Consider the following 72,089-nt stretch of genomic DNA (forward strand, 5'->3'; position numbering starts at 1 on the left):
TTCTAAGCAGTCGTGGACCCCCTGAGGAGGCTTCGCGGACCCCCAGGGGTCCCCGGACCACAGGTTGGGAACCACTGCTCTAGACTAAGCAGAACACAACTGTGGATTAGAATAATGCCACACTTCAGATCTGAGTCAACAAGATCTTCCATGTGAGGTTCACACAAAATACACCAAAATGGGGAAAAAACACAAAGTTGGAAGAAGAGGGCAATAGGATGACCACCTCCCTGCATATGATTACAGATACTACTTCATTTCCTGGACTTTTGGTGATAGTGAACAAGACAGAAAAAAGATCGAACATTGTTCACCTGTTTTAGGGAAGCCTGACTTGTTGCAAGTAAAAGTCGAGCCTGTTCCATAAAGGCTCATCATTAATATTTTTTTGCCTAGCTAAGTTCAACATGATTCTGTCATAGTACTGCAGACCTACGAGTTTTTCCAAGGTGCATTTCACCATTTGGGAGGTAACGGCCAGAAGCAAGTCTAGTAAAAGCAAGTCTCTTTCAGAGATAATTTAGATGTGTCAGCAAAAAACCCAATGCAGGAGCGCATAGGTTTTATGTTAATCACTGTTCCAAAGATATCAGTATCATTTTACATTGTTAGAAAAATAAACCAGAATGGCTATAACGTTTGCACCATGGCACATTAAAATAGCATGTGAAGTTGTGACAACTAGAGACCCTTAAGGTAAGTGCAAAGCCATGCAGCACCAAGAAAGCAAAATTTGAAGTTTAGAGAACACCTGCACGACATCCAGAAAATGGATCCTGAGATTGACACTTTTTACAGACGGTGACGGTTCCTTTATTTCCTAGGAAAAAGCTGCATTTCAAAGCAATGGGCAACCCCTGGGAGATTCATAAGATAAGATGTACAACCAACAGAAACGGTAGACGAAAGATCCCTTGTCCTGGTACTAGAGTCATGATTCTGGGCAATTCTGAACACCACAGAGACAAGGAGATGAACTACATTAGAGAAGAGTGAGCATCCTGCTGTAAACATTGAGGTATTAAACTTGTGCCTGGCCAGGCTCCATGTGGTTGATTAGGAGAGTCCATGTATTCACACAAAGGATACTATCCCACGACTTACTCTTATACCCAATGGGCCTGGGTAAATCCTGGAAAACTAACAATGGTTCTTGGTGTTCATTCAATAAAAAGTCTAATCAATATTTCATTTTCCACAATCAAATTGCTTTATTGACAATCACTTAATTATCAAGACAACTTTATACAATAGAGAAAATGTATGTTAAAGGTCCCGATATTGTTTGAAAAGCATATATTGTCATTGTATCCACTCCAATGAACAGCTTGTGACACAAATGTTTTTTAAAACATGAAGATGGTGCAGTGCTCTGGGAAAAGTGATGCAAAATATCAAGATTTATACATATTGCTAAAAACGATTGAGCTTTCTCATGTTTTGTTTCATTAGGATCGACCAAAGAAGTCCAAACCAATACTCAAATACTCCTACCTATTTCTTTCAGGTGTTGTTGACATTTAAACAGCCTTAGAATTAATGAGTGGGTCCCACTAGGACGATGAAATATTATCCGGCTCAATTATGGAAAATAGTCCACCACAAAGGCCAAAAAATAGGTCAACCAACAAAAATAATTCCCTTTGGAATTTTGAATTATAGCTGCACCATCATCTAATGCCTAAAAACGGAACACAAGAGACATGAACATCCATCACTCAAGGGGAGCGCCAACCAAACTACAGTCCACCTATAAAGTCTGAACTCCAAGCTAGTCACCTGCTTCAGCTGCTTTCTTATGGTCTCCACCTCTTACTCAATTTATAATTTCAGTCTCTCTTTCCAGCCTGCGAGGTACCTGGGGCCAGCATAGTGAAAATAAGTTACTTATCTGTAACTATAGTTCTCCAGTACTGGAACATTTCCTCTTTTCTAAGGTACTGTAGGACACCTATCTCAACAACGGGGAATGATTCAAGCATGTGAATCTATACAAGATCCAATACTGGAGTAACTATTCTTCTCTCCAACGCCTTGTTTCTTTTCTTTCTATGATCCTGCCCACTTCCCCTTGTATATTCCCTCCAACTATGCAGCGGGCTGAGGTTGGGAGATTTGTAATTATTGCTATTATAACTTTGAGCTCTAATTATATGATGCAAGAAAAAATATAACCCATGCAAATCCCTGGACCACTCCATGCTTCGCACTGAAATGATCTGCTTTATTTTGTACCTTTTTGCTGTTTTCATAGCAGTAGGAACAAAGTTGCTTCCCACATCTGTGAGGTTTCTGCAGTATCAGTAATTATTCCAGAGGTTAATGTATAGAAGGGCATTGATTATTATTATGAAGGAGAACTTTGATAGGGGATTATGAATAGAGATCAAAATGTGATTTTAGAATTCCCAAGGAGCCAATGGCGGTTCATTTCCAAATGTGATGATGGTGGGAGGTAGCATCCGCAACACACTGCGGTCCAAACTGAGATTATCAAGGAGGCCAAGCTCTAGGTGATTGCTATAATCAGGCAGTGAATATGGATGACATTTGTGTCTACTGAGAATACCTTGCTTTTTTTTAAGTAGTTGACAACTGTTCTGATTCAAGGTGCCTACAACTGCAAACAAGAAACATCAAGGAAAGCTCCAAACATCTATAAATGTCTCACGTTGTTAAGGTGCATCAGTGCACAATAAATTGTACGCAAGATATCTGCACCCACCTACACTTCTTTTGTAATGTTTTCTGCCTTGGAATAAAGATAGTTTAAACTTTTGAGAAAATGTAACGACACTGGTTTCCTCAATATAGGCACCCCCCCCCAAACTGTACTGTATACCCACAATCCTGCCTATCTAAAATCATCAAATCCCTCCCTACTCTATCCTGCAAGCGTCGCTCAATTCATGAAGCTAATGACTTTGCAATCTTTTTTTTTTATAAAAAAGCTCAAAATATCTAGGACAACCTTTAACTATCCACAGCCTCCTTCCTGTCAAATTGTTTTCTCCATCTTCTCCATTACAACTTTCTAACAAAAAAGAATGTGCTACCGTTCTTCTCTCAGCTAAACAGTATTGCAGCACTTCCTAACCGGTTGGCTGTGGATTTTGTAGGGGTCCGTTAGAAAATGTAGTAATATTAGCAGATTAATAAAGGGTATATAATTAAAGAAGCTAACTGCACAACTGAAAAAGTTAAAACGTTCTGTGAAAGTGAAAAAATATGAAATTGAAGGCTAAACATTAAGTTGGTATCCTCTATTCATTGGGGAAGCACAAGCGCCGCAAAGATACTACAGTATGGATGATCAGTGACATTACTTGAAGCACCAATGAAGAGGGTTTGCATTAGCAGCAAAAAAAGACAAAGTGATGTGCGCAAGAGTTTGGCATATTTCGTCTTTTAGAATTAAGAATATCATTTTGAAACAATCCAACATTCTCATTAAAATTTTGATTTTTTTTTCTATTTGTGAATTAATTAAAACATTTCATCATTTGTATATTTGTCTGATGTATGCTGGTTTCAGTATTGTTGTGTTTTGAGGTTCAAATCATTGAAACTGCTTAGGTCGGGCATCCCCCGATGCCAGTAATGATCCATTGAGAGGTGTCCCAGATTCCATGTTCGCAGAAGTAAAACGATTAAGAACCACTGCTGTACTGCATCATATTCAACTGCTTCACCAGTCCAACTATATACCAAAATGGGTTGCATACTTCTCACTAACATGTCCTCCCTCCTCCAACAAAAGCACATTCTCGCCATCCTATAAACGTCCTCAAACTAATCCTTACTTATTGCCATAGTGTTCCATCTATCCATGCATTTACTCTCCAGAACTTCTGAGATGATGGTCTTCAACCAACACAGAAAGTGCCATTGAACCAAATTATTGAACTCCATGCTATCAGGTTTCTAGAAATGTACTTCACTGAAATTACCCTCTAAAGTGTACAATATTAGCTCCACTGCTCACCACAACCAACTCTCCTTTATATTCAACCTATTTGGTCTCACAGCCTCCCCCAACCAAGGACCAATATACTCTCCTACTTACCATATCTAACACATCTGCTCTGTGCTCTCTTCGTTCTCCTCCAAACCAAATCCTTGTGGTAGCACAAGTGTTTCCAAGATCCTTCCTTGTCCAGGACAGGCCCCAGACGCACACCAGGGGGTCGGAGACAGCATTGTGTGAGGGCAGGCACAGTCCTTTCAGGTGTGGGTGACCACGCTTTCTCTCCCCTCCAGCCCAGATGGCTAATCAAAATATTCAGGCTATACCCCTGCCCCCTTTGTGTCACTGTCTAGAGGAGAGGTGTGAACAGCCAAATGTCAAACTGATCCAGATGGGGAACCTACAAACAGGCAGAGTCACAGAAAGGATTAAGCAAGAAAGTGCCTACTTTCTAAAAGTGGAATTTTCAAACTAACAATTTAAAAACCAACTTCACTAAAAGATGTATTTTTAAATTGTGAGCTCAGAGACCCTAAACTCCACATTTTTATCTGCTCTCAATGGGAATCTGCGCTTTAAGGATATTTAAAGGCAGCCCCTCATGTTAACCTATGAGAGAGATAGGCCTTACACAGTGAAAACCGAATTTGGCAGTATTTCACTGTTAGGACATATAAAACACACTAGTATATGTCCTACCTTAAACATACACTGCACCCTGCCCTACCTTAGGGATGCCTTACAAGTAGTAAAAGGGAAGATTTAGGCCTGGCAAGTGGGTATACTTGCCAAGTCGAATTGACAGTTTAAAACTGTGCACACAGACACTACAGTGGCAGGTCTGAGCCATGTTTACAGGGCTACTACTGTTGGTGGCATAACCAGTGCTGCAGGCCCACTAGTAGCATTTGATTTACAGGCCCTGGGCACCTCTAGTGCACTTTACTAGGGACTTAGCAGTAAATCATGGATAAACCAATCAACAGTACACTTTACACAGAGAGCATATGCACTTTAGCACTGGTAAGCAGTGGTAAAGTGCCCAGAGTCCTAAAGCCAACAAAAACAGGTCAGAACAAATAGGAGGAAGGAGACAAAAAGACTGGGGATGACCCTGCAAAAAGGGCCATTTCCAACAGTTATCATTCGAGAAATGGGCTAGAAGGTCCTATCAGCATGTTATACATATACATTTAGTGACAATAACAGGTCTTTGCTAACACCGGATATAACAATGTTCACTTAGAAGACATGCAAAAAAGGGGATTACATTTTGCTGTCCTTCTCATGTCTCCATGCCTGCGTTTGCAGGTATTCATATGCAGTTGCAAAGTGTCTCCTGCCTCATTAGCATTCATAACGCAGTCATGAGGCTAGAGGTTTTGCAACCTCCAGCAAATATAAATTTTGCTATGCAACTGATTAGTACATCTGTAGACATACCTGAAGAACTGCCAAAATGACAGCACCCAACGTGGCTTTGCATTACCCCAGAATGGTGCTGCTAGCATGTGAGGAAAAAAACATGTCTGCACTGTGTGCTTTACAAAGCATACATAAAATATGATTTTAGGGATATAGGGGGTTATTCTAACTTTGGAGGAGGTGTTAATCCGTCCCAAAAGTGACGGAAAAGTGACGGATTTACCACCAGCCGTATTACGAGTCCATTATATCCTATGGAACTCGTAATACGGCTGGTGGTATATCCGTCACTTTACCGTCACTTTTGGGACGGATTAACACTCCTCCAAAGTTAGAATAACCCCCATAAAGTATTAACACCTTTAATATATCCCATTAAACACACAATTGCAAATAGAAAGTGTAAAAAAATGTTTATTTAAAGTACACATTAAATTGGTTAAACGTTATTAGCATTGCTATAGCAACTTCATCTAAATGTCCTTCTAATGATGTTGGAGGTCACTGAATAAAAGGGTATCAAATCAAAAGTTTGTCTCTTCTCCCTTAAAGGGCACCTGACAGGGCATGAAAAGTAGTTTTAAGCAGTTTAATATTTAACTGCTGCTATTTTTGTAGTTAAAACTGATACCTTTTATAGCAATGCTTATGTTTGGATTTTTTTTTATTAAGTGCACACTACAAAAGAAATCATCCATGAAGGACATGGCAGACGCATGGCTCTTTTACTGGCCGTTCCAAAGCCTAGTGATTAACTACTGACTCACAGTCTACAGACTCAAACTAACCCAATTATGTCTTGACAGCATCCTACACATACTACTATGGAGGCCCACTGCCCTGGGGGCTCCCTGAGCCCACCGAGGTGGTGGTGGTGGTGGTTCAGACACGGCATTCTACCCTGCAGATGATTGGCTGGAGCAACCGACACACTCAGCAGACCCCTCTATGGTTAGCGGACTCCCCCCCCATGGCAAGGGGCCTGGCTAAGGAAGGTGTCTCCGCTGGAGGGCTTCACTAAATGGAACAAAAAAGGAATCATGCTGCTTGGTGATGTCTGGCAGGGATCCAGTATGAAATCGATCCAGGAGCTACAGTATTTATTTTCACTTGCCCCCACCCAATTTCATAAATACCTACAATTACGACATGCATTTGCCTGCCAACCGAGTGAGCATGTCAGACCTCCCGGAATTCACTCCCCTCGAAGCCAAACTTCCTCATGGCCCGTTGGGAAAAGGGGTCATCTCCAAGATTTGCAGAACACTGATATACAACTCCCCTACCAAGTTTGATGACCTGAAGGAAAAATGGGAATAGTGGGTTGGCACATCAGCCGAAGCAGACTAGCGAGATGCCCAAAGGGCTCCCTGTGTAATAGCCATCCCATCCCACCTCACACACATTCAACTAAACAACCTACAAACCACCTATCTGCACCCATGAGACTCTGGAGTGCAGGTAAACGCCCTCCACCTAACTGCCCCCTGCCCCCCTCCCCGTGACGCTCATCCGACACTAATTTCTTCAACATGGTATTGGCAGGCCGCCGCTACAATGTCATAATGGAGAGCCCCGCAGACACTCCGGCAGATCTCTCGAAGAAGCCTGTGGCGCTGACCCCTATGCTGGGGATAGTGGAAGGTCTGGATCTTGCCTGGGCGGACCTTGGTTGGAATCACCACAAATCTGGCTAAAAGAGATGTAGCTCGTAACTGGACCCAACCCACAGCCCCCAGCATCTCTAAAGGGACTGCTGCTATGGACTGGTGTGCAAAAACCGAGGAACTAATCTACAGGGCCAAAGGATGCCCGCAAAAAGCATGTCAAAATCTGAGGTCAATGGTGGAGTTTTCTGGCATAACGAACTGTCACCGTTCTTGAGGTGGGAGAGCTGAAGATGCGTCAGAAAAGCGGATGTGAGGTGGGTGGTATCCCAGATAGTATGAGATAGAATTTTCCAAAGCAATGTGTCGTCATGGTGTCCGTTTAAACTGAAAGTATATAAAGAAAAAAAAGAAATTGTCCGTACAGTGACTTCGATTACATCTGTAAATATATAAGTAACAGAACACAAGTACACGTCTGCAGCAAACAAAGCATAACAAAACAACGGAGACACCGACAGCTGTTGCCTTTCGTCTTTCACCTGGGCTAATATTTCTTGAAGCACACACACAAAGGTAAAATACAAAAAAAAGATAACGTGCGGCCAGTAAAATAAAAAAAGATAACGTGCGGCCAAGGAGGAGTACTTTATAAAACCTGTTGCAATACAGGTAAATCAGGAAGTGCGTAAAGAACATACCGCCTTCTAAAAATAATGAGTCATTGGTAATCGCTTAGTTGGGCATTCTTGTGTACTCTTTCACCGTGCCGATATAGTGCATGGCAGAGAATCGTTCCATGCATATATTCAAAGTGCTAAACCAATGTAATTAAAAAGGAAAAACTCAAAGAAAACAAAGGAACGTCTCCCCCTAACAAGAAACGTTGGCTTCGGCGAACATTTTCCATGCATTTTTAACTAAGATACTACAGGTCACAAGTTATTTCATCATATAGACGTGTCTGTCAATATTCTGGTTACATAAATAGTGTTGTGTGGCCTTCGTGAGGAGCGGTGATTGGCTCTTCGAGATTGCCATACATTAGCTGTTAAGTATTGTTGGAGCCAACACTGTCATGGGAGCAGGAAATAAAGATTCGCGACATCACCACAACATACAAGCAGCGGTGCACAGGCCGAGGAGGCCCACAAAAGAGGGAGGAAATTCTACAAGAGGAAATAACTGAAGAGGAAGACACCAAGCATCATAATAATAGCTCGAGAATTCCATTCGCAACATCACAAAGGCTGTAAGCAAATAGAAAGTGGTGCGAAAGTACTGGTACAACATTAAAAGATACCGAAGGTTAGGTTACTATCTTTAAATTGGTTACTTCTTCCGTTCATCAGGGAGGAAGCACAGCAGTCTGAATATGGGGGCGTATGTTCATAGGGAAAGGAAAATTCTGAGAAAGTACGTCTCACTCAAGGGACGACATTGAATATTTCGACAAAAAATCAAAACGTCAAAGTCCAAAACGCCTTTGATAGGAATGGGCGCTCTTATTGATCGGCACACCATGGAAGACATGACGATCAGCAACCTAAGTACTGGCAGGATCCTGATCTAATCCTTGAACGAGGAAAGACTACTTCAGTCTACTCTGAAGAATAGAGCGATCGTTAATACTCACAGGAGACTACGAACATCTCGATTTGAGAAACTTCAAGACTGCTATAAGAAAAGAAGAAATATACCTATTCTATAAAATAAAATACTTATTGTGCTCAACTGAGTTTACATAAACCAAGGAACAAACTCCTGATACTACATCCACAAAAAGCCCAAAGGGGGCTTATTTAAAAGCCAAATCAAGCATTATGCCCAGGCATTCAGCACATGCACAGAGTCCCGCACTGGCATCAAGGGTTCTCCATCATAATTAATAACCATAGAACAAAAATGCTTGACAATTTGTGATATTGTAGGCCCCAGGGCTATCAGTCACACTTTGTTAGCAACAAGCCAAAAGGAAGTCAGGAGTAAGAGGAGGATACCATACTAGCATCAACATCCTCAATCTTTGCTTTTAATCTCGAGCAGGGCTGCAAATCAATAAACACACACTTACAATCCTACCCTGACACAATTTTGATACAATCAATTTCGGACCCCAATTGTCCTATTCCATCCAGTGAAACTTTGCGTGGCCTAAGTGTAACTGTGACCAAATATGTGGTGGTAATCTGGAAGCTATTACATCTGTTAAACGTTTACTGTCCAGCTGCAACATTCAGTAAATGTGCCGTTCCCAATTTCCCCTGCCAGTGGCATGTCTCTTCATCCTTCCCAGGCCCCTCAAAAAAAAATCTTTAATTTCATGCAAAAAAGTTGCAACCTCCAACAAGGGGACTGTCATGTGCAGCTGATGAGTGTATGTATGCGCAAATGCATGTGTGGTGTAACGTGTATCTCTGGTGGTAGGTGCACGTTTCTATATGTGCATGCGCTTCAGCAGGCATGTCCTCCCTAGACTCTGGAATTTTTCCAGCATCCTGGTCCTAAATAAGGCCAGGCTTACTAATACCTTTTCTGTCACGTAATGTAACCTTACAAAAGTGGCCTTTCCTGGCCCTCAAGTACAGTCCACAATTACACGTTTTTCTGTTTAATAGATGGGGCATACATTCAAAGCACCAATGTCGGGATGGAAAGTAAACCTGTAGTGGCTTTCTGGAAACATGGAAGATAAACCAGGAATATGAACAGAAGTGAATTCTTTACGTATTCTTGAAATTTTTACCAGTCTCCACCTTAACCCAACTTCTTGAATGTTGACCATTGTAAAAAATAAATAAATATGCAATACAATTTCAGTATTCGAGTGCTGCATGAATTATGCACCATGGGTTAGTTCACAGGTTTTAGGTGGAAAGAAGCCCCTTCTTATGGAGCACTCTACAACACCACTGTCACTCTAAAACTACTTACCTCAAATGTCAGAGCTTTAAAAGCATATGATTAGCATAGTGCCATGCACACTGGGCTAGAAAAATGACAATGTTTTTTACCGTTTATGTGAGTCCGTAGAACGTGCGTCCCAAGGAGCCCGGTCTCAGTTTGGGGATGGTAAGCCGTGATACCCATGTGTGTTTTATATTTGGTGTTTGACCCATTACACATGTATTTCATTTTAATCACTGTTTCACCACATCATGGTTTTCTCTGGCTTACGTATATATATTTTCTTGTCTTTTAGGGCGACCTGACTTTACCAGTTGACTTCAATGTAAGTGACGGTTTTCAATCCTAAAGTGAGGGCGTTTCAAAACTTTTGTTGTATTTTGGAGAAGTTGTTTAATCTTTTGATTTTTTGGTCCTGATGAAGCGTCAATGGATCCGGCTGGACCGTAAGGACGCGAAACATGTTGACCTTGGTGTAGAGGTACTATATCATTTATAGTCCCCTAGCTTTGTTGTTTTGAGAGTCATTTGAGCATTGCACTCTAGTGTGACTTTCACTCAATTTTTTTAATCTTGGTCTTCATCCACCCTATACTGATTAAAGGTATGATGTTTTGGCGCGATGAATAACCAATTTTAAAAATGTTTCTGTTCTCTCCTACCCTAGCCTACTCCTGTTGTAGGCTTTCATGCTTAATTAGTAGAACATATTAGTTTACTATTAGAACAGTACGGCGAAAGAGTCCCCCTTCGGGGAGCCCGTCAGGCGTTACAGTGCCGGCCTGGCGAGGAGCATTTCCCGATGATGATGCTAGTCATCCATTGTGATGCTTGAGGGCTCTTGCTCCTGAGACCCCAGGTCTCCCAGGACATCAGAGTAGTTTGGAACAGTGTACTCTAATTTATAGAACGTTTTTTACCACTACACAAACAGCATTGTAGCTTTTGATTAGTAAACTACCACCCAAGCCCACCTGGAATGAATAGATAAAGTCCTTACACATGAGTTTCACTCTTATTAGAGCTTGGCAGAGACACTGCTTTCTCCAGACACAAGGGAACACACTGTATATTAAGTCAAAGATATAACTTTCAGTCTTGGAGTGCCATATCCATTATGCAAAAAATGAACTAGGTAACTCTGGGTAGTTCCAAAGTTTTAGATGGAAAACAGCTCCTTTATATGAAGCCTTCTACAATACCACTGACACTCTAAAACTGCTCACCTCAAATGTAAGTTTTTCTAGAAGAGTTTTAAGTATAGGATTAGCAAAGTGATTTACATAAATATGTAAAATTAGACCTGGTAGAACTCCCCATCATTTCATTTTGTTTTCTGCCAAAGGACATGCCTGTCAAATGTATCAAAAGAAGCGTGCAAAAGTCAACAACAAAAAGTACAGGTAAGCTATTAATTCTAGTAGGGTCCAAACCAAGTGCCAAAAAGCAATGTCACAGTCCATAAGTATGACCTCAGAGGAAAAGCTTATCAGCTCATCATGTATTATACTTCTCTCAACCCAATCCTCTAAGAGAATGAGCACTAATTAAGGAAAGATTCTGGGGGCACCAAAGACAATGGAGCCTTTCTTGAGTATGCTTGACAACAGCATCTTTCCAGGAATCCGAACCTTGACTACTTTGCACCATCCAGACAAAGTATGAAAATAATTGGTCCCCTTTGTGAACTGAGAATGATTATTACTGCTGCAATGAAGTCCAGATGCACCACACGGCTGATCTTCAGGCTCAAGTGAGACTATGCATCATTAGCCAGGGGAAGTCCCACATATCCAATTAGCTAGATGTAGTCTATGCCTTTGGGATGGGGATTTCATGTAGGACAGAAGCTGGATGCCATGGAGTATTGGATTTGAACTCTCTGAAATTACTATGCGGTATTGGCAAAACCTTATAACTTAAGCCACTGTAATTATCCTACTCCTTATTTGCATCGTCTGTCAACTGGCGTCCACCAGCAGGGATGCTGCTCCCTGCAGAGTTCACATGAGCTAGTCTTGTTGTTTAAATGATGGTATGTAGGAACTATACACTAAAAAGTCATTATTTTCCCTGTAAATGGGCTACAGGAGCAAGAGGGTAGCAACAGTGTTGTTTTTCTATTTCAATCCGATATCACGATTTTTATACATGTGTACTAACATTCAAATAGGCAATCCAACAAAGGTATCACTAAGACGGTGAAAATATCCTTCATAGTTAAATTAATCATATGTGCCCAAAATGTTTCATTTAGATTTATTACTAAATCTGCATCTGGATACAACCAACATTTTATAGAAATAGGGATGATACACTTTAAATATGATATTGCTGGATTATTTATTTTGTTCACACTTACATGTTTCTATACCTTCTTATTCTTATCAATGTTTAAAATGAAAACATTCTAGTGTAGGCAGGGGGGGGGGGAGGAAGAGTACGTTCAAGGGACAAGCCAATGTAAGGCACAAAAACTGCTCATTTTCCAAAATAAAATATTTAAAAACAGATGCCCACACCATCCTGCAATGCTGGTACTTTTAGTAAGCTCAAGTATAGAAGCAACCAGCATTCGGGACGAGATAGAGTTTTAGGGTTTCCACAGTAGCGGTTTAAACGGCCCAAAGACAAAGAAGGACACTGTGAGCTTAAAAGCTAACAATGAGGAACATATATTACCTAATTAAAAAAAATATCACGCTACAACTAGCCTGAGTTATTGTTTTGGTCCAGGGTGCCCACAAATCATTTTGTTTTCTCTGGGTAAAAATATAAAGAACTCCTGAATTTTCGCAACCCTGTATCCAACTACAAGCCTGTCAGGTCTCGGAAGCACAGCTAAAGTTCTGGATTGTTTGCCTGCTCTGTGGAGGAGGGGAGAGAAAGCCCCAACACGGCAGTGCATGGTTCCACCGCCCACCCCCCCCCTTCATGCACTTAAGATGTACAATTAAAAATACTTAGACTAGTTCTCACACATATGCATAGCATGTACATTATTGTTTCCATTGTTCACAAACTCAGTTTCACAAAAAAAAAAAACTGTTATTGCAGGTGCGGAGGACTGTTGATCTTCACAGCTGTGGAGAGTGTTGCCAACCGTCCTCGCGGATCCTGAAAGAGGAAGAAGAAATATCTTAGAAGTAATCTTGACTAACAGCATACAAACAAAGGCACGTACTACGTAGTGTTATTACTTGTCTTGCTTACTCACATGCACAGCAGCAGATTGCAACCTGACCCACCCCTACAAAGTTGCTCAATAAATAAACAAAAATGACAACCCAGCTTAGAAAACTTTAGCCGGGTGTGTTAAAAGCGGAGATGCTCCGCCACCCCGGTGTCAATAGTCCTTCATGCGCAAAACAGTGAGCCAATGGACAAACGAACCTCTTAGAGTATTACCATGGGTCTACTAACGTGCTTTGGCCTATTTCTTGCACTCTGCCATATCTGTGCACTACAACCAAGGCTACGTGCACCGAAGACATGCAATAATTTATCAGGCATGTGTGCGATCGACCAAAATCTGTGACAATAACTACTTCCAAGTTTTGTTTGAAACGGAAACCTAAAAATATGCATTTTCACACCCTTGGCTCCATTTGAGGCAGTTTTGTCAAAATGAAGCGTCAAATGACTCCATTAATCAAAACCCTGTACTGGCTCCAAGCAGCCTTTAGAATGGCCCCTTCTCTTTCACCAGAGGTACCACAAGGTCCGCATTAAAGTTCACCAACAATTGTACTTAAAAAGGGTAACTCTTTTTGTATATATAGATCCCACCCACTTCAACCACTGTGTTCACCGAATTCATTCGAATTGGCTCCAACAAATAAACATCGCAAGTACATAAAAACATGTTAAAAATAAAGAATGTAACCAGAATGCAGAGTCAGCGAACAGCTTTGGCTAAAAACAAAATATGAAATTCATACGTTTTCAAATTCCCCACTTTCCATTGTTTGCATATTTTTCCAGAGACTGCACACCTGGCAGCCCATTTCACTGACTTAATTTGTGATCTTGAGCAACCTCCTCCACTGGCCTGGCACATCATGTGTCACTGGCGCACGTGTGTCCCCTCGGTATCCTCCTCCATGAGCATGTCTCATCCTGTGCCAGTACGGACACACCCTGTGCTCTTAGGTCAACGTGGCTCTTACAAACAATGGAAACTGAATGCATACTTACATTATATTCATGAGTTGGCAGGTGAAAGTGTAAAATGTATGAATTTTCTTCTGTAGCATGAGATGCAAACTGAGCCCCCTCGAGATGTGCACATTTCCTTGATCAAATGTGGAAAATAAGGCACAAGTCCAGATTCAGTTCGCATCTCGTGTTACACAAGGAAATTAATACACTTTAAGCACTTTCAAGACTTTCACTTGTCCCTGGAGACATATGATGCAAGTATGCACTTGTTTGTGACTGTGAGAGCCACGCTGACCAAGAGTACATGGTCTATCAGTAAATGGCCAGCAGTGAGCCAGTCTTGTGGAAGAGGATGTCCAAAGCCAAGGTTGACGCAGCTATTACCAAGAGGGGAAGCAAGGGCTCCACACCACTGGGGTCTAAATTTGTTAATTATTTCATTTTTTATAAAAACAAACATGCGTCTTTTCAGCAAAACCCAAACAGTCCTTCGCACAAGCATGTATAAATACTGAACTATTTTAAAGTTTAATTACAGCAGTGAGAACACGAATGTTCTGAAATTAAATATCGGACGGCCTCTCCTTGAATGCAGTCGTTATTTGGCGCCAGTGTTTTTTTGTTTAATGCAGGTCGGACAATTGGGAACTCCGAAAGTAATATCAGTTCTCATTCGCCCCCAGACAGGAGGCGCCCGCACCACGGGCCTCGCTTACTGCTGCCGCCCTGAAGCTGTCAGTGTCTTCATCCCTGCTGACAGATTCCATGCTTTCAGAGGCCAGCTCCGAACCCTTTGAGCACCTGCAATTGTGGGCTGCTGAAGAGGGACCGGTTGTTTATCCAGAATAGTGATCATTTCTCCGGCTTCTTAAGCACTGCTGCTGCTCCCTGTACACTGACACCAAAAGAACATTTCTGCGCCCCTCGATTATGGAAGCAAGCGGCTGAGCAATGTACTCTCACCTGATGTGAGGTGCTGTCTGGGAAATTCTGGGCGCCAAGTGAAGGTACAGTGCACGCACTCACTACAGGGAACAAAGGTGACCGGCACCACTCCCACGAGGAGAAACCCCTCCAGACGGCCCATTCCCGCAATGATAACACCACAGTTGGATATGTGTTTGGAAAACTTTGGCCGCAGTTTATTGAAGGGTTTAGTTACAGCATGCCTGCTGCCCTGCTTTTATGAGGGCCATACATCATTCTGTCAAGTTGTTGTTATGAGCCATACATTTGCCATAATGCTATATCTCTTCTGAGATTAGCTGACCTAAGGTTTGTGGTTCAAATTGGTACATTTGTGTCATACCTCGCTTTGCATCTTTGATAACTTTCAACTGGACAATAAAATTCTTGTTACATGCCATTCATTCCTTTGCTTTCAATCAATCTCACGTTTGGTCCTTAGCCGTTATTCCTTTTTTAAGCAGGAGGGTACTCATTTCCCTTTAGGCTTAACTCACTACCTTGTTTAGTCCTTGTGTCCAGCTCTCCAGCGGACCCGAACTGCGAGTACCGTGTTTTCCGTGTACCTCCGCTGACTGCCTTACCCTGCCGTGAGGCATCCCAAGGTAAGTAGCCCTGCCACCCCGCTGAGTTGGGTGTGGCCTTTGTAGTTCTTTTTATCTCTCCTTTCGCCTTTCCACCGCTACTGCCTGTTATCCATTTGCCCAGCTAGCGACGCTCTGGGTGCCTGATGTTAGGTGTGGGTGGGTGTCGTCCTTTCTTCTGCTGCCCGGTCTCTCGCAAACTTTGTGCGTCCTCTGAGCCAGGCAGCCCTTTTAAACCTAATTTCTGCCCTCAGGGCATTTGGGCGAAATTCAAATGATGCCCGTACCCCATTGGGTTGTTTGTCCCTTTCCTGCCCCCCCCTTTTCTGTTTTCGCCATAAACGTCTTGCTTGCGACATGGCCGGAAAGGTTGGGGGTGGGGTGCTTGTTCTTTGTCTCTGGGGGGGGGGGGGCACTTCCGCTCCCCTTTCTTTCTTTTGAATTTTTGCACGCCGTATTTGGCACGTTCTTGCTCGGGGGCCTCGGTGTGGTTTCCGCTCCGGTCCCCCGAGCTCCCTTTGGTCACGAGCCTTCGCCCACAGCATGCCGACAGAGGGGCAGGCCAACGCAGATGGCTACAACTGCAGCCAAGATAAAATGTGGCTTGGAGCTACTTCCCACTCTCCTTCACGATGTATTCGCTTAGCAATTGACCAACCAAGAACCCATGAACATTGTAATTTTTCCGTAAAATACTTACTGCATGTAAAACACCGAGGGCTTGGAAATATGACAAGTGAAGGAAGGGAGTGGGAAGAGGTCATGGGAGAAGTAATAGCTTGGTTTATTTATAACCTCTACAGGGGAAAAATATTCAACCATATTTGAGAAATGCTTCGACAGTCGTACAACAGACCTAACTCAATGGAAAAACACACTCCAGTTAGCATTTGTTTTATGTTTACATGACGTGAAGAAGTTTTATTTTGGTCAATACCCTCTCAACAGGGATTTTCAATGAATATCGTGCACTGCTTATGTATCAACCAAAGAACAGAAAACTGACTGAAGGTGCGCATGCTTACAAAGTATATTTCTCAATTGTGTGTGCACCTTGTGCTATAAGTATACTTTAATAAACAGATTTACCTTGAGTGACTTTTTTAACTAACCTATAATCAGAGGCAAAGGGGTGAATACGCAATCGTGCTTTAGCTAAATGGCTGAAGGGCTGACACAGGAGCGAGCCAGGTCAAGTTAAGATACATTGAGGGGAGGGGGGGGTTGTGCCTGCATATCAATGACGCCGGCTCCCAGAAGTTTACAACAGAAAACTTTCCTCCTGAAATGTATGCCTCTGCCCCACTTCACTTTCCATTGCAAGTACTGCCGGGCTGTGCCCCTATACACACAACTATAATTCCACAACTCCCCAGTTCGCTCCAAGTGTAACACAGAATACCAATGTACATTTCTATTATTTCATTTCCAACCTCCCCTCCAAGTACAGCTTCTCTTTCTCTACTACATGCCACCAAAGTCCATCTCCCCAAGCATAGGGCATGGGTTAAGTTTTCTAGTCGTTCCACCACAAACCACTCAGCTCCCTTTCGATTTTCCACCTAGTATTGCTCTAGTAGCCAAATGTGTACGTTCAGGGGGCGTGGCCTGGAGCAATATGGCGCTAGTTGTGTGAATTGGGAGCTCCTGGGGCACACAGCCCGCAGAGACAGTTATCCTTGGACAGCCTCGCACTCGGGCCAGAGGTACCCCAAGACCAAAAGACTTCAGTGGGTGGCAGCTGACTGCAGCGAACCAAAGAGCAGCCGAGGAAGCAGAGCAGAATGGCAGCGGTCCCACCGGGCAGAGTGGTGCCACAGGGAGCGCTGTGAGATGAGCCATGCAGGCCATGATGGCACAATGAGGGGCGTGTGGACGCTTGACAAAAATCAGCCCGAAGCAGAGGATTCAGAGGGTGAGGGGGTTAGAGAAGCACTTCCCGGTCATGGGGACCAGAGGCGGCTGAATTCAGAAATGGGGCGGCCTGGTGACAGCAGCAGTGGCAGCCACAAGAAGTTGAGGGAGCAAGGCCCACATGGACAGGGTGGTGAGTGCAGGGAGAGGGATGCTCATGCCCTGTTGCAGCAGTTGGCTGCTCTGCCTGGGGCAGCTGTGCTCCTCCGACTGGGACTACCCAAGGGCTGTAGTCGGGAAGCGAGTCTCAGACCTTGGGAGGCCCGAGTGCTTGAGGGAGTGGCAACAAAGTGGCAGCCCTGACGCAGATACTCTACACAGAGACCTGCCGGGAGAGACCTCAGCGGTGAGGTGGCAGAGGAGCCCCGGGCCCAATGATGACTGGCACAAAGCAGCACTGCGTAGGTGGGGGCAGGCGCCAGGGGCCCGAGCACGTTTGGCCACCTCAAGAGAATGAAACAAGAGTGGCAAGGAAACCACCCTGGGTAGCCGAGGGTTGTGGACAGCCCGGCGCCAGAGGCGTTGGATCAGAGCCTTGAGTCCCATGCAGCAGTAATCCTGGCACCCATCAAGGACATCAAAACTGCCCTGGAACAGAAAATAGAAACTGGGCCTTTGAAGAGGGGTGCTATGGGAAGACCACCAGAAGTTAACAGAGTGAGGGTAAAAGAACACAGCCTTGAACAGTCGACGCCAGCAGTGAAGAAGGGGCAAGACCACCTGGAGGCCCTAGAGAAAGAAGCAGCTAATGCAATGAAGATAGAAGATTTAAACAGCAGCTCAGGATGCAAGAATGTCCAGATAGCTGGCGTCTCAGAGAGAGCAGAGGGCCCGTCCTCTGAACTTTTTGTAGAAGAATCGCTGGGCTCTGTGGTGTTAGAGGGCCGGACCTCAAGATTATATACGGTGGAGATGCACACAGGGTGCCGGGGCAGCCTCCGCCTCTCAGGACGTGCTGCGAGCCATAGTGGTCAGACTCCATAACTTTCGTGACAGCGATCACATTCTGCAGGTGGCACACACCCATGGACTGTGGCAGCTGGAGGGCGGAGTAGTAAACATCCGACTACACCGCCAAAGTGCAGAAACCGAGAGAGACATTTATGGAAGTGAAGCATTTGCTGTGCAAATACGCACTACTGTACCCTGCTGGGCTATGAATAACAGATGGCCATGATATCCATTTCTTTGCATCTGCAGTGGTGCCATGGGACTGGCTGGAGGCAAAAGGCTAACAGGGCGTGAGCAACTCAAGGGCAATGATACGGAATGTGGGAAACAGCCAAGACCTCAATGATGGAGTAGAAACCGACCAGGCTCCACCATGAAGAAAACCCAGGGGGAATCGGAGAAAGCAAAAGTTGTCACAGAAATTCCAAACCACAGGGCCAGGGCTGCAGGCACTAAGTGGGAGGTGTGGGCAGCAAATGGACAAAACAGATGGGGAACCTCAACCACCAGGGACTGCGGACACCATCATCTCTATACTGCGTGAGGTAAGGGCACCCGTCAATTAAAGTAGACGATGCCAAAACAATAATGTTCCCCGATTATAGTATCACTGTGCAGAAGCATCTGTGAAACAGTTGTGAATCCTCAATTTGAAGTACTCTCTTCTTTTCCCTGGGAGATTGTGGTTGTGACCCAGGGGAAAATGCAGTTCTTTGATGCCCCTGAACCTGATTGGGAGTGGCTGGAATCGGCGGGCATGGCCCACCAAAAAGTGTAGCCATAGACAGAGTGGAACGTGGGAATCACAGCCCAGCTGTCACTGAGGCAGAGGACACCGTAAGAATCCCCTCTCACGGTCAGGTCATGCTCCTGACCTAGTACAGGTCATACAAGACCAGCGCCGAGCCTTGCAGACTGTGGTAGCCATCAGAAAAGCAACACGTCTCTGACCTTGAAGAGGGTCCTGATGGTTCAGGGAGTGAAGATGATTCTCTAAGCAATGGTCATTCGGAGACTGACTCCACAGCTCCACCCGATGTGATGGCGAAAACAGCAGATGACAATCTGAGTTGAAACCTGCCCTGTATCTTTACCCGTGCACTTACAATGTTACTTCTTGTTGGTATTACATATACCCAGACTTTATTTATGCACAATCGTCATTTGCCTGAAATCGTTAAGTACTATGTGGGGTGTCATATTGGCTCTTCCCTCCTCCCTCCTATTCCTACCCACCCTCTCCCACTCCTTCCCACCCCCATTTCTCTTATTCCCCCGCAAGGCATCGATTACTAAGACTCCATGGACATTTCATTATACTGTTATGAAGCACGCTATGCCAAATATCCTGTAAATGTCTCCACACCTGCTTTACCTGGGGCTTTTGTTGTTAGGCTCCCCTCAACAAGCCTCCTTTGTAGGTACTTTCATCCTCTATCTTTGTTGTGCCGGACCACACAGTTCAATAGTTTGGGCAGATACTGGTTTTCCCTCTGCTCTAACGGTATTCCTATTCTCAGTTTTCGCTGCACAGGTTTGTTTCCTGCCCCATTGGTTTCTTGCTGGATGGAGCCCAGCTTCCCTCTTCTCCCCCGCAGACTGGTTGCTGACTGCAGGGCGGCCTCGTGCCCATCTGTGGTAGTATGCAGTTTTAAACCCCCCCCCCATCTACCAATTGCCTCCAGTAATATTCTCATGTGGAATGTAAGAGGTATACACACGCCTGCGCGTAGGTACTCCATTTATTCATACCTCAACAGACACTCCGTTCACATTGTGCTCTTGCAGGAAACGCACTTTACACTCCCAGAGGCCACTAGGCTGCAGCAGCGCTGGTAAGGACAACTGTTTGCAACTCATTTTTCCTCATATGCTAGGGGAGCTTTTATATGTATTCGGCCAGGTAACCCCTTCGTGGCTGACAAACATGATATTGACACCAAAGGCCACTATGTGTTTGTACTGGGGCACTTAAATGGCTGCACACTCTTATGGAGGTCAATTTATTCACCAAACACTGAGCAAACTTCCTTCTTTCACAAGCTGTCTGGTGTCCTTTCTCACTGGAGTGGCCTTCCATGGCTTCCAGGAGGAGATTTTAACAGTGCTCTTGACCTGTGTCTCAATCGTTCTTTACCGCCATTACCCAGGCACCCACAATACCTGCTGCACGCTCACTATGGGACTGGCTCCTGCACTGGCATCTGATCAACATTTGGCACCAGCCAAATGCCAAGGCTAGATATATGCGTTCTTTTCTGCCCAGCACCAATTGCATGTACGACTAGACAGAATCCTCTGTAAGGACAATATGATACCCACAATGCTACAAACCGATTATTTGGGTCGAACCCACTCCGATCACAACCCACAATATTTACAACTGACATGGGATGATTCCACTCCCATTATAGTCACTTGGTGGCTGTGGCCTGAGACACTGGAGGATTCGTCATTTAGATCATCTTTGGGCACTGCCATAACAAAATATTTTGACTGTAATGACGGCACTGCATACTCGAGACTCCTTGAGTGGGTTGCATTTAAGGTCGCCATACGGGGACACTGTTTGGGAAAGCAGTGGAACATGCATAAATCTATTGAAAGTGATTTAACTCAAGTGAAAGGCGCTCTTTTCCAACATGAGACTCATGTGATCCATGACCCTGTGGAGCAGCGCAGGCTAGTAGATAGGCACAGGCAGCAAAAGTCATTACTGGAGAGGCTGCGAAGTCTCAATTACGCAGCTTACTCAGCTCGCAAATACACAGCAGCTGCTAGGTCGGTTGTTGGCCTGGCTAATACGTCAGGATCAATCTTGCACCCTTCTCCTGGCACTGCGTTTCGCCATGGGATCCCTACTCCACACCCAGAGTGAGATACACAACGGGCTCATGCGACATTATACATGTACCAGTCGACTGTGACAGCAAACTCCGCGGACTTCGAAGCATTCCTCTACTCACTCTCCCTGCATTGTCTCAGGACTAAGCAGCAAGGAGAGCTAGAAGACCGTATAACGCCATTTGAAATCCAGGAAAGCACAAGTGCCCTGGCCACTGGCAGAACCCCAGGTCCCGATGGCCTCCCAGCTGAATTTTATAAAGCCTATGCCCCCTTGATTGTTCCCCTTCTGCTGCAGTGTCTGTGGCTACCCGGCCTGCTTCCCCCCGCAAGGTCCTGCTGATTTTCCTCCATAAGCCAGGCAAATAACCAACAAAGATGGGCTCCTATAGACCTCTATCAATGCTCAACACAGATTACAAGGTCCTGGCCAAATCCCTGGCGAAACGTTTGGTCCCTGAACTGGTCCATTAGAATCAAAAAGGGTTTGTACAAGCACGTAGTACTTAATTGAATCTCAGGCATTTCTTCCGTGTCATGAATTACTCATCACAAACCTGGCCTGAAGCCCGTTGTCTCGTACTGGACCTTGAAAAGGTCTTTGATTCACTGGAATGGCCCTTCATGTTTGAGGTACTACGCTGATGTGGTCTTGGACCCCGTTTTCTGCGATTAGAGCAGTTGCTATATACATAGCCCCGGATTAGAGTCAAGACTGGCTCAGCCATCTCTGGGCTAATCCCAATCAGCAGGGGGATCCGGCAGGGCTGACCCTTTACCCATTGCTCTTTTGATTGGTGATGGAGCCGTTGGCAGTTGAACTCCAGCGTTGGGGCGAGACTTGGGTTATCCCACTGGGTGACAGGCCACATATTGTGTCCCTTTATGCGGATGACCTCTTCGTAGCTCTCAGAGACATTTCCAATATCCCTGATGAAATCACAGAAACTCTGCAACGTTTCGCCTCCTTATTTGGTCTGCACGTAAATTGGGCAAAGCCCTGCTCATTCCTTTTCACACCGGAATCACAAGACCCAGGTCTCGCCTTTTCTGATGTGCCCATCCTTTGACAGCCAAGGACGTTTCGATATGTGGGTGTTCGCATGTACCATTCTATGGAAGATCTGTACTACGTGAATCTCAAGTGCGTGGCCACATTTATCTGAGCACACAGGACTTTCTGGCAGACGTTGCCAATGTCTGTGATGGGGCTAGTGGCACTCCTGAAGATAGGGGTTCTCCCACGGCTTTTGTATTATTTTTCCAATTTACCTTTATACATCCCAACCAAGTTCTTTAAGGAATTTGAGCAAACGATCAGGGAATTTATCTGGAACATGGGCCGCTGTAGAGTGGCACTAGCAAATCTATATTCGCCGATAGATCGGGGGTAGCATCGCAGTGCTGAATCTAGAACAATATATTTTTTAGCCTGTCAATTACAATGGGTGGCTAGGTGACTCACAGGTCTGCAGCTGTCGGACACGGCTACCACCTTGGATGCTATCCAATGTGTCCCATCTTTCCCACCCAATTATGTGCACAAAGGCATCAGACTCCCAATGGCTGGGAGTTGCACACTGCTGCTATCGCCGGAGCCTTTACCTCACACATCCAGTGTTTCCTTATGTGCCAGTGCTAGCTTTACTGGGCACACGTAGCAATGCTACGCCCACATCCGCAGCAGGACTACACACATTGGGAGACTTGTAAAATTATGCCATTTTGAACCCTTTTGACGTACTGAGGTATGACACTGGCCTGTCGCCAGGACAGTTTCTTCTATAAAACTCCTTATTAGCATCACTAACTCAACACTCGGGAGACCTAACAACCGAACAGCAGACTCACTTGGTGGTACAGTATTTGCAGGTCATGGGATCAGACAGGCACCCGGTGCATTGGCTAGCTAGCTAGCTCACTGCAGCTCACACTATACCCACACAAGGCAACCTTGTACAGATAAAGAATGGGCTGCAGTCCTGGAAAGCCACACTAACATACCGCACAATGCGAGATTTCACCTATTAAGTTTTATATACTACACAGGATCTATCTCACCCCCTGCCAAAATCAACCGATATTTCCACCGCGCTGATGCAGCCTGTCCTCTCGATGCTCTCTGGTGGCGGTGGACCTACTTCACATGCTGTGGTGCTGCCCCTGTCTGCACTCTTATTGGCAGGGTGTATCGACTGGCTTTCAATTTGCACAAACGACCGGAAGTGTATACCTGGGAAGCATGTATATTTGATTTGTTTCCTAGGGCTAAGAAACATAAAGCGACCTGTAAGTTTCCAGACTTAGGCCTTTTGACGGCTAAATACCTTATCACCAGAAGGTGGAAATCCCCCGGACCACCCTCGCTTGAGGCGTGGATGCGGTCCTTTCTTGTGTGGGCACAGGTGGAGGGAGTGGCATTGCGAAGAGAGGACAACATGGGGTTAAGCAAGTACCTATTAGCTGAGCTTATAGCGCTGATGCAAGAGGCAGATGGAGATGCCCCGGATCTGCGAGTTACACTGGGGTGCTACTGTGGTCTGGATGGGTGCCTCATGCCCTGCTTCAAGCTGTATTGCCTGGCCTAATTCTTTGTCATGATCCAGGTGGGACATGCTTGGTCTGGGCTTGTTGATGCAGTGCCTGGATGGATGGGGCAGACCGGGAATTACAAATACGGACTCCAGTAGCAGTTGTTATTGTTATTAACCAAATCTGTATGTTCTTGAAAATACTGAAACTCCTTTCCTTTATTGTAAAGGTATGAATAATCAACCATTATGGGGCCACTTCGTCCAACACTCTTTCTACATTGCTGCATACCAGGATGACCGGTGGTACATGTAGGCCTTCAGTGCCGGCATGTTTCTCTGACTGCTTTGCATGCCAAGCTGGTTGCGGTCAACTGGTTTATGTACCTTTAGGAAAATACACGCTTGGGTTCTAATGAATGTACTCAGGGCTGCGTCCCAGACTCTCTCGAACTGCAGACAATCTATACCGATTGAAGATATCTTACTTAAACATGAATAAAAAGATTTTTTGAAAAACAAAATCTGGTAAGACAAAGGGACTCTGCAGGGCAATGACTTCCCCCACATAGCACACACCCTGCAGGCAATATGACATATGGAGGCCAAGGAGGGACGACAGACAATTATGGACTTGGGGGGTGGGGGAAGGGAGACTACGTATACCCAGACATCAGCAATGGGGATAATGACGAAGGGGACAAGACACTGAGAGGTAATTGGCGATGTGCCTGCAATAGGGGAGTCAGACCCCCGGCACACAGGAGAGGAAGCCCTACGAATCCTTTCCTGGAATGTTAATTGCTGAGCGACAGATTAAAAAGAGGCACTGTGGCAAATCTCCTGGCAACACATGATCCTGACATTGTCCTGTTGCAGGAAACCCATCTAGAGGGAAATAAGTGCATAGGTTCCAGTGGGGGAGATATACAATGGAGGAAAACACAGGATACTGGGCAAGCACCAGGATTGTCAGGATTCTGGAAAGGGAAACGGTCCCCTTCCACATAATGCAGACATGGGTGACCCCCGACAGTTGCAGCAGGCGCATAGAAAGAAATACCTTGACTGACTGTATCGTGATATCTACCACCGGGATTGCAATTGGAGGGGATAGTAAAGCTGGGGGACTGGCTGCTGACTGTACCCGAAGCACTCACAATCCTGGAGAGGTGACCTTAACATGATCCTACAGGGAGAATGGGATAGAGTGACTCACTTCGGGGGCACCTGACAGACACATTTGCCACCTTCTTAAATTCAGCAGGTTTGGTGGCCCTTTGGAGGACCCAGAATCCAGTGCAGACGTAATACTCATACACATGCGACATGAGGTTGTTATTTAGGCCTGATTACATCCTTGTCTCACAACATCAACAGGGCTGATTCGAGCTCCCATCAATACCAGCCCAGGGGAATATCGGACTATTCGCAGATGACTACAACACATCAGGGCACTTGAGGTAACTCAAGGTGAGGGTGGAGGCTCAACCCCTGGGAGGTCACAGACTGGGACACCAGGCAGTAGATGCCCTGACACACCTGAAGAGTATGAAAGCCCTGGGCCCAAACAGACTGCCGCCAGAATTCTTCAAATGCCCAGGACACACCTTGTCCCTCACCTGGTGGAGATATTCATAGCTGGGCTGCAAAGCGAGAAGGAGTGCTGTCATGAGATCTACACTAGGCCTTCATAGTGCCAATCCATAAGGTGGGTAAATCACAAGAGAACTGCAAATCTTATCATCCCATTTCGCTGGTGAATATGGAAGTTAAGCTACTGGCACAGGTCCATGCAAGCCATTTGCTTCGGGTAGTAGAGACACTGATGGATGCAGGCCAATGCGTGTCCATGCCTTGCACAGTGCCTTGACACAATTTAAGATGCCTGTTTGGGTGTCTGGCATGCAGCGACAGGATTGCAGAACCAGTGATGCACCTACAGTTATGGGCGGATAAATCTTTTGATTACCTAGAGGGGTCTTTTTTGTTTGCAGTCTTGGAAAAGACGGGCTTTTAGTCTGTCCTTCCAGGGATGGGTTCGTCTGTCATAGCGAGACCCTGAGGCCCGGTTGGACGCAATGGGTGCAGATGGAGGTGGCAGGGGGTTAATGGAACACAGTCAGAGGTCATACCCTTATAGAGCAGGTACCAGACAAGGCTGCCTGCTGTCCCCAATGCTATTCACGATGGCTCTCGAGCCACTAGCACATCGGATACGGAGGAACACCCAGCTCCAGGCCTTACGATGAGACCTGAAATGGGAGGGCACAATTTACATATACACAGACGACATCCTCCTATACCTGGCAGATGTTGGAGATCCTATGCTTCTTCGGGGACTACTCGGGAATACGCATCAACTGTGATAAATCAGTGGCATACCGCTGACTACCTAAAGTCCACCCCCAGGCCCGTCCCCATCTTATAGGAGTCAGTTGGGTACCAGTGCCTCAGAAAATACATCAGGACAGACAAAGACCGGTTTTGCAGCAAAAACCTAGATAGGGTCCAGGAGGACAAGATATGGGCCATTGACATTGCCTCCCGCTGTCATAAATGGGTATAGCGCTGTGCTCTACAAAATTATATATTTGGCCAAATTTCTCTATGTGTAGCAGAATAGCCGGTACGTTGTACCAGACAGATTCTTTAGACAAGTGGGTTCGGTTACCAGGATGTTGGTCAAGGACGGTGAAGCCCTAGAACTACTTTGATGACTGATGCAAAAGCCCTTGAATGGGGGTATCGCCCTGCTGAACCTGAAACTTTACTAGTGGGCAGCCCACCTGGTGGTGGTGAACAAGTGGGTTTATGCAGAGCAGCGAGAGCCATCCTGTAAGGTGGATAGGCAAATGTTAGACCAGTGCCATCTATATGGTCCGGGGAGGCTAACAGGGCTAACCCCCCCCAAGACAGTAGTGGCCATGTGGAGGAAGGCAGTATGGGCTGTAGCTAGAAGGGAACGCTCACCCTGGAAACATCGTTATGGGGAACGGAAGCTCGGAAAAAGCTCATGGAGTTCGAAGGGCACCGAAAGTGGGAAATCTTGGGGATTACAAGCGTGGGGGATGTTTGGAGAGAGGGCAAGCTGATGCCCTTTCTTGAACTGCAAGCCAAATACGAACTAGAAGGCAATCAATACTTTAGGTACCTCCAATTACAACCCATCTTGAAAAAAAACACAGTGACGCCCAGCTAGAGGAGGAATCGCCACTGGAATACTGGCCTCCCCCCTTCACACCCATGCCGTCTTGCAGGTGTACACCACACTGCCAATGCATGGGCTACCCCCTCTACAGAAGCTCAGGCACAAATCGGAGTAAGATCTGGGCAGACTTGAGGATGACACCTGGGGCAAAGCCTGCAGATACCCAACGGAGGTGGCAATAAGGACAGGCTTTGGTTTGACACAGCTTAACCTATTCCACAAAGCATACTAACCCACGGTGACGTTACACAAAATGGGCTGTTGTGCCCAAAACTGCTATGAGTATAACGTAGTTTACTCTCCATTAACATAGCAAACATAGGAATGGAAATCTTACATTCAAATATACAACATACAATATATTTCAATTTAGATATTTATTATAGCTAATTAAACATTCAGTTCGCACATAATATAATCAACATAGAATCAACCAAAAAAATATAATACAACCCCCTAACCTAAATGAAACATACATATATGAAAACATACCAGTAAATACTCAAAAATAAACAAATAACACAGAACCAACAAAATCACAAAATCGTATACATACAAATTGACAACCGCCTCATACATGAGAGGATATTTAAACAGCACAATAAAGTTACTGCTTTGATGCTACAATTATGCGTTGTAGTTTGGATTGTAAAAAATTCAACATAATAACAGCCAATTCTAGGTTATAATTTCCTGATTCAAATTCTCGTGTTACAGGCCTGATGGTAGCCAATCCTGGTCAGGGCTTCAAATTTGCCAATTTCAAACACTTCATGCCAATGTTCAAGACATGCCAATTTACAAGCCGAAGTGCTTTTCGGTGAGTGAAGAAAAATATAAATACACCTTCATCAGGACTTTATGATTCAGTATAATTGGCATACATACATCTTGTAATCTGCCTTAGATATGAAAGAACTTAGATATCCCTTACAGGCTGGATTAAACACTCTCCAACTTCAAATTTTTAGTCCAAAATGAAGGACTAACACATGGACATAGCTAAATGAAGCTATGCTTTCTCACTCTACAAGTTCACATGGTTTAAAAAACGTAATCCACAGGGGAAACCCACAAGGATACCAAACTTGTAGGGAACAGCTTGCTAACAGTATCAGCAGGATCCAGGACATATGACCAGCACGATGATCTCTCGAGGAGCAAACCCAAAACTGCCGCCTAAAGGGTTTGTAGTCAGTAAGGCACCACACTACATATGGTTTGGGAATGCCCAGCCATACAACGGACCGGCAAATAATATCGAACGGAATATCCGACATGACGGACACACTGATACAGCTCACTCCTCAGCCGGTGGTATTGCAGAAGAGTAGTGTGTATTGTTGAAGTTTGTTCCCCCCTCCATATGCGCAATACACCAATCGAAATGCATCTTTAAGAGGCAAAGACTACATGTATATTAGGCATGCTCAAAATAAGTCCAGGAAACTCATATTTTTATCATTGTTAACCACCAAACTCTATTTAAATGCACTAGCTGTAAAAAATGGAGAGAACAGATACTGTGAGAATTTAGACCAGACCCCCTCTGGGCCTATAATAGATACCTCAACCTAGAGCAATCATATTCTTAGGAATATAATTTATTTTTCTTGAGTAGTTCAACCTTTGTATTTTTATTGCAAACTAGATAGTACGATCTCTTTATTAAGGTGGACCTAGGCCCACCCCTCACAATCTACACCACCACTGCTGAAACAGAAAGAAACCAATCATACCAAACAGCGAAACCGTATAGTGCTGCACAAAGAACTACTCCTGGGGATAGGCTGTCTTGATCTGCTTCATCCCAATAAGGTAACAACTACATAGGCAGAAAGCATTATTACCTCGGCTTAAGAAGTCAAGAGACGAGTCATATAAAAACACGATAATTCTCGTCAAATTAATTCGTAATTGAGCAGTGGTTTGTGAAATCATTCTGCTCAAAACTGGATTCATCAAATCCAAGCCTCGCCACTTTACTTTTCTTGGTTTCCTGTGAATGGCACCCTCTTCTTCTATGTATTACATCCTCAAAATTGTTGCTACTTCTGCTTTTAATTTAGGTGTTGTTGAAAATTAGAAACATTTGTGAGAATGTAAGGTTTTTGCATTTTCCTCTTCTTCTAGCATAAATACACTTTGTGGGTTCTGAGCTCCTGAGCCCCCATTTATATTCTTGGCCTACATCAATGTCAGTCTGGGACCACTGTCTTTGCATCTGCTTTAGAGAAAGAAGCCCTCCTTTTTTCTCACACCAACATAGCTCATCCCTCCTGCCTGGTTCTGAAAATCATTTAGAGTCTAGTTGCAATTAAGTTGCTTTCAAAGACTGCTATAAGAGCAGGAAAAGCGACTACCTTTGAAACACAAGACTGTTCCAGAAATATGGCAACTTTAACATGTCAAGCCAGCATCATATAACCTGCTAACAACTGGAGAGGCAAGGAAAAGGAAGCATTAGGAAGGACACAAAGCAAAGTTGCATCCATTGGCTGCCTTGTGACCCAATACATTTCAGAGGAGGTCACTGAATCACACAGACCTATCAACATCTTTGGCCTGATGCTCTTCATGTAGCTTTGTACACTGCTCTAGCAGTACTGCTGGCTCCAGTTTTAGAAACAGCCACATCTGCTTGGCTTGGGAAGCCCAGCCTCTCGCCTCTGGGGCATTAAGGGCACCTTTCACTGCCTAGGCAGCTAATTTGTATCTACCATGTTACCCCTCCCCAATTTAAGTATGCATAACCAATCAAGAAGCTCCACCAATCTAAGCACAATAAAACAAGCATTGCTGAGGAAAGCACACCGACAAAAAGCATCATATCACTTCAGCAACACAAACATTGCAGGATTATATTTGACATGTTCACACAAAAAATAAAAAACTTTCAAAATAGATACAAATCTTCCTTTTACTCTTGCACTGGTGACAATATTTATTGGGAGGTACAAAGTCCAACCACCTGCCACCGGGCAGGGAAACTATTAAAGTGGGAAACAGCCTTTACAACGCAGCCGGAGCCACACAAGCCGTAAGCAAGCAACCGGAACGACGTTTGCCTGAACAACGACTGCCTTTTTCTCGGACTTAACCACGCATGTGCTAAGCCATGCATATGCGTGGTTAAGGCAGAGAAAAGGCAGAGAGAAGTCTAGTGGATCGAGAGAGGATGCGGTGAGGTAAGTGGGGCTGGGGAGTATCTTTTTGGGTTTTTTTTAGTGGCAGGGGTTAGGGAAGTTTATTTTTTAGGGCTTTGGGGGGAGGGGATAGGGTAGTTTATTTTCTAGGGGTGAGAGTTCAGGGTAGTTTATTTTTTAGGGGTGGGGGAAAGGTTTATGGAAGGGTGGGAGGAGAGGAGGAAGGATCGTGAGAGGACAGGGTGAGGTAAGTGAGGCTGGGGCAGGGTTTAGGGAGGTAGCTTTTACGGGTGGGGGTGGATTTAGTGCTTAGGGTGGGTGGGGGATCGGGTAGTTTATTTTTTAGGGGCAGGAAAGTTTTTTTTTTTTTTTAAGCCTTAGGATGGGTGGGGAAATCGAGGTTGTTTCTTTTTTAGGGGTGGGAAGCGAGGTAGTTTATTTTTTTAGGGGTGGGGAAGGTTTTATGAGGGGTGGAAGGACAGGAGGAAGGATCGGGGGAGGACGTGGTGAGGTAAGTGGGGCTGGGGCAGGGTTTGGGGTAGTTTTTAACAGTGGAGGTGGATTTGGGTCTTTGGGTGTGTGGGGGGTTGGGGTAGTTTGTTAAGGGCGGGGGCAGAGAGGGTCAGGGTAGTTTACTTATTAGGGGTGGAGGAAGGTGTTAGGGCTCAGGGCAGGTAGGGCTGTAGGGGTAGTTTAGTTTTTAGGGGTGGGAGTTGGCGTAGTTTTTTTAGGGCTTTCACAGTAGTTTAGTTATAAGGGGTGAGGGAAGGTTTTAGAGCTCACGGCAGGTGGGTGGTGTCGGGGTAGTTTACTTATTAGTGGTGGGGTAGTTTTGGGATCAGGGCAGTTTTATATGTTAAGGGGGGGGTTGTATGACAATCATGAATGCCGTTTCCACATTTGTCTTTACTGAGAATGCTTTTACAAGCATGTGTGGAAAAGACAAGCATGGCAAGAGTGGTTCTGGCATGTGTGGCTGTGTCATACAACCTATTAAAGTACATAAAAAGGTGATTGATGGAATGCTTGAATTAATATTAGCCACTGGTAATTACTCAGAGCTGCATCCCAGTCCATTGTTGTTTTACACACCATACCACCTCAGTTTGGATCCATTATTGTTATTATTATTATGTAATTACCAGTGGCTGGAATTGATTCAAGCATTCTATCCATCACCCTTTTGTATACTTTAGGGTGTTGCCTTAAGTGCAATGGGTATGTCCAAATGTGGGCTCCGTGCCCACTGTGTCACTGGAACCAAGCTATTCCTGGCTGATCGGCCCTGGGTCGTTTGTGTTCCAGTTCAGGAAGGACCTGGCCTAGCAGTTCGGGCTGGACTGTTTCCATTGGAGCAGGGTCAAGACGGATTTCTATACGGCTGGGTCCAAAATGAAGTGGTAAGCTGTGTACAATAACAATGGACTGGGATGCATCCCAAGTAATTACCAATGGACTAAATTATTGCAGGCATTCCATCCATCACTTTTTTGTATATTTTACAATGGAGGGAAACAACATCTATGGCTAGAGGAAGGCTAATAAATTACTTGTGGTCATGGAGAAGAAAAAGAACAATGTCATTCATCAAAGGAACAAAGCAACTGCAGTAGAACACAATGAATAAGAAAATGCGTCAAAGTAGCAATGCTGTTGCCTCCATATCCAGGACAACATGACCTGCTGTCCAGTGACCAAGTACAGATTAAACAAACATTGGTAATGCCAATAGGTCTTGCATTTGCGAGAGTTAAAGCTATTGGTGTTGTAAGTGACAATGGGCCATATGTATGAACACATTTTCCCATAGACACAGAATGGACAACATCCTTTGATACATCTGGCCCAGTGTCTCTTACTCATGTGTTTTGGTTTGGAGTGGAGTGGATTATATGTGGTGTGGAGTGTAATAATATGGGTCGGATTGGAATTGGAAATTATGCAATTGTGTGGTATGGAGTGGATTTGTTGCAGAGAATTGTGTGGTATGGTGGATGGATAAGGGTGAGAACTGCACAGAATAGGCAGGAAAACAGAGAGAGATGGGTAGTTTCGCCACAAAGTGGTGAATGAACTCCAGAGAGAGGAGCAAAAAGAGTGTGTGAGAAAAAGAGAAAGAAGTGGAGAGCGGGCAAAAGATGCATGAAGTGGGAGCGGCTGTGTACGCAGAAGACACCCCAAGCAGTGGAGGAGAGAGTGTGACTGAGGGACAGAAACGTTGAAAAGGAACAGGAAAGAAACTATGCTGGAAGAGCTGAAGTCAACCGCATGAGGGAAGCAGGAAGAGTGATAAAAGTAATGAGGTAATGAATGAGGTGGTCTTTCCCTCTGGGGTTTGGGCACAGCTCGGAATGGTAAGGTGCTGGAAACTATGTAAAGAGTAAAGGGGCTGAAGTAAGTGAGAAAACGGAAGTCTTCCTCAACCTTGTGATCTTTTCCTGTCTTAAGTTATTTGAATGCATATATGTCTGTTATTGGTGCGATACCTCACTGAGCTATCTTTCTGGCATTGGAGCGTACGACACGCAGATTGCATGCGTAGGTGTGCAGTATGTTCACGACCCTCTGAGCTAGCTCAATGGGAATAAAACATGTAGCATGCAGGTTACACACCACTCTCTACAGCAGATATATTAAATCACTGGGCTACCTCACTGTGATTGAGGAAATGTGACCAGCAGGATGTAGAGAGTTATCTGTAGTAGGTGGGTGGGCCTGCTGAGCTATCTTTTGGGGATTGGAGTTTTTGACCAGGGCCACTAGCAAATTGAGAATTTACTCTATATAAATTAGCTGCACCTGCCATTTTTTCCATAGTCTGTTTTGCTTAATCTCAGACGACAGTTCTGCACACAGGTCGCAGTACCGAGCCTTACTGTTCGCAAGGGTTAACGGGTCACCTTCAACATCTGGTTTCTGTGTGGAGGTTTAAAGACATTACTTTTCCTAGTGTTTAGAGAGGGGCTTTTGTCTACAGTAGGAAACGAAAACGCAGGATGTGTAAATGCAGTTCAAAGGTGAAATAATTGGTTTCTTCTTTGTCCTGATTATTTTTCATACTAAAAACACACTAATGCTGTCCCCAGAAAGTGTTCTCTAAGTGGCAGTTCTTTCCAGAGGGGATGAAGACGTAACAAGAATCCCAGTCTTCTTACATCTTTATAACAGCCCAATGATTTGTATTCTGGAGTGTACCCTCATGAGACAGTCAGTCCACATCAGCACACTGCACTGCTTTCCATGGCGGCTGCTTGAGGAAAAGAGGTGCTTTGGATCACCAGAGGATGGACACCCAAACGGCAGACACGTTTTAGACTATAGCTGGGCTATACTGTACCAAATAAACAAGGCGTTTTTTTTGTTGCTTTTTTTCCACAGGAAACACACATGAGGACTGCATTTGCTCACTGTACCCTTGCATTTGTTGCACACAAATTGCTTGGCTCTGGAACATAGGAAGGCCAGTGTTAATAAAATGGCGTGCCTGTGCTTCATGCATGGCCAGTTTATTAATTGTTGGTGATTAACTCTGAGAAGTGAATTTGCCCATTTGTGTATAGTTGTTTTCCATAGTTGGTATACTGAGGTCCCTTTTGTATCTGGGTGGTACAATGTAAAAATGGACACAACAGATACCTCAAAACGAGTAACCTAATTCACCTAAAATCACATAATATGCCATACAATGCACATTTCCTTGCTGCATAGTAACGGCGTTTGTGACCCGCAGGATATATATATTTTTGTGCAGCAGGTGCATGAACACACTAAGCCATGTTAATTTTCTTCAAATCTCTTTATGGATTGTAACAGAAACTCACGGAGCAGGTGCTCACATAGATTAGTAGACCAATTACATAGTCATAGAGACATGAATTATAATAATCACACAAAAATACTATTGAAACCACAACAATTAACTATGCCACTCAATAAGAATTAGTGATGTAATATTTTATATGAGGGCGGAACGCTAGTGTCCGAACTGAGGAGCACGGTCACATATCAACAGAGCGCACAACAGTGACCTGTTGTGCTCATCTAGTGGTGTCGGGTGGTAATATCAAGAGGAGAGCCTTAGCTATATCATGACCGGCCGGGTGGGGATAGGGACTCTCATATCCAGCGCCCACCACGCGAATGGGAGGCGCATTAGCACAGTAGCTCACATTGAGGGAGCCAAGAAGGCAACTTTAACAGGGCGTAAGAGACCCCAACAGGGAAACCATGTGCCAGTCCAGTGTAGTGATATGCATGGGGGGTTTAAGGTAGGCGTGTGACGTTCTTAGCTTCAATGCTTACGATGAAGGCGTCCCATATTTCAAAGCTTCCTTCAGCCAACCCTCTGTACTGTAGCTGACGCAAAGTTTGAGCCTCCGCATAGGACAATTGCAGCAGATCGCGTAGCCAACTGGTATATCCTGGTGCGTGTGGGGCCTTCCAATGGGTCGCTAGCAGACGCTTAAACACTATGAAGGGCAGGTCAATAAAATCGATGTACTTGTTTGTCCCCCTTGGCGCGGCGGCGTAGTCCCAGCAAGCAGGGCTCAGGTTCAGTCTTTAGGACATGATCAGTAATATCAGCCACTGTGTCAGTGATGTGTTGCCAAGCTATGGCTAACGGGGGCACTCCCACACCATGTGGTAGAAATCCGCAAATGACTTTGCGCGTCTAGGACACGATGGGTCTGTCGCGGGAAACATTTGTTTTATGCGGGAAAGGGAGAAGTAGGGGATGTGTATATAATTGAATTGGGTGTAGCGGAGTCTGGGATTCCAGGAGACATTTTTGACAGTGTATAACACCGCTGCCCAGGCTGCCTGTGACAAGAGGGAAGGGAGTGCTGCATCCCAGAGGGATCTCGCACGCTCCAGTTCTGGGCAGACCCCACCCTCCCCCCCCCCCCCAACAACAGCGTTGAATATAGTTGTGATATTGCACCCCGGGTGCCATCCACAGATAGGATCAATGTGAGTATCTGTGATGTCGGTGGTTCATCGTCGCCCACACCCCGCATGGTGCGTAGTAAGTGTTGCACTGCGCAATATGAAAAGAAGGTGCTGGCTACTAAGCCATGTTAATAACACTGAAATCTGTGACTTGGATGTTTGAAAGATCTCTGCAGCAGGTATCTTATCCACGTGTCTATCTTACGCATGCTTGAAGCAGAGATGTGCACGTTACACCCAGATTTTTGGAGAACTTGCATGAACCTCCTCGGTTATATTTTTGATTTGTAACCCATAACCTGCAGGCGACATTAACCTACCAGGGTATCTAGCTGGAGTGTAATATTTGCCAGATATAGAGGTATTTGCAGCAGGTTTATAAACCTGCTGAGACATCTTAATGCAAATGGATTTTGCGGCCTGTAGGAAGGAAGGTCTCTGCAACTGGAACACAACCTCATGAGCTATCTCATGTCATTCCATCCTGTGTACTGCAGGATAATCCGAGATGTGCTTAGAAAGTACATTAACCTTCTGGGCTGTCTTGCTAGATTTGGAATCTATCCCACACAGGTTTCACACTGTATGGACCCCCCCCCCAAAGCTCTTATATAGGGACTGGAATCGGTGATGTACAGCTGGCATAGTTTCCTTTAGTAGGCACACAACCACTCAGTGATCTTACTGCGATTGGCACATCAAAACAATATTTTTTGAGTTAAAAAATAATCTTCAGAGGAAGCTAGGGCAACGCGAGAAATGACAAAGACTCCAAGAAATTCAGGTGTGTCAAAATGATTTTAAATGTATTGGCTTCTCCTGCACACATTTGATGCGCAGGGGGTTGGGGCAGAGGATGGGGGTGAGGGTGAGGAAGTCACACTTACATGCTCAGTGCTAATATCCAACTTCTTAAACCACCTTCAACACACAATTTAACATTATACTAATTTTATTAAACAAGCATATGTTTAGGTCGAAGTCAGCGTAATCAGAAGGGGACCCTTTAGAAAGATCTTTGCATTAGGAGCATTAACATGTCTAGTTGGACCACGGCCTGCTCTTAAAAAATGTTGGGGCCCCGATTCACAAAAGGGAAAGGAGCCCCTTAAGGAGTCGGTAAAGTATGAACGTTTTGCAAATGGATTCCCGGTTGCTTAGCATGCATCCATGCTAGTGTGACTCGCTATTAAGAAAGGACGCCCTTTATTTGCCCCTTTCTAATAGCGACTTGCAAGCCCTATTTTGCGAGTCTGTAATATATAGTGACTTGCTAAATAGGGTAGGTACTTAAGATAATGCATTTCACCAGTCGCCAATTGGCCATTTGTGACTGATAAAATGTATTGTACATCTGGCCATTAGTGCCAGATGTATGAAAAAAGTGATTTGCTATTGCCTTATAGCAAATTCTTGTGATTCGCTATTAGGAAATCGCAAACTGTGATGTTCTACAGTGTCTCAGATACTGTCTGCAATTCCCAAATGAATTGCAAGAGACCTGCCTCATTAATATTCATGAGGCCGTTTGCAACTTGCGATCCATTTGGGAATGGCCACAATCACAGGGATGTTGGCCTGCTGGTGTCAGCAGACCACCATGTCTGTGATTGCTTTTTAAATAAAGCAATTTATTTTTTGTAATGCAGCCCGTTGTCCTTTAAAGGAAAACGGAATGCATTACAAAAACAAGCATTTGCAATGCAATAGGTCTTGCATATGCTTGAGTTAGAGCTATTAGTGTTGTAAATGCATAACTGGACTTTTATAGCCACATAAATTGGTCATCCCTGCCGCATTATTTGTCCTCTCTGCCACGTAATTCCTGTGGCCCTGCATATAACTAAAGCACTTCCATTTACTGTAGAGAGTTTTGCCCTGATGACCTTGAACATTTCTTAGATTGTTTTAGCACCGTTTTCTTGTAATTTTTAACGCAGGTGATGTGTTAGGGACTGTTACTGACATTTTCAGAGAAATGTGTTTGTTTCATGCAGTAGCCATAAAAAAAAGGTTCTTTTAGACCAAAACAGGACCTCGGACATGAGAAATGAGAAGGTGTCACGGAGATTATTAACAGTAATATTAGTGAGGTGCTACGTTACAAGTATTGAAAACACACATCACCGCCCCTAAATATTAGATGTAAACACCTTAAAAATGTGGACGAATGTGCCTGTGCATTGTTAATGACCTGGCCAAAGAGGAAGCTGGAACTGGATCATAAATTAAAATCTTTTATGAACAGGGGCCCCCAAAAATTTGTTTGGCACAGGGTCCCCAAAATCCTTAAGATGCCCCATAGAAGAACTAGGGCAAAAGTAGGATAAATGCTGTTGCACAATTAGAGAAGTGGATTAGGCTGCATTTGTCAGTAGACGTGGGAGAGTATATCTTATAAAGATGGTTCTTCTCCTGAAAAGCGTTCACTAAAGAGTTTACGACAAACATGGATCTTTACCTGGGGCAAAATTGAGACATGATGGCGGACAAGAGGTGGCTTTTAATGAACGTGGACAAACGCTAATCTGTGTAAACATACTTTTACATCCCACGCTTTCAGTGGCTGAAACATACTATTATATGGTACGCAGGGCACAGGAGAGAGGCTTAAGGGCAGCAGAAAGAGAGGAATGCATATCTGTAGGTGTAGTAAGTGGGATACAGCACATTAGATTGTGAAATGACCAACGTTTTTGAAGAGTTTACAAACAGAGAGAGGGCGAGTGTGTGGACGCGTTTTTGTCTGTGTGTAAAAATTCCTGGTGAAATCCAACAGACCGCACTTCATACCCGACTGAAAGCACCTTTCATTGCCACAAAGGATGACAGGGTATACATTTTGAAGCGACTTCAAGCTCGACAGCTATATGAATTCTTGGTGCTGGGCGACGTATGGCTTAAAATTAAAAAAATAATAATAATAATTACTGTGGTTATTTTGCAGCTTTATATAGCGCAAACTCGACCAGCAGGCACCAAAGCGCTTTACAGGAGCACCAATTATATTACATGAGTGCAGATTCATTTTATGGGGATACAGGGAGAGTAAGTGAATTGCCCAGAATCACTGGATGGTTAACCGACACCAATACTCGAACTTTGTTCTCCAGTTACAAAAGGAGTAGCTTTGGCGCTAAGCCACATTTGAGACATCTGTTGACGGAGAGTGTTAATTACAGTGGGAACGCTTTGGACAGCATGGACCAAAAAACAAGATTAAGTTAAGCATGTAAAATGAACTAAGGAAGAACATGGTTACTATAATGCTTTTACACTTATAAAATGCTAGTTGAAATAAACCTGCAACATTTACCGTTCAAATGTGCACGAAGCAGGGAAAGGGTGCAGTACCACAGGCTGCACCTAGGCGTTTCTTGGGACCTCTTTTGGCCACATAAGATACTGCACCCTTGAATTCAACACATCCCCAATGACTTTAAGGTGCCATGCTGAAAAATGAAGCGTGGCGCCCATTTTGTGAAAAGTTATGCTATGCGTTAAGGTTACGTGGAGGGGAGACAAAAGCAATATGGTGGCTGGAAAAAAAAAAGGTGCAACATCCTGGGAAAAGCAAACATGCATAGAGAATGCTAGATTAAGTAAAGCATGTGAAATGTAAGTAGGAACTACATGGTTACGTTAGCTGAGAGAAAGAATGCTCTGCAAATGAAAAAGGGAAGCTTCGCCAAACACAAGCAGGAAACCAAGAAAACAAAAGTCCCCCAAAGAGCACATCAACACGAAAACGCATAATTATACAGCCCCTGTTCCCAAAGAGAACAATCATTTGCAGTGCAATCGGTCTCATATTTGAGAGCGTTAGAGCTATTGGTATTGTGAATTACAATGTCCTTTACCTATGTGTTTTGGTTTGGAGTGTAGTTAATGTGTGCCAGGTACCACAGCAACCCTCCCAGGCCTGTCGCTGCAGGAGAGAGGACACAACAAGGCTGCCAACTTGGGAGTGTTTTTGCTTCATTCCTACAGACTGGCTGCGATACCCTAGAGATGCCTAAACTTTTTTAGCAATAAAACAAGCCACAATTAAGCACCTTCATGGCATTTTACCCAGCGAATGAGGGGGTCAAAAGAGTTAGGAGCAAAGAAAAAGGGGGCAGCCACATATTTCTGTGTGCTGAACTTTTAAAAGAATTATTCCTCTACAGTGGCAATACCAGTCTAACTTTTAAAAACACTGACTGTATACAAAGATAATAACAAAAGAGGCAGCTTAACTGCAAATTAATTAGATCGATTTTGTTAAGAATGGCACTGGCTTTGCAGAACTTTGTAATGGCAGCTCCTGTATTATCAAGCGCTATTTAAAAAAAAGAGTTATTCCCAGACTGCCCCAACACGCACCACACAAAAAACCCTAGGGGAGAGGATGTGGCGTAAGGGCCAGAGCTGCCGACCTTGGAGATGAGGAACATGGTTCAAGTCTCTGCAGCGGCTCAACATCCTGCGATTCTAGGTAAATCACTTAATCACCCCTTGCTACCAAAAATGAATTTGTTCTTGTGTAACTTAACCAGTGCTCATGTAAAGCGATGTAATAGCTTTGTATCGAGCTGGTGCTAAATGAACACTACTTGAAGAGGCCCAATTTACATCCAAAGGCTAGATGTATTTTGCTATCAAGCTTGAGGCCGCGAAGTGCTTGGATCTGGAGTCACAACTCCTTTTTCACCATTTTGGAGACAATACCTTTCGCCATCTTCTTGCCTAGAACTAACCTATGTGCTTGGCTGGTGACCCTCCAGAGGTTATCAAGAGAATGTGTTATTGCTTAGTGTTAAACTCTATGCAAGTAAGTTGGTTAATGCACCCACTGCAGAGCTCTTTAAAGACCGAGAATGTCACAGATTACAATCCTGACATAGCTTTGTCACCTCTTCATCTCTGCACAGGTTGATGCAAATGAATTATAGCGATTTTATTTAGAATGGCACCTTCTTTTCAGTGCCATGAAATGGCAGAACCTGTGTTATCAAGCCCTATATAAGAAAAAACAAGTTATTCCCAGACTGCCCAAGCACACACCAAAGAACCCTAGAGGAGAGGATGTGGCATAAGGGTCGGAGCTGCCGACTTTGGAGCTGTGGAAAACAGTTCCAGTCTCAGTGCCGGCTCAAAATCTTGTGATTCTGGACAAATTGTTTAATCTCCCCTTGCTACCAAAAATTTATGTGTTCTTGTTTAATGTAAATGGTGCTCATGTAAAGCGCAAAATACCTCTGTATCTAGTTGGCGCTATATTAAACTGCAAAGTAATTAAGCTCTCCAATACCGTTTGTGTCAAGTTCGCGCTACATAAAACTGCAATAAAAATAAAATAAAAAAGCCCCCTCAGACATTGCAAAGAAACAGCAAGATGCCCAAAACCAAGGAAGATGTAGAAACAAAATACCACCATGAGCGAAGCAGGTAGACAAAAGAAAAAATAGAGCGCCAGATTAAGTTAATCCATGTAACAGGGTCAGTCTCCAAGGTAGTAACAAAACAGCCTCAAGGCAGACCAAACGTAAAGCATTTACCAACGACATAAAGGGGTTTTTGAAAGGCAGACGCAGGAACAAATGTAAGTGATGGGCTCGAGATGGGTGTGGTTCAAGCCCAGAGAATAGATTACAACATGTCGAGAAGAACAGCACTTGGGCGCTGCTATGCTCAACCTAAAAAAGGAAGGACAAAGAGGAATGACTGACCACTAGCAAGCAAGGATTTTTAAATGACACTGACATGAACAAATGAAATGGCTTTAAGCCCACTGAAGTATACAAGAAGCTCTACCTAAAAACGAAAAGTTTTCTTTTCATTTGTTAAGAGTAGTCAGTTGCCTGCACTTAAAAAATGTTTGCACCCACATTCACAAAGGGGAAGAAGGGATCCCTTGGACTCCTTCCCGTTTGCCAATGGCTCACCACCTTCTCTAAGGAATCGGTAAAATATGAATGTTTTGCAACCGCACTCCAGTCTCAAAACATTCATACATAGCACTGCTATTCGGTATTAGCAAGGGACGCTCTAAACATGCCCCTTCCGAATACCAAGTCGCAAAAGCAAAACGCAAGTCAGTAACAAGTTACTGAATTGCATATTGCCTTTTGTGCAAAGGAAAAAGCATCCTTGTGACCGGAAAAATACTTAGTACACCTGGCCATAGTTTTTAAAAACTGTGAAAGGCCTTCTAATTTTCATATTAAGGTTATCAAAATGGATGTAGTTTTTAGGTGTGGAGAAAAGATGAAATGGGATTTTCTCCTATCCCACTTTCCTGTGTGCTCTAGCTCGAGTCAATTGGGAATTGCCCAACTGTGGGCACTGACTCTTCTAATCCAGGAGTAAACTTATTGAACAAGTACAAAGACTTGCAAAACGCACAAAAGAATCAACAGCCCGAGAAAGGCTTCTGAGATGAACACAATACTGTTATGCATTAAATTAAATGTGCCGGTCGATATTCCCAGAATGATTACACAATAAGATAAGAATTCTAAATAACAAGTTATCCACTTTATTCGGCTAAATTATATATAGAGGTTGGTCACTAATGATCCAAACTGGGAACATGTCAAACGGGCTTAACGTGTTCTAACTGTGCGCAGTTGCCCACTACAGCAAAGGCGTCGCTCGGTCCAAACAGGGAAGTGAATAAAACGGCCAACAGAGAAAATAAAACGTATCTGCATCTTCAACAATTTGTTTTACAAATTCAAGGATACCCCACATTTTCTAATGTAGTACAGTTCTCCCAGAAATGCAGAAAATGGTTTAGGAAAAAAGCTGAGATGGACGTATGTATAAGCAGTTTGTTAGGTACCCGAACAATGTCTTGTCTGCTTGCTATAGACACAGATAAAAAATGCAAAACATTACCTTCGTTTCCAAACAAAAGGTGATGCTTGTTAAATAAATTGTCCTTACATATGAATTTAACATTTGCCATGCATAACATCAAGCGCCAACAAACATAAAAAATATCTCTACAATTTGTATGGTGATAACCTACGAAAAACATTTTTAAGGAATCATACAAATAATCAGATTTGAAGTACCTGAAACATTTACGTCCGTTACTACAAATATAAATGTTATCTGTCACGTTCAGGAAAAGCAATGACGCATCCACTGTGATTTTTTTTCTTCTGCTATTCAACAGCACACGAAGGCGATCCTAAACCCCCTCCGAGCGTAGAAGGGCGACTGACTAGCAACTTCATAAGATAGGCAAAATGTCTGCCGCCCCGCCTCGTTACGGTCACGAGTGTGGCAGCGCCACACCCACGCGCCGTCACATTGAACATCATCCGTTTTCAGTGACTGAACTGTTAATAATGCATTACATAGTATAAATGCCAGTGGTATCTCAAACGTATTTGTTAGTTCAAGATGCAACTGCTCTGACTCTACAGCTAAAAGCAAAGGAGCAGGGACTAACTGGCTTCCGATAAAAAAATCTTCCCGTGAGGTTTTCTCTTTGCAGCGGAGGGCTTTAAAATGCCTTTCGATTTCGCCGTTTTCAGTCGGTGGAGCTTTAGCCAGGTCACTGGAACTGTGCGGCAGGGGAGGGCCAAATTATGCGGCAGCGTTGAGTAAATTATGAGGCGAGAAAAGGCAAATTACGTGGCGTAATGCGGCACATTTGTTTTTTATAGCATTGCTTAATTACTTGTAGTTTTTACACTTGTTAATTGTGGGCACTGGGTACACCTTTTTAGTACCAGTTTAACACCCAAATATAGCAATAAACTACAGAAAGGTGACCTTTGCAGAAGGCCTTCCACTGCACTGCAACACGTGTCGCTACATTTTTAATAAGGTTTGAGCTGGAAACACATTATTTCTTTGTTAAAATTTGCAGATTATGCCGCAGAAGATGGATTATGTGGCAAATGTGGAAAGTAAATAATTATGCGAAAATCGCCGCATAACTGCATAATTCCCTTGGCTATAGCCAGTTTGTATGATACTTTTAGCTGTCAAGTGATGGCAGACTGGCACCAGCAATCTAGTTTCAGAGAATTCCCAAGCAGGCTCTTTGCAGTTAACCCATGCATCATTATTGATCCCGCTCGATTGCAAGCTTTAATTCAGTGCTATGATGTACGTCGAGTTCCTCGATTTAAATAAACTGCATTGCATGCTTGTTAATGACATACGCAAATTACGTTATTTTGTTCATGATGTTCTCCTTATGTGACAACACACCCGATTTAGGCTTCAGACTCCTATTTTTTTAAGGCAAAAAGGATATGTATATATATCTATACACAAAACCACTTTCTCTACATGATCCCCGGCCCGGGTGTCAGAGATGCATGTTCAGGCGGGAAAGCTGACAAAAATTGCAGACGCAGCTTCCCTCAGCCAAGAAAGAACATGCACAGTTTAAAACTGGTTGCACTGTGACTTTACTGGAATCACCACGAACAGTGTCAGGTACAGTGTGCAAAACTCCCCGATGCGTTTTAGCAATCTAGTCACCTTGATCAATTGATCAAGCAGTTTTAAATATATTTGTTTAGAAATGGGGCTCTAGTTGGCAGTGGTTTGCACCCTGTCCAAGTAGGAACCCTCACTCTGGTAAAGGTAAAGGAGTTGCACAGCTAAGATAACCTCTGCTCACTCCCTTGGTAGCTTGGCACAAGTAGTCAGGCTTATTTTTAGAAGCAATGTATAAACTATTTGCATGCACACACAGTAACACAGTGAAAACACTACAAAAGTATCCCACACCAGTTAAAGTATCCCACACCAGTTAGAAAATAGCCAATATTTATCTGAGTAAAACAAGACCAAAGAGACAAAAATCCAACATATACAAGTAAAGATACATATTTTCAAAGATTAAATCTTAGTATAGTGCTTAGAAACACAATAGCTCCACTGGGGCTATCACAGCGTCTTGACGGAGTCGCTTCCAACATTCTAATGCCGCTCTTGAGGGAGTGTGAGCCAGTCATGGAGTTGCACTGACCCTGGGTACCTTGGAAAATGATGAGGAAGCAAAGATGTTGCACGGAGTCGGGGAGGTGAGGCGTCGCTGGAGCCGGTGCAGCGTTAGTTCCTTACTGCCACTGGAGAGGTGAGGCACCTGTTCGATACTGCTAGGCAGGGGAGGTGAGGCGTTGGTTCCTTACGGTTGCAGAGGAGGTGATGTGCATTGGCGGTGAGGCGGCGGTTCCTTATGACAAGGCAGGGTCAATGGATCCAGCAGGTCAAGATGTGAGGCGTTGACTTTGTGCTGTCACAATCACACCACGGGGCCACAGGTGCTGCGTCAGAGTTGGATGCCACGGACATCGGTGACACAGCGCTCTGGACTCATGCTGTGGCAGCACTTCAGAGGCACAGCATCAGGCCTGCAGTGGAGGTTGCGGTCGTTGCACTCAGTGAGAAACACACCTCCAGTATAGGCAACAGCATGGAGTCAGAGAGCGGCACCGGTCCTGAAGTCGTTCTGGACAACGATGCACCAGTTTCGTCCTTGTTACACCAGAACTCACTTCCAGGGCCCCAGGAACTGGATATGAACCTTTTGGCTAGTCAGTACTCTCAGCAAGAGAGCCCAGGTGCTGGCAGGTGAAGCCTTTGATGTCCCTGAGGCATCTTTTTTTTATAAACCAATTTTTTTTAAATTTTAAGAACAAAGACACATTGTATTGCTCTAGATGCAAATCGTATCACTATGAGGAGCAGTATAGAAACCAAGATGAGATAACCACAATGATAAAAACACAGATGACAGTATAACCCTTGCAATATATATTCTGGTAGGTGCCCACTTTACCCCATTTGACCCAAACACTTCCCCCACACTTGACCGTGTATTTTTGGACAGCCCTGGGCCTCATACACAGGGTTTTCATGCTGAGCACACCAGTCGACTCCCCTCCGCCAATGCAACAGGATCAGAAGAATAGGGTTACTCCACTTGGTGGCAATGTCGCATTTGGCCACTAGAAGTGCAACTCCCAGAAAGGACCTGTCTGCCCTAGAGTCCCCATCGCCCTTCATCACCCCCAACAAAATCAGTAAGGGCAAGAGCTCCACTTCCCATCCCAAAAGTTCAATCAGGTCTGTCACTACTGCCGTCCAATAGGTTTGAATTTTGGTGCAGGAATACACCATGTGATAGAATTCTGCTGGCAATTGTGTGCAATGCGGATAGGCAGGGGAGGGTTCCTGCATGAAATTGGTGGGTCGGGCCAGGTAGGCACAGTGGAGGTAGTACGTCTATCAGATGCAGTCTGGAGGAGATAACAAGGACCTAGGGAACCATCAATGCATCCCTCCAGTCCGCATCATTAATTGGACCCAACCATCCCTTCCATCGGGTCCGAGTATCGGAGCGTCGGCCCCACCGTGGTGCGCAGGAGGGACGCCGTGGTAAAGCGCAGCGTCACAGTAGGTCCCCTCTCCAAGGCCCCAGGTTTGTCAGGAAAACAAGAATAAAGAGGCGAACCAAACGGGGTGCATGGACAGATGAGGCATCCTCCCAAGAGCAATCACTGAGGGGATAACCCTTCCAGTGGATCAAAAACTGTAGTCTATTCTGAAAAAATCAAGAATCACAGATCTTGTGCATGTCATATTCAGGATGGCCATCCAGAGAGATGGGAGGAGGTCATTGAAAATGTCGGTTGTACGGATCAGGAATGAAAGGCTTTAACTGGGACACATGAAAAAAAGAATGAAATCTCCAAGTATGAGGCAACTTTAGTCGAACAGCAATAGGATTCAACACTTGAAGTATTTGAAAGGGCCCATAAAAACAAGGTTTGAATTTGTTTTGGGAAAACCGTGAGGGCAGAAATCTGGAAGGAAGCCACACCTTGTGTCCTGCTTGATACCAAGGCGCCTCCTGACGTTGACAATCCACCTTCTGTTTCATTGCTTGTTTAGAGGCCAAAAGAGTGGTATGGATTAGGCTCTGGATATGGCAGATTCGTTGTGCAAATTAAGTGACTGCAGGAACAGACTAAGGCAGTCATTACAACATTGGCGGTAAAAGCCGCTTACCGCCGTGCAGAAGACCGCCAACACACCGCGGCGGAATTCCACCACAGCTATTATGACCCACATTTCGGAATCCGCCAAAATTCAGACACCCACACAAGTCCGCCACACCAAAGGTCAGTGATGAACTGGCAAAAACAAAACCTCCACCGTCATGCCAACAGAAATACGCCCACATTATTACGACCCACAAATCCATGCGGCGGTCTTTCAACCGCGGTATTCCATAGGCGGTACACACCGCCACACTCAAAATACACACACATTTACAAAACACTACCACATTGGACAATTCAAAATACACACACCTGATACACATACACACACCACTCCCACACACCCAATACAATCTAAAACACACACACACACAACACCCACAACAAAAAATTCCAAAAGAAGGCCAGAGAGAGAGCACCAGCAAGAACAACAGCATCCACAGGCACACAACACCATCACCCACAGAACTTCCACGCACCTTACACAACACACCACTACATATCAGCACACTTATCACCACACACTCCACCCCACACATCACCTACACCACCCCATGGCACGGCAAAGACACCCCAGGTAGAGCCACAGCTATTCGGAGCACAGGTGCAGCACACCTCCATTGCAAGGAAGATGGAGCTATGGCGAAGAATAGTGGACAGGGTCAACGCAGTGGGACAGCACCCAAGAAATCGTGAGGACATCAGGAAGCGGTGGAACAACCTACGGGGGAAGGTGCGTTCCGTGGTCTCAAGACACCAGCTGGCGGTTCAGCGGACTGGCGGCGGACCCCCACCTCCTCCCCCACAACTAACAACATGGGAGGAGCAGGTCTTGGAGATTCTGCATCCTGAGGGCCTCGCAGGAGTAGGTGGAGGAATGGACTCTGGTAAGTCAAATCTTAACTATTACAACCCCCCTACCTGCATGCTATCACATATCCCCACCCTCACCCCCAGCACCCCAACTCCTCACATATGTCCCAACATCACAAACTACCCATCCCAACACCCAGCCCTGCATGCAACAACAAAGCATGGACACCCATCACTAAACCATGCCCACTGCACATACCCATACAACCCCCTAAACCATCCTCACACAAGGTCTCACACAGGAATGCAAGCACTTGGGTACACGGTCACCCACCCATTGCACACCATGACACACACAGATGTAATAACCATCCTTTTATACCCCTGCAGGACCCCTACCCAACGTCACCGGACAGGAGGGTCCACACATGTCCACACCACCAACAGAAGAGGCCCACAGTGATGACAGCTCCTCTGACCAGCCCGGCCCATCGGGGACCTCGGGACAGTCGGTTCCCATCACCCAGTCACAGGCCACTACAGACCTTCCACCGTCTGGAAACACCAGCACAGCACCCACCCAGCGGGCCCATACCTCCGTCCCCAGGACATGTCAATCAGCAGTGTGTCCACCACTACAGAGAACCCAGGATAACCCACCACCCCAACAACAACAGGGACCTGGGGGCAGTGGTAGTGGGCACACAGTCCAGGGGACAGAGGCCCAGGAACACAGGGGAACTGGGAGGGCTGCTGTGCGACAGGGGGCGGACAGGCCAAGGGAACCCACTCTCCATGAGGCCCTCTCCTCCATCATGGGAGCCTACCACCACTCCCAGGAGACGATGGCAATGGTACTGGCCAAGTTTCAGGAGACCCAGCGCCTGCAGGAGGAACAGTATATGGGCTTCAGGGAGGAACTCAGAACCATCAGCTCCACCCTGGGCACCATTGTAGGGGTGCTGAAGGAACTTGTGAATACCAGGAGGGACACTGTGGCACTACAAGGGGCCCCTGACACTAGCATGGACGATGAACTGCCCACCACCTCCGCCGGCGCTAGTGGACAGGTCGCCCTGCCACAGAACCACCACACCAGCACCCACCCCCTGCAGAGGGAGAACCACCCTGCAAACGGTCCCTGAGATCCAGGACAAAGGCAGAGCACGATGCCAAGACCCCGCCAAGAAATGAGACCACCCTGATTGTCATCCTACTGTCCCACTTTGTCACCCTGTCCATACTGAAACTGCCCCAGCTCCACTTCCTATGCCCATATGGGCAATGCACCTGTGAGACTAATAGACTGGACTCTGCCATGGACATTCCTCCGCCATCACCCCTCACCATTTCACTACCCCCTCCAATATTGAGCACTTAACTAAACACACTTAAAGCACAAAACAATCTGGAGTCTGTCTTTGATTTCGAAATAGTGTATTAGCAATTACAGTGACAAAATGCTCTTTCAAGTTTAATGTCAACATACCTATGTCACACAGCTCTAGTCCAGGAGGAATCTAAGCAGATGTCACACAGTGGGACCCAGATCTGTGAAATCGTAAGGGAAAGTGACAATTCAGTGACCATATACTGGGTGAAAACGACACACAGTAGAGAGGTAGTAGTGTTAAAGTACATGTAGTAGGCAGGTTTGTATTCTTGCCTGTTTCTCACTGGAAATATTGCTGAATCACTGAGTCCCTGTTGTGCATGTTTCTTCCCCTGCTTCCTCGTCTTCACTGTCCACAGGCTCCACAGCTGCAACAACACCGCGATCTGGGCCATCCTCCTGCAGAAAAGGCACCTGTCGTCGCAAAGCCAAGTTATGAAGCATACAGCAGGCCACGATGATCTGGCAGACCTTCTTTGGTGAGTAGAGTAGGGATCCACCTGTCATATGGAGGCCTCTGAACCTGGCCTTCAGGAGGCTGAAGGTCCACTCGATCAACCACCTAGTTCGCCCATGGGCCTCATTGTAGCGTTCCTCTGCCCTTGTCCTGGGATTCCTCACTGGGGTCAGTAGCCATGACAGTTTGGGGTAACCAGAGTCACCTGCAAATGGTGAGGGACAACTGTTAGGCATGCACTAACCTGGAGGGATATCCCCAGACCCACACAACCATTCCCACTGACTTGCTTCCAGGTGCTCACCTAATAGCCACACACAGTGCCTCTGGAGTTGACCCATCACATAAGGGATGCTGCTATTCCGCAGGATGTAGGCGTCATGCACTGAGCCAGGGAACTTGGCATTCACATGGGAGATGTACTGGTCTGCCAAACATACCATCTGTACATTCATCGAATGATAACTCTTCTGGTTTCTGTACACCTGTTCACTCCTGTTGGGGGTACCAAAGCCACATGTGTCCCATCAATGGCACCTATGATGTTGGGGATGTGTCCCAGGGCATAGAAATCCCCTTTCACTGTAGGCAAATCCTCCACCTGAGGGAAAACGATGTAGCTCAGCATGTGTTTCAGAAGGGCAGACAACACTCTGGACAATATGTTGAAAAACATAGGCTGGGACATCCCTGATGCCATGGCCACTGTTGTCTGAAAGGAACCACTTGCAAGGAAATGGAGCACTGACAGCACCTGCACTTGAGGGGGGATTCCTGTGGGATGGCGGATTGCTGACATCAGGTCTGGCTCCAACTGGGTACACAGTTCCTGGATTGTGGCACGGTCAAGCCTGTATGTGAAAATCAAATGTCGCTCCTCCATTGTCGATAGGAACGGTCGGTACACCGGAGGATGCCGCCATCTCCTCACATGTCCCAGCGGACGGTGCCTATGAAGGACAACAGCGAGCACAGAGTCAAACAACTCAGAGATACGTACCCACAGTTTACACAGAACACCTATCATACACAAAAGGTGGCCTGCGTGTGTGTTGAGTCTAGGCCTAGGTATGAGTGACGCAGCTGGAAATGAAGCTATGTGGGCCTCTGAAATGGCGGCTGCCTGACCTGTAAAGTGGGACAATGGGATGTGAGGTAACTGCACTGGCGTTGTACACCGTCGCGGTAGGCGGTCGAAGACTGCAGCGCAATGCTGCATTGGTAAAAATTGGACCCTTTGGGTCCCAGGAGCCAATGGCGATGTACGCCGGCGGTGACGCTACGCACCGCAGCGGACGTGACCGCCATTTTCTATCTGTTCAATCACTCGATACCTGATCTTCGACTGGAGAGGACCTACACTGCAAGTGCTGCTGTGACCTCGGTCTGGAAGAGACAATGGCTCGAGTGTCTGGGGAAAGGGCCCCTGCCTTCACATCGGAGGAGTTGGAGAAACTCGTGGATGGGGTTCTCCCCCAGTACACGCAACTCTTCGGTCCTCCAGACAAACAGGTAAGTACACAGGGAGCATGTTGTATGGGCTATGCCTGTGTGGAGAGGGCTGGATGTAAGAAGGAAGGGGGGAGAGTGCTGCGTGCATGAAAGACGGTGAATGCATGTGCCACATGGTAAGGGTAGGGATGGGGGCCAATCACTTTGACAGTGCAGTTGGTAATAACTTCTCTTTTTCTCCTGTACATTTCATGTAGGTCAGCGCCCACCAGAAGAAAGATATTTGGCGTGCCATCGCCAAGGATGTCCGGACCCTGGGGGTCTACCACAGACGGAGCACCCACTGCCGGAAAAGATGGGAGGACATTCGCCGCTGGAGCAAGAAGATTGCGGAGGATCAGCTGGGGATGGCCTCCCAACTTGGGAGGGGTGCTGGTCGCACCATGACCCCCATGATGTTCAGGATCCTGGCGGTGGCCTACCCGGAGTTGGATGGGCGCTTGAGGGCATCACAGCAGCCACAAGGGGGTGAGTACACTCTCATTCTGCTGACTTTGCGCGCAGTGGAGGTTTCTGGGTGGGGGAGGAGGGCTGTGGGTTTCCCTAGGCCAGGGCGAGTTCCGTAGGCAAGGCCCCTCCGTATGTCAGGCCATGTGGCACCCCAGCCCACCTTTGTAGAGTGCCAAATACAGCTAGTCATGCCCCTGTGTCATCTATGTGTGCAGATGTCGTCCATAGCCTTGTAGGCCATTTCCCAGAAATTGAAGAGTGGAGCCCCAGAGCACGGCGTAGTACAGGGGGCTTCTGTGTCTGTCGTGTCCGCCAACGGTAGCGGTAATGCATGCACTCAACATGTCTTCCCCCCCTTTTTGTGGTCTCCCTGTTCTTGTGTGCATTAGCATCATCAGGCAGAGGAGCAGTGGCACCGGAGCACGAGGGAGCTGCATCCCACATGGCCCTGGAGGGCGACACTAAGGAGTCTGAATTCACCAGTGGGACGGAGGGCGAGGGGAGCTCCACGGCGGGGACAGGAGCTGACACCAGCGAGACTGACTCGTTCTCTGATGGGAGGTCCCTTGTGGTGGTGGCAACATCTGTGCCCCCGCATCTACAGCTACAGCCGCCACCCCCCCTACCAGCACCGCCCTCCCAGCAGCCCCTCAGCCTTTGCCCGTGCCCGCTCACCCAGGAGGGTGGGCATCACCTCCGCCCCAGGCACCAACTTGACCTCTTTCCCACACCTCCCCCACCCCGTCCGTCTCATAGGTCCCAAACTGGCACCTCAGCCACAACATCTCCGGGACCAGGGGTGCCTGTAGTCACCAGAATGGGGAGTGCACCGGCCCCCAGTGTGGCATGGAGCCACAGCACAGACAGTCCCCCACCTGTGAAGCATCAGAAGTTGGCCAGTGCCCGGCGGGAGAGGGGGAAGACTCCAGCCACCAAAGCCGCTCCCAGGGGTCCCGTTGGGTGTGTGAAGTCAGCTGTGACACCTTCCAAGGTCCACAAGAAACCCGGCAAGTCTGGGAAGAGCTGCACGGCGGAGAAGACCGCCATCATCCCCACTGCCCAGGAGGCCACCGCCAGCACCAGCCCAGCTGCCCAGGAGGCCACCGCCAGCCCCTGCCCAGCTGCCCAGGAGGCCACCGCCAGCACCAGCCCAGCTGCCCAGGAGGCCACCGCCTGCACCAGCCCAGCTGCCCAGGAGCCCACCGCCAGCAGAAGCCCAGCTGGGCCATGAAGGACCGCCAGCAAAAGGCCCGCTGGGCCATGAAGGACCGCCAGCAAAAGGACCATTGGGCCGTGAAGGACCGCCAGCGCCAGCCCCGCTGGGCCATGAAAGACCGCCAGCAGCTGAGACCCTGCAATGGGGACCGCCATCTGAAGCACCGCTGAACAGGGCACCGCCATCTGAAGCACCGCTGAACAGGGCACCGCCATCTCAAGCACCGCTGAACAGGGCACCACCATCTCAAGCACCGCTGAACAGGGCACCGCCATCTCAAGCACCGCTAGCCCATGAGCGGCAGGGGCACTGACGCAACTGAGTCCGTCACGGGGTGAATGATGCACTCTGGGCACCATGCCCCCTCCAGAACCAGTGGAGACTGTCATCCACTACCTCTGTCCTTAACAGGATGAAGCACTCTGGGCACCATGCCCCCTCCAGAACCAGTGGAGACTGACATCCACTACCTCTGTCCTTAACTGGATGAAGCACTCTGGGCACCATGCCCCCTCCAGAACCAGTGGAGACTGTCATCCACTACCTCTGTCCTTAACAGGATGAAGCACTCTGGGCACCATGCCCCCTCCAGAACCAGTGGAGACTGTCATCCACTTGTGAGACTGTGGCTTTGCATTCGCCAGGATTGAACTGTGGGCGGACCACCCACTGTAGAGACTTGAGAGACTGTGGCTTTGCACCCCCCAGGATTGAACAGTGGGCAGACCACCCACTGTAGAGACTTGAGAGACTGTGACTTTGCGCTCCCCAGGATTGAACAGTGGGCAGACCACCCACTCTAGAGACTTGAGAGACTGTGGCTTTGCACTCCCCAGGATTGAACAGTGGGCAGACCACCCACTGTAGAGACTTGAGAGACTGGGGCTTTGCACTCCCCAGGATTGAACAGTGGGCAGACCACCCACTGTAGAGACTTGTGAGACTGTGGCTTTGCACTCCCCAGGATGGAACAGTGGGCATGTGGCCCCCTCGTGGATTTGGCGTCGTGCACTAAAGCGGCTGAGGTGCCCCCCTTTCCCTCCCTTTGAGGTGCCTGTTTTCTTGTTATCTGATGCCCCTGCAGTGTTCTCTCCGTCATGGTCGGGGATCTTGTGTGGGCCTCGCCCATACCGTGTGGTCCCAGTGTTCCACGGACTATCTTAGTGCACTACCTGGACTACTATGCTTGGTATTTATTTTGTACATGGTGTATATATATATTTCTGCCTACTTGTTTTTAATATATTACAATGGTTACACTAATTTTCTATTGTCTTTGCATTCTTCCCTGGGGGTTTGAGGGGTGTAACTGTGATGTATTGAAATGCATTTGTGTGTGTTGTAGTGGGTGAGGGTGGGGGTGTTGCGTGCGTGTGTCCCTGTTTTTTGCTTCCCCCCTCCCCTGTGTCGTAGGTGCAGTACTCACCGTGGTCTTCACCGCCGGCGTTCGTGCTCCTGGTAGAGGAGCAGGAAGACTATCGCAGGGAGAATTTGGAGTTCCGGGTCCATGGTGTCCTCGTTCCTCGTGGGGTGTGTAGAGGTGAGCATTTTCCCTTCGAAATTCCTGTTTCCGCTGTGTTTTTATCCGTGGTGAATCCGCCCCAGAAAAGGTGGCGGATTGGCCTGTCATAATAGTGTGGACGGTACATTGTATCCCGCCCGTCTGTTGGCGGTGACCGCTGCGCTGTTTGTTTGTACCGCCGTGGCAGTCGGAGTGTTAAAGTGGCTGTCTTTGTTGATGGTTTCCGCCACGGTCGTAATTCCAATTTTTTTACCGCCGGCCTGTTGGCGGTTTTACCGCCGCTTTAACACCGTCTGCCAGAGTTGTAATGACCACCTGAGTTTTACAAGGAATAGTGGAAAATGCTCTAGGATGGAAACCATAGTTGCAAAAAAAAGGTGTTGCTCTGGTTGCGCTATGTGCTGTATTGTTATAGGAAAATTCAGCAAGAGCAAGAAAATCCAACCAATTACTTTGAGTGGCATTACAGTAGCATCGTAGGTATTGCTGAAGTTCAGTCTGACCATTGGTTTGTGGATGAAACCCTGAGGACAAAGACACATCGATGTTTAATAAAGCACAAAAGGCTCTCCAAAATTGTGACACAGATTGTGGACCTCTATCAGAAATAACCTCTTGTGGAAGGTCATAGAGGCGAAAAATATCTCACATGAATATGCGACTCATTTCAAGGGCTGTGGGAATTTCTTTAGGGCTGTGAAATGCGCCATCTTGGTAAAGGAATCAACAGTTACCATGATGACATGGTTACCAGCAGAAGATGGTAGGGAACATATGAAATCTGTGGAAAGGGTGCACCAAGGAGCTAAAGGAACAGGTAAGGGCATCAATCAACTTGCTAGTTTTGTTCGGGGTGTCTTGGTTTGGGTTCATACAGGACATGCTGATACATAAGTTTCAGTATCGTTCTTAAGGGAAGGCCAACAAAAAAGAACGTTGAAGCAGCTCCTGGGTCTTCTTGACTCCTTGATGCCCTGCTACAGGAGAATCATGAAACATCTGTAATGCCACAGTTTGTACCTTTTTAGTGGGTAAGAAAAGGGTGTTTTGATGATAGAAGTAGTCTTGTTCCTTTCGTAAGAGAGGTGTCACATTATTCCACTCTTCAAGTGGAAGGAACTGGTACTTAGATTTAACATGATCCAGAAAAGATTGAGTGATCCCGATTATTCGTCTGGAATCAATGATGTGTGGCGAGGAGGTATTGGCGATGTCAGGATATCGACGGGATAATGCATCTGGCACTAGATTCTGGGACCCAGGTATGTAAGTTATCACAAAGTCATTTTGGCTAAAAAAGAAGGCCCATCTAGCTTGACAACTATTACGGAATTGGAAACTTCGAAGACATTGTAAATTGCGATGGTCAGTCCTGGATTCAAAAGGTTCTCTAGTGCCCATTAAAATGTGTCTCCATTCTTTACATGCTACCTTGAGAGCAAGTAACTCTCGTTCTAATACTGAGTAATTGCATTCTGCTTCTGTCAGAATGTGAGAGAGATAGAATTTAGGATGTTCCAATCCTTCGTCATCTTGTCTTTGAAGTAGAACCGCCCCTATGGCTCTTTCCGAAGCATCAGTCACTACTATGAATTTCTTAGTAGTATCAGGATGTCACAAAATTAGTGCTTGAGTGAAGGACCTCTTTAGATCTTGGAAGGCCCATTCAGCACTTTCGGTCTAGACAAATCCCTTCCTCAGGTTTTCTTTTTTAATAGTCTGGGTGATAAAACGTTGTTGGTGGGCAAAATAGGTAGACGTTTGAAAGCCCAAGAAAACACTGAGTTTCTTTTACAGGAGAGGGAGAGGGCCAGTCTAGGATGGCTCTTACTTTGTCTGGGTCCATGGCTATTCCCGTATGATTGATGCAGAAAGCTAGATACATTACTTCGTTCTTGTGAAATTCACACTTCTCTGGTTTACAATATAATTGATTCTTTTTGAGTCTTTCCAGAACCTCCAATACGTGGTCAGTATGTTGTTCAGGGTTACAGGAATATATCAAGATATCCTCCAGATAGGTCACCACATTTTGATTCAATAAGTCACAAAACACAGAATCCATGAATCGTTGGAAAACAGAAGGTGCATTGGTTAATCCAAAGGGCATGACTCGATATTCATAGTGACCAAATGGAGTAAGGAAGGCTGTTTTCCATTCATCTCCTTCCTTGATACGCAAAAGATGATAGGCACCTCTTAGATCTACTTTAGTGAACATATTGGCTCCTTCGTTGGCGTCCAGTATATCCCTAATTAAGGGTATGGGATGACGATCTTTGTTATTTTATTGAGTCTGCGAAAGTCGAGACCGGGACACAGATTTTTCGTCTTCTTCGGAACGAAGAAAAGAGGAGCCCCAGCAGGAGATGAAGAAGGAGCAATTAACCCATTCTTTAAGTTGTCATCTAAGTATTCTTTGAGTACCTTCTTTTCTTGATCAGTCAAGGAATACATTCGACCAAATGGAGCCACTTCATCCGGAACCAATGGAATTGCACAGTCATAGATACGATGAGGAGGTAGGATGGGGTTGCTTGGCTTCTTAAAGATGTCAGAGCATTCCTGATAACAATTAGGTACTCCCTGAATCGTATTAATAATGTTATCGGTATTCTTGGGAAGAGTGATAGAACCCTTTGGGAGACCAATATGAGTTGGTAGAATAGCAATTTTGTTGACAAAACTGAGATGTCAGGGATATTGTTCTCGTTTCCCAATTAATATATGAGTTGTGCCGGGTTAACCAAGGTATCCCCAAAATCATTGTGTGGTTCGGTGAGGATTTGAGATCAAAAGCGACATGTTCTTGGTGTCTTCCAAAATGCAAACAGAGAGTAGGAGTAGACTCCACCACAGGCTCTGAGGTTAACGGGGAGCCATCTACAGTGTGTACTTGCTCTTGCATTTCCTTTGGAATATGTGAAATATCTTTATCCTTGGCCCAGGTCTTGTCCAAATAGATACCACTGGCTCCACAGTCCACAAGAGCAAAGAGCTGTTCTTCCTGGCCTTGTGAACATTGTAATGTAACCGATAAGATAAACAAGGTAGACATATTTCCTTTGGAGGAACATACTGACGGTACTTCGGCTCCTCCCGTCCCCTTCCTCCCTACAGAGGACGGGAGTTGGTGTTTCGCGAAGGTCTTGAAGGACGAGCAGGGCAACTATGAATCAGATGACCAGCCTTGCCACAATAAAGGCAAAGACCCCTTCGTCTTCTATCCTCCCTTTCAGAATCAGATAGAGGACCATGGATAAGATCAATCTGCATGGGTTCTTCCATAGAAGATGGAGATGCTTCTGAATGAACTTCGTCAGAACGCCGACTGATGGTACGATTTGCTCCATACTGATATGGTGCTCGAGTTCTTCTTCTTTCCATCTTGCGCTCTCGTAATCTATATTCTATATTCATTGCTTGGTCCATTAATTCTTTTAAAGATCGAGTTGGAGTGGAATGTACCAATTCCTCCTTGAGTTCTTCTCGCAGTCCTCGGCAGAACAAGGTTACAAAGGTGCGTTCCACCCATAAGGTTTCGGCTGCCAACTGTTTGAAGCAAGTTATATATTGTAAAACGTCCTGATTACCTTGCTGTATATTACATAAGGCATCCTCCTCCGCTGCTTCCAACCAAGGCCTTTCGAACATCTGCTTGAAAAGTAAAAAAAAAACAGGATAATTATTCAGGACAGCATCTTCTGCATTGAATCCATTGGCCGGGAAGACAAGACTTGTCTTAGTGCAGTATTTTCAGCCCGCAATTGCTGTAATTCTTGAGCTTCTTGTTGGACTGTCTGCAGCATGGCTTGTGCATTTTCTACTACGTCTCCCTGTGGTCCTTCCATGGTTGTCTCACAACGCAGATTCTTTTGGCGTTGCAATCTGTCACGGTCTGCACAATACTTCTCACCTTTGGATGAAGAACTTGAAAGAGTACTTGGTCTTCTGCTGGTTCTAGACTGACCAAAATAAGGGCAACCCTTTCTAGTAGCCACGGTGCTGCTTGACAGGAAACGCCTAAGCAGGCCGTACCCTCCAGAAGGGGTCCCAGAGGAAAAAAAAAAAAACAACGTGGGAAAACCTTTACACAGGAAAAAGAGGAAAAAACAAGAGCGAAAAAAGGAAAAATTGGAAAAAAACACAATCAGAGCAACAGGAACTGGAGAAAAAACACGACGAACAGGAGCGAGGATCACGACCAAGAGGAAGGGTTTGCAACGCAAAGAAGACCAGAACTGAAAGGCTTATATACTATGAAACAGGAAGTGACAAACAGAAAGAAAGATTAACCCCATCTTGGATTGGGAAAGAATAGGAAAAAAGTATCAGTATAAATGGAAAATGGAAGAAGGCATGCTGGAAAAAGGAACACCAAGAAAAAAATAACATGGACACCAGATCAAGAAAAAGAAGTGAAGGTGGAAAAAGAAGAGGAAAAAAGGAAGAAAGAATAGGGTGCTGACCAGGTAAGTAAGGGAAAAGGTATCAGGTATGCAGGCAGGAAGAGTGGCGTGACCGGGAGCACAAAATGTTCGTATCCGACCGCGATGAAAACAAAGACTAGTAAAAACGCGGGCCGAGGCGATGCTGCCGCTCCGAGTATCGGAGCGTTGGCCAGACCACAGTGCGCAGGAGGGACGTCACAGTAGAGCGCGGCGTCATACAATTTTAAGTTGAGCAGCCAGTAAAGTGGCAAATATTTTGACCTCATTAATTAAGGACAGAGGGCGGTAATCCACGCAGGAGGTGGGGGGCAGCTGATGCTTTGGGATGACCATTATAGTGGCCAGGGCAAGGTCGGAGGGAAAGGCACCGCTCCTGTTCTGCCGCCTCGTAGAGGTGAGAATTTGAGGTGTCAAAGTTTCTCCAACCTTAATGTAGTATTCCACAGTACTGCCATCCGGGCCTGGAGTTTTCCCAGCAGTGACGGTTGAGATGGCAGCGCTCATTTCCTCAACCATCAGCGTTTTATCTAGAATTTAGGTCTCTAGCCAAGAAAGTTTTGGGAGAGGAACGCCAGCGAGGAATCAATGGGTGTCATCAGGGTCCGGGTGGTGGTATGGCATGTAAAGATGGCAGTAGTAGGGCACAAATGCGTTAGCAATGTCTGGAAGAGGGTGGTGGTTATCCCAGTCTTGTCCAAAATTTCAGGGATAATCCTGTTAGCCAGAGGTCGATAGACCAACCAGTATAGGAGCTTTCCATTTTTGTCACCTCCAACCACAGACCCTGGCTGTTGAGGCTCGCCAAAGGTGTTTTGGCGGCTTCAAGTGATTGGAGTGGGATCTCCTCCCTGATGAGGTCTAGCCTTCGGGGAACGTTTCCCAGGAGATCAGTAGAGAGTTCGCCCTCTTAGCAAAGGGCGCATGCTTCAAGTTGTGTAATGCAGAGGAAAATGGCGAGTTCCAGCACTCCAATCCGCCCCTTAGTGTGGCCTCTAATCGTCACCTTGCCAGCGGCCCAAAGTGTACCAGCCAAGTCGAGAGATCCTGAGTTATGGGTGAAAATACTCCTGTATGTCCTAGGGCACAGGTAAATGCCGTATCTGGAAGGAACCATGCGTTGAGATACCACATGGGTATGCATGGACCCCCCCTTGGAGCCCAAGGCGGAAGAGGATAGGAGAGTTGTTGGATATGACTTGAGGTAGGATTTGAGCAACAGTCACTGCAGGGCATTCCGGGGGCCAGCAGGAAAACTAGATCAATTCGGGAGTAGGTGTGATGGGCTGCTGAGGTGTGAGTGAATTGGGTCTAATGAGGGTTCCTCACCTGCTAGGCATCACAGAGGCCCAAGGTAGTTGTCCAGTCTGAGAGTCGCCTCGCACCCGCCAAGAAAGCCACTGACGGGGGGTCCAGTGGCATCATCCTCTGGAGCAAGGACCGCATTGAAGTCCCCTCAAGAACTCAAAATGTAATGTGGTGTCTCCTGGAGGGGGAATGTGGGTGGGTCCAGGAGGATCCTAGTATCTTGTCTCTTATTAAGGAACATCCTTGCTGGATGTTGGTGGAACGACCCATGGGGTAACATATCAGGCCCTAGATGTACAGAATGATTTGGCAGATGTGTGTCTCGTGCAAAAACTATCCAATAAGCAAACTCTTGGTGCAAACCTAGAACAGAAAATAAAACAGTATATAGTCCACTCCTCTCAACAACCCCCGCCACACCATACTTCCACCTTAGAAGCATCTGTTGCCCAAAAAGCTAGAACTAAAACCCAATACAACTTAACAAACAGGAGTGGAGTTGTCGTAAAGACTCTTGTTATAGTAACAAGACTGGTGGATTTGGGTGGCAGCACCACTGGGCATGGGGGACTGACTCTGACTCTGCACAGTGTGACGGCTGCAGGCCTAACCCTTCCAGCCAGCTAGCAGTACCTCATCAGTACCCAAGTGTAAAAGGTGATTTGTGGCAGCCCTTTGCATGACAGCTGGCTTTCTCAGGGAAATCATGGTGGAAGAGATCTTACCCCTTTCTTTCAGTCACATATGTCTCACACATACAAAGGTAAAACAGAAGCAGGATATGGTTCAATTAGCTTTATTAAATCACCTGCATTCTATGTAAAAAGGCATGTATTGAAATTAGAAGGATGGTAAAACATAATAAAAGCAAGGCAGTGACAAGGATAGTGAAATATAGGACAAATCCTACCAAAATGTCACAACAAAGGTTCTAAAATCCCTACCTGTACTTCTGAGGTTCTATACAAGGGCTAGGCAGTGTAATACCTAATCTGCCCAGCAGGCCCCCTGGGAGAACCCCTTACCTGTGATTGTAGGTAAAGAAGAGGTTTGTTGGTCTACTGTGAATTTCTCCACATGGAGGTTTTGTAGTTTAGCAGCGATTAGATTAAGCATTAGCAGAAGACATCTTGTATTTAGCAACTATTGTGAACATTTCGCGGAATCCATTTTGTATTCATGGCAGCCATTTTCTCTGCCACATGCTGCCATGTGCTCACCATGTGCTCTGTCCTACCTTTCTGTTAACTACTCTTGAAAATCTGCCTAGTGACAAGTTATATTTAGCATCTCCCACTTTCGCAAATGCCCAGTAAGATCTGCAGCTGTTAGTAATCAGTAACAGACAGTAATGTGTCAACTAGTCCTTGAAACTGTTAGCCCCTCCTACCTGTCGACTGGGCATTTCCACATGACCTTACATGTATGCAAGTCTTGCTTCTATAATTGTACCATCTCCTTTTAGCCCCGGCGTGGGTATAAAAGGACCATGCTCTCTCAGTTCAGTGTGCTACTTCAAACATTACCGAAGGGTGCTGTTTGAACTGTAGTACCACCTCATGAGGTTTAATAAACTTTGGGCCAGATGTAGCAAACAAAAAAATTGCGACTCGCAAAATGCGAGTCGCTAATCGAAATGCAGGTAAAATAACTGGGCCGAAATAGCGACTCGCACCCGGAGTCGCAACGCAGTGAGCGAGTCCGCCGATTGCGAGGTCGCTTTTTGCGACCGTGCAAAAAACGAACTCGCAATTTGCGAGTGGGTGTCGCAAATTGCGATTAGCTTGTTAATTGCTTACAGGTGCTGCAGAACACTCCAGAAACCACTCCAGAACACTCTGGAAACACTTCCTGGCACATGATGATGACATCACAGCCAGGAAGTTTACTAATACACCTGGGAGGAGGGAGGACCACACCCTTTTATAACTGCTGAACTGCACACAGGAGAAACAGCAGCTGCCATGGAAGGAACTCCAAGGAAGAGGAAACTGAAGTTCTCAGAGAGGGAGCTGGAGGTGCTGACAGACGAATGCTGTCAGCACTATGACCAATTATTTGGGAAGGCAGCCCTAAATGTGCCAGAAGCCACCAAGAGACAGCTGTGGCAGGACATCCAGGACAAGATCAATTCCCTGGGGGTGAGCCACAGGAGTATTGATGACATCAAAAAAAGGTGGTATGACCTCCGCTCCCGGACCAAGGAGAGGGTGACTGAAAGGCTCCGGGTGATGAGAGGCACAGGAGGGGGATCATCGTCAGTGCCACCACCCACACCCCTGGAAGAAAGGGTGGAGGAAACCATGGAGCAGGAGGCAGTATCAGGATTTGGGGACCTGTACACCTCAGAGCCCAGCACATCAACCGGTGAGTACCATGTGACATGCCTGTACCCCTATCAATGCCATATCCCCACCCACCATGTACACAGGGGCATGCTCAACCAAGATAGCTCCATTTCAGGGTAGCAAACACCAGAATGATGCATTATGGGAAATGTAGTCAAGTAGGCAGTTCATAGGCAAATGTTTATTAGGAAGTGTGCAACAGATAGTAAACACTGACAGTCTGTTCCCCATGTCCCACAGGTCTCCCACAAGACACCACCACAACTCAAATCAGCCAGCCCCATGAGGGCACCTCAGGACCCGCGAGCACTCCCACCTGCACGGCCAACATCATCCCTGCAGTATCCACACCTGCTGCAACTGTGTCCCAAGAGGCTGCGCCAGGAACAGGCAGGAGTGAGACATTGGAACACACAGGGCAGCCACTGCTGCGGAGGCGTCGCAGGTCCAGGACATCAGGGCTGCAGTCTGCATCCGGCCAACTACCTCCCAGCACCAGTGAGGCACAGCTGCTGCGTGGTCAGCGCCTACAAAATAGAATTTTAGGGAGGATTAGTGGTGTGCTGCACCGCTTCGTGCGCACTAACGAGGCCAGCATGCAGCAACTGAACTCCAGGATGGACATGATAGTGACAAACACTGGGGACCTTGCCCTAGCCATGAGGGAACTGGCGGCAGGACTACTGGCCCAGGCCGAGGGTGGGCGGCGCAGGGACCGTCAGCTCCTGCACAGACTAGACAGGATGGCCACATCCATCGGCAGGCTGGCAATGAACACCACAGGCCTGTCGAGGAGGACAGTTGGCCTCCAGGTCGAAATGGGCCATTTCGCAGGGGATGTGGCTAGGGGCCAAGGACGTCTCACCCACGTCATAGACTTAATGGAGGCACGGCATCTGTCCAGGGGCACAGGGGAAACACCCCAGGACAGTGAGGAGGGCTCGACAGTGAGCAGTGTCTCTGCCACTGACAATAGGGTGCTCAGGAGTACCAGGCAGAGCACAGCAGAAGCACCAGGGACCAGCCAGGCTGGCAGGAGGCGCAGAAGGACATAGAGATTACCCTGGTCCTGTTGAAGTGGCACATGACGTCAATGTGCCACATGCCTGGTTTGCATTTTCATGCCCATGAACATTCATTACTTGTATATAGTTCTATTTCTGCACTAATTAAATAGTTTTTTTGTTCCGCTTAACAAATGGTGTTTTTGGTCAATAGGTGAGTATGGTTGGAGTTGACACGTACCTTCCAAAGTATTGGCTTGCGATGTGTTCCCGTCTCAGTCTTCCTTGATTAGCTATACTCCGATCCCCATGATGGCGATGTGGTTGCTCTTGCTCTTCATCATCAGGATCTGGGTCTGCAGGGGTGAGAGGTAGCCCACGTCGGGTGGCTATGTTGTGAAGGATGGCGCATGCGACCACAATTTTGAATGCTGTAATGGGGGTATACTGGAGGGCACCTCCACTGCGGTGGAGGCATCTGAATCTTGCTTTCAGGAGTCCAAAGGTGCGCTCGATAAGGTTCCTGGTCCTCTTATGTGCATTGTTGTATCGCCTCTCACATTCATTGCTGGGTGTTAAAAACGGAGTCATGATCCATGGCCTTAGAGCATATGCACTGTCGCCTGTTGGGCACAAAAAGTACACTGTTAGGAAGTCCTGGTTGGTGTGCACAGTGACCTGTCTGTATGTCTGCAAGGTGTCTGTAGCTCTACCTAGGAGGTATCCGTCTCCAAATTCCCCACGTTCCAGGCGTTGATGTATCCCACTATGCCTAAAAATGTATGAGTCATGGGTACTGCCTGGAAACTTAGCTACAATGTCAGTGATGACATAATGGGCATCACAAACAACCTGAATATTCAGTGAGTGGGTACACTTTCTGTTGCGGAAAAGATGTTCCAGGTTTCCAGGAGGGCATTTTTGAATATGTGTCCCATCTACACATCCTATGACATGGGGAAAGTTTGCAATCCTGTAAAAGTCCAGCTTGGTGCTGTTCATTTCTGCCTCATTCCTTGGTAGGTATATGAAGTGAGACATGTGTGTGACTAAGGCATCTAGGAAGGCCCTGAGGAACCTTGACACTGCACTTTGGGATACCCCACCTGCCACAGCAATGACCCCCTGATAGCTCCCTGAGGCCAAGAGGTGCAGTGAGCATAGCACTTGCACATGCGTAGGGATGGCGCAGCCACGCAGAGTCTGGTGTTCTAGCTGTGGTTTCAGTAAATCAATTAATTCTAGTATGGCTGCGTTGCTAAGGCGGTATTTATCGTATATCTCTTCCTCAGTTTGCTGAAAAAGAGTCTGCCTTGTTCTATATATCTTCTCCTGTCTGTGGCCCCTTCTCCTCCTCTGCTGTGCGGCGTGGACTCTCCTCCTCACTGCTATCAGGTATATCTCCGCCATCTTGAGTAACCCAGATGCTTTCTGGGTCTCCTTTTATACTTTGGTTATGGTTACCAACTGCTCTGAGTTAGTGGTAAATTGCAAGTGCAAAATGGGCTTTTTGCGACTAGTCGCAATTTGCGAGTTGCTATTGCATAAGCTTTGTGACTCGCAAAATGCGACTTGCTAATTGCAGGTCGCAAAATGGGGTCGCAATTTTTTCGAGTCGCAAACGGCTCGCATTGCTTTTTGCAAGTCGGAAATGGGGTTTTTGAATCCCATTTCCAATTTTGCATAGTCGCAAATAGCGATTCGGGCCATTTGCGACTCGCAAAAGTTTGCTACATCTGGCCCTTTGTCTTTTATTTCAGTTTCTGTGCCAACTTCTTCCTACATGGTCTGAGGACTTTGTGCAGAGAAGGGTGAACCCCTTGCACTAGTAGGCCTTGCTGAGGCTTACTTCAACAAATTGGCGCCCGAACAGGGACTCATCAGCGACTCGGATGCCCAACGGATTGGTCGCGACAAAGGATTGGGATCTCGCTGCGGACGATCAATGCCTGAGGAGACCCGAGTCTTGGCAACCACAGCGTTTTTCCCTTGTTTCTGATTTGACCATCCAGGTGGTGCCGGTCCTCGACTGAGATCCTTTTTGTTCATTCGTCCTGCAGTGACCATTTGGTCGATTTTAGAACTTGGCAGTTGGAACCTGGACACCCTGTGATTGGTAAGAGCCGTTTTACGGCACTTGCTGTGGATTTTGGTGCCTTTGTTTGGTAATGAAGTTTAGCACTACTTACTGTGGCTCTCGTGTTTTGGGTGACTGGTCAATTTGTGTCCTTTGAATTGATATATAAATTGCAATTTATATAGGCAGGTAATGAGGAGAATTTTCTCCAATTTAATTTTGATTTGAAAAGCACCTTAAGTGCTACATCAAATCAGATCAAATCAAATCATTAACATTTATAAAGCGCGCTACTCACCCGTGCGGGTCTCAAGGCGCTAGGGGGAAGGGATTACTGCTGCTCGAAGAGCCAGGTCTTGAGGAGTCTCCGGAATGCGGAGTGGTCCTGGGTGGTCCTGATGATGGTGGGGAGGGTGTTCCATGTCTTGGCCGCCAAGTAGGAGAAGGACCTCCCACCCGCCGTGGAGCGGCGGATGCGAGTGACGGCGGCGAGAGCGAGGCTGGTGGAGCGGAGAAGACGGGTGGGAGCGTAGAAGCTGAGGTGACGGTTGAGGTATTCTGGTCCCTTGTTGTGGAGGGCTTTGTGTGCGTGGGTGAGGAGACGGAAGGTGATCCTTTTGCTGACGGGAAGCCAGTGCAGGTGCCTCAGGTGGGTGGAGATGTGGCTGTTGCGGGGTATGTCGAGGATGAGGCGGGCGGAGGCGTTTTGAATTCGTTGCAGACGTTTCTGCAGTTTTGCGGTGGTCCCAGCGTAAAGGGTGTTGCCGTAGTCCAGGTGGCTAGTGACGAGGGCGTGGGTCACGGTCTTTCTGGTGTCAGCGGGGATCCAGCGGAAGATCTTTCGGAGCATGCGGAGGGTGAGGAAGCAGGAGGAGGATACAGCGTTGACTTGTTTGGTCATGGTGAGAAGTGGGTCCAAGATGAAGCCGAGGTTGCGTGCGTGGTCTGAGGGGGTCGGTGCGGTTCAAAGGGCCGTGGGCCACCAGGAGTCGTCCCAGGCGGTCGGGGTGTTACCGAGGATGAGGACTTCCGTTTTGTCTGAGTTCAGTTTCAGACGGCTGAGTTTCATCCAATCTGCGACGTCCTTCATTCCATCTTGCAGGTTGGTCTTTGCGCTGGTGGGGTCCTTGGTGAAGGAGAGTATCAGTTGAGTGTCGTCGGCGTAGGAGGTGATAATAATGCTGTGTTTGCATACGATGTCGGCGAGGGGGCTCATATAGACATTGAAGAGTGTCGGGCTGAGCGAGGAGCCTTGTGGGACGCCGCAAATGATCTCGGTGGGGTCTGAGCGAAAAGGAGGGAGGTAGACTCTTTGAGAGCGGTTGGAGAGGAAGGAGGCGATCCAGTCCAGGTCCTGGCCTTGGATCCCGGTGGAGCGGAGGCGGTTTATTAGGGTGCGGTGACAGACGGTGTCGAAGGCAGCCGAGAGGTCGAGGAGGATGAGGGCGACTCTTTCACCGTTGTCCATCAGGGTTCTGATGTCGTCTGTGACTGAGATGAGGGCGGTTTCAGTGCTGTGGTTGGCTCGGAATCCGGATTGAGAGGGGTCGAGAAGGTTGTTGTCTTCAAGGAAGTTGGTAAGCTGCTTGTTGACGGTCTTCTCTATGACTTTGGCAGGGAAGGGGAGGAGCGAGATGGGGCGGAAGTTCTTCAGGTCGCTTGGGTCAGCCGTAGGTTTCTTCAGTAGGGCGTTGACTTCAGCGTGTTTCCAGCTCTCGGGGAAGGTGGCAGAAGAAAACAAGGAGTTGATGATGGTCTGGAGGTGCGGGGCGATGATGTCGTCGGCTTTATTGAAGACGAAGTGTGGGCAGGGGTCCGAGGGGGCACCGGAGTGGATTGAGTTCATGGTGGTTTTGGTCTCTTCTGTGTTGATGTGGGTCCAGGCGTTGAGGGTGATGGCTGGGGGTGTGGGTTCAGTGGTGGTCGTCTGGGTCTGGTATCCGAAGCTGTTGTGTAGGTTGGTGATCTTACGATAGAAGAAGGTGGCGAGGGAGTTGCACAGGTCTTGTGAGGGCGTGATGGCGTTGGCGTTGGGGTTGGAGAGCTCTTTTACGATGTTGAAGAGTTCTCTGCTGTTGTGGCTGTTTTTGTCTAGTCTGCCTGTGAAGAAATTCCTTTTGGCTGCGCGGATCAGGTGGTGGTGTTCGCGGGTAGCGTTCTTGAGGGCAGTCATGTTGTCTGCGGTGTGGTCCTTACGCCAGGCTTTCTCGAGGGGACGACAATTTTCTTTGATTCCTTAAGGGTGTCAGAGAACCAGAGAAGTTTTTTGGTGTTGGACTGTCTTGGAAGGCGTCTGAGGGGAGCGAGGTTGTCTGCGCAGTTGGTGATCCAGTTCGTGAGGCTGAGGGCTGCGTCGCTGGGGTCGGCAGAGAAGGTGGGTTGGTTGTCGATGAGCGTGGAAAAGAGCTGTTCTTCGGGGATTTTGTTCCACTGTCGACGAGGGATGGGTTGAGTGTGGAGGTGGCGATTCTCACGTCGGAAGGTGAAGTGGACACAACTGTGGTCGGTCCAGTGTAGAGCGGAGGCGTGGCTGAAGGAAACGTGTTTGCTGGCGGAGAAGATGGGGTCGAGCGTGTTTCCGGCGATGTGGGTGGGGGTGTTCACCAGTTGCTTGAGGCCGAGGTTGGCGAGGTTGTCGAGCAGGGCGGTGGTGTTGGGGTCGTTATGTCAATATGTCAATGATATTTTGTTGGCAGCTGATACCCCTGAGCAATGTGAAAAGTGCACTTTGTCCTTACTTTCTTTTCTTGCTTCACACCATCATAAAGTGTCACGATAGAAATTGCAATATTGGAGACCAAAGGTAACCTATTTAGGTCACCTTTTGTCTAAAGAGGGCCGTGCACTTACATCAGATTGTATTCAAGCAATTTTGGACACACCAGTATCCTCTACTCAGAAAGATGTTCGTGCATTCCTTGGTCTTACTTCTTTTTGTAGGCAATGGATATTAGGGTTTTCACACATTGTCAAACCTTTGCTAGCACTTTTGACTAAAGATACTCCAATGCCCCTCCCATGGACAGATGAATGTGGGACTGCTTTCCGGCAGCAACGACAAGCCCTTTGTTCAGCACCAGTGTTAGGTACTCCAGATTACATGAAGCCTTTTGCACTTTACGTACATGAGAAAGATGGATGTGCATTGTCAGTTTTAGTACAGACACATGGCGATAAGCAGCGTCCCTGTGCATATTTTTCAGCAGTACTTGACCCTGTCGCTCGAACGTTGCCTGGGTGTTTTCGTTCAGTTGCCGCAACAGCTGTGTCAATACATCAGAGTGAAGGGATAGTTTTGTCACATAAGCTGTTGGTGTTAGTACCCCATGCAGTTGATGCTCTTTTAAATCAAACAAAGACACAACATTTAACTAGCGCTCGCATGACAGGATATGAATTGACATTGCTGGCTCCTCACATTACACTGAAGAGATGTGCAACTTTGTTGCCATATCCGGTGACTCAGCCTCAGTCACAAGAAACACATGATTGTATATTCCTTACCGAAGAACAGACAAAGGGTCGTATTGATTTACAAGATACGTCCCATCCAGATGTCGATGGGGAATTGTGGGTTGATGGGTCTTGTTTGAAGTTGCCAGACGGTACGACCTCAGCTGCATATGCATTCACCACAATACACACGGTAGTGGAGACAGCTCGTATACCACAGAAGTCAGCTCAAGCAGCTGAACTAATAGCTTTGACACGAGCATGTGAGCTTAGTGCTGACTTATGTGTGAACATTTATACAGACAGCCGCTATGATTTTGGAGTGGCTCATGATTTTGGTTTGCTTTGGAAGGAGAGAGGCTTTCTCACATCCCACGGGATGCAGATAATGCACGGAGAATTAGTGCATAACCTCTTGACTGCATTGACATATCCAAAGAAACTAGCTATTGTGAAATGTAGTGCACACAAGAAAGTGACCGGAAAGATAGGGCAAGGTAATGCTATTGCGGACCGCGTAGCACGTGAGACTGTGATGCAGCAAAGTACTACTTCTATGTATGTAGTGAAGTCACAAGCTGAACGTTGGCATAATGCTAGACAAGACGTATTAGATATACAGAAATCTGCTTCTGTGAAAGAACGTGAGCAATGGTCTGAAGAAGGAGAATTGGATGATGAGGGCTGTTGGTGGACTAAGCAGATGGATAAATGGAAATTGCCTATAGCTTTTGTACAACCTATGGTTCAGATGGCACATGGGCTGGCACATGTTGGAGCTTCAACAATAACAAAGTTGCTTACGCAAGTTTGGGAGCATCCAGAAATTTCCAGTACAGCTAAGAGAGTAGTACAGTCTTGTTTGATCTGTTTACAATACAATCCTGGAAAAGGGACACATACTCCTGCGGGAGGGTTTGCTACACCAACTGCACCTTTGAAGTTCTACAAATGGATTATATTCAGCTTGAATGCTGCAACAATTTAAAGTATGTCTTGGTGGTGGTATGTGCCTTAAGTAAATGGATAGAGGCGTACCCCACAAAGGATAATACTGCCATTACCACAGGGAAGGTGCTTTTGAAATAATTTTTCCCTAGGTTTGGTGTTTGCAGACTTTTATGGAATGATAACGGACCTCATTTTGTTGGAGAAGTTATTAAGTATGTCCTGAAAGGATTAGGGATCAAACAGAAGTTCCATGCGGTTTTCTACCCACAATCAGCAGGGTTGGTATAATGCTACTTTGAAGCTGAAGTTAGCGAAGATACAGGCTTCCACATCCTTAACTTGGCCGGATGCATTACCGTTGGCATAATTGTCTATTAGGTCAGTGCCACACTCTAGAATCGGCCTTAGTCCTTAGGAAGTGGTATTTGGAAGGCCAATGAACATTTGGGGAGTTCCTAAGCCTAATTCTGCATATGATGTACCTTGTGTCCTGATGAATGATTATTTGGCACAGTTAACCGACAATTTGGTTTCTATTCATCAACAGGTTAGAGAAGCACTTCCTGACAGATCTACAGGTGAAGGCCATGAACTCCGACCTGGTGTCCAGGTGATGATTAAGTCCTTTGAAAGATCAAGCAGCTTGGAACCAAGGTGGCGAGGCCCAGAACAGGTGCTCCTTGCGACAAGGACAGCAGTTCGAGTGACGAACCGAAAGTATTGGGTCCATAGTACTCACTGCAAGAGAGTGCTACCTACCTTGGTGGAACCTGCTGTGCTGACCGATCATCGAGAGATTTTGACTACGGAGAAAGGCCATGCTATATCACCTGACGAATCTGCAGAGGTCTTCCCGGACCATACGACTTCTGGAGTGTCGCGATATAATTTGAGACCGAGGAAAGAATCTGAAATTTTTGTTGAAAAAAACTGGTTGAGCTACCGCCCTGGGTTAGTGAAACGGAGAGCCAATGTGGCAAGGGGGGGGAATCAGCCATGCATTAGAGTAGTGACACCCATCTTGGCCCGTGGTGAAGAAATCAGCGGCTGCCCAGGGATAAGAGCTCCAACGATTGTTTTTAATTAATTTCTGAAAGGGTCGATTATCACTGTTGCTAAAATGAATAACAAACTGATCATTAGTACTATGGGGTTTGTGGTTGTTTTGGTGGTTATAGCAATAATCACCTGGTTTGTTGAAAAGAATGCTCCTGCTCGTGAGTTTTTTGTGGCCACTACTCCAGTACCAGAGGATCACTATTACTTTACGCTTCCCTATCAGGAGCAGAAGCACCGTCATTCATACTTCAATGATACTTTCATTCAGATGTTGCATCATACTCATAATGCTACAAATACTACTAACTGTTGGGTATGTGGAATGATACCTGTGCATCAAAAGAAAGGAGGAACACCTTTCATTCCTCTTCCTTTTTCACACAATGGTTCTTGTCAAGCTTGGTATACGCCTTTGTTTGCATCTGGAAAACGTACAGAGGGCGGACTTCTTTTTCGCCTTAATAAAGTATGCTACCAAGACAAAGATGGGTATCCCCAAGCCAAAGGAACTAAATGGGAATGGGAAGAGTATCAACCGGACAATGTTTCAATACCATATGTCTTCACAAATATAAGAGACTCTGACAAGAAAGAACAATTTGTGATTTCTGTTACAAAAACTAAAGTAGATTTATATATACGTAGCATTGGGCAAATTCCAGTAGGGATAAGCGATTGTACCTTGATTTTAACTATTGAGGGTGTAAATAATAGTAGTTTTACAGCTTCACATAATACATATTTTGTTTGTGGTAACTATGGATATTACCAACTGCCTGTTGGGTGGTCAGGTGTGTGTTATGTATCTTTTCTATTACCCCCTCTGTTTTTGGCCCCTGCATCATATCACCGAGATTTTAAACTGTTCAATTACATCATTAAAAATAGATATAAAAGGGCAAAAGTACAAATGAGGTAGACCAAACGGATACTAGCCTGCAACAATATGTTGATTTTAATAATTTAGGGTTGTTCTCCTTTGTGGGTGCTGCGTTAAACAGTAGGAAAGTGAGACGATTGACTAGGGTTGTGGAAGCTGTTACCAATCAGGCAGCTCTGGCACTTGGGAATATTACAGAGGAGCTCCAAATTGCGAGGATTGTAGCGCTCCAAAATCGTATGGTACTAGATGTGATATTAGCTGATCGAGGTGGTGCATGTCGCATCATCGGTAGTAGTTGCTGTGTTTTTATTCCAGATCACTCACCTTCAGTATATGATGCAATATCTAAATTGCATAAAATTGCTGCAGAAATCCACACAGAGACTGGTACTTGGACTTTTTCTGGATGGTTTTGGGCTCTTGTTTCCGCCTGGGGCTGGAAACTACTGACTATCCTGTGTCTAATGATTGCAATATTTTTCACATGTTGTATCTGTGTTTAGAGTGTTCCAATGTTCTGCTCCATGTGTATTACTGCTTGTATGCCTACCAAAAGAAATATTACAGAAATGAAAGCACAACACATGTTAGATAAGGAAATAGCTGAAATGATGAGCATAAATATACAAAATGAATATTTAGATTATCCCAGAAAGACGAATGTCTTCAGCTAAAGTTTAGCAGCGATTAGATTAAGCATTAGCAGAAGACATCTTGTATTTAGCAACTATTGTGAACATTTCGCGGAATCCATTTTGTATTCATGGCAGCCATTTTCTCTGCCACATACTGCCATGTGCTCACCATGTGCTCTGTCCTACCTTTCTGTTAACTACTCTTGAAAATCTGCCTAGTGACAAGTTATATTTAGCATCTCCCACTTTCGCACATGCCCAGTAAGATCTGCAGCTGTTAGTAATCAGTAACAGACAGTAATGTGTCAACTAGTCCTTGAAACTGTTAGCCCCTCCTACCTGTCGACTGTGCATTTCCACATGACCGTACATGCA

At 46.2% G+C, this 72,089-nt stretch overlaps 1 long non-coding RNA gene across 1 annotated transcript; it reads right to left on the minus strand.

The window, feature by feature from the left end:
- Positions 1-12,148: 12,148 nt before the first annotated feature.
- Positions 12,149-42,421, minus strand: LOC138287995 (uncharacterized). The gene is made up of 2 exons (XR_011202309.1): positions 42,226-42,421; positions 12,149-13,023 (listed from the first exon to the last, which is right to left on the minus strand). It is a non-coding gene; the product is annotated as an uncharacterized lncRNA (long non-coding RNA).
- Between the last annotated feature and the right edge of the window lie 29,668 nt (positions 42,422-72,089).

This window comes from Pleurodeles waltl, chromosome 4_1 (assembly GCF_031143425.1).
Source record: "Pleurodeles waltl isolate 20211129_DDA chromosome 4_1, aPleWal1.hap1.20221129, whole genome shotgun sequence".
NCBI lineage: Eukaryota > Metazoa > Chordata > Amphibia > Caudata > Salamandridae > Pleurodeles > Pleurodeles waltl.